General features: G+C 37.9%; 3 protein-coding genes and 2 long non-coding RNA genes across 6 annotated transcripts; 2 read left to right on the forward strand and 3 right to left on the reverse strand.

Moving 5' to 3' along the window:
- Window positions 1–815: 815 nt before the first annotated feature.
- LOC119082459 lies at window positions 816–2,101 on the reverse strand. Its single transcript, XR_005088643.1, has 3 exons — window positions 1,961–2,101; window positions 927–1,107; window positions 816–863 (listed from the first exon to the last, which is right to left on the reverse strand). It is a non-coding gene; the product is annotated as an uncharacterized LOC119082459 (long non-coding RNA).
- Window positions 2,102–9,503: 7,402 nt separating this feature from the next.
- On the reverse strand, window positions 9,504–10,717 carry LOC119082462. Its single transcript, XM_037191980.1, has 3 exons — window positions 10,650–10,717; window positions 10,001–10,588; window positions 9,504–9,938 (listed from the first exon to the last, which is right to left on the reverse strand). Exons 1-3 carry the CDS (start codon window positions 10,708–10,710, stop codon window positions 9,571–9,573), a joined length of 1,017 nt encoding a protein of 338 aa, XP_037047875.1. The 5' UTR covers window positions 10,711–10,717; the 3' UTR covers window positions 9,504–9,570.
- A 4,544-nt stretch (window positions 10,718–15,261) lies between these two features.
- LOC119082463 (snaclec subunit A-like) lies at window positions 15,262–16,341 on the forward strand. The gene is made up of 3 exons (XM_037191981.1): window positions 15,262–15,330; window positions 15,396–15,962; window positions 16,083–16,341. The coding sequence occupies exons 1-3, from the start codon at window positions 15,270–15,272 to the stop codon at window positions 16,259–16,261; spliced, it is 807 nt and encodes a 268-aa protein (XP_037047876.1). The 5' UTR covers window positions 15,262–15,269; the 3' UTR covers window positions 16,262–16,341.
- Window positions 16,342–30,107: 13,766 nt separating this feature from the next.
- LOC119082458 lies at window positions 30,108–51,458 on the forward strand. The gene is made up of 3 exons (XR_005088642.1): window positions 30,108–30,411; window positions 42,417–42,422; window positions 51,447–51,458. It is a non-coding gene; the product is annotated as an uncharacterized LOC119082458 (long non-coding RNA).
- Window positions 51,459–61,283: 9,825 nt separating this feature from the next.
- On the reverse strand, window positions 61,284–69,083 carry LOC119082474 (aromatase-like). Of its 2 annotated transcripts, none has more exons than XM_037191994.1 (2): window positions 68,953–69,083; window positions 61,284–63,229 (listed from the first exon to the last, which is right to left on the reverse strand). In XM_037191994.1, the coding sequence occupies exon 2, from the start codon at window positions 63,177–63,179 to the stop codon at window positions 61,320–61,322; it is 1,860 nt and encodes a 619-aa protein (XP_037047889.1). In that variant the 5' UTR covers window positions 63,180–63,229; window positions 68,953–69,083; the 3' UTR covers window positions 61,284–61,319. The 2 variants fall into 2 exon arrangements, with proteins under 2 accessions (XP_037047889.1, XP_037047887.1); XM_037191992.1 differs by lacking the exon at window positions 68,953–69,083 and adding an exon at window positions 68,721–68,835.
- Between the last annotated feature and the right edge of the window lie 3,006 nt (window positions 69,084–72,089).

The raw sequence follows: 72,089 nt of genomic DNA on the forward strand, positions 1-72,089 counted from the left end.
TTGAATTTATTCTATAATTTATCAGTTACGGGTGTGGGAAAAATATTACAGATTTTATTTAGGGAATGTTAAATTGGATTGATAAAGTGAAGATTTTGAAACTAAGAAATGTTTTTACTGTATTTGATACAATAGAATTAATTTTTTTTTGATTTTACTTTTCTATTGTATTAATCTATTTCACACTATTTTGCGACCGTGAATTCGATGTAACGACAAATTATATAGGAACATTTTGATACAATGGGTCGTGTAACTAAGTTTGATTAATAGAACCTTTTATCAGGCACTTTTGTCTGATGCGTGGGTGAAAATTTTCTCACGATATCCTGACAGCTAATTTGTTAAAATGCTAAAGTAACATAAAGCTCTTTAAGATTCTATTGTATACTACCAAACGAATCTTTTGTATGGCTGACCATTGTGTTTAGTGTGGGAGAAAACTTTCTCACGATATAGTGACATAAAAACTGATAAAATGTGCGAATATATTAGGTCATAATAGTTCTATTGTCTATTCGTCAACTCTTTTTGACAGATTTAGTGACCTATATTTTACCCTCGTCAACCCTTTTTTGACAGGTCTATTGTACCCTCGTCAAATTTTGACAGGTGTTTTTTTTTAGTTTGACAGTTAGTGTCAGAAACAGGCTATATATTCGTCTCACGCTAGGTTTCAGATTGAGATCCAACACTAAAACTCGGAAATTCACCTTATCACCGGGCTTGTACATGGCTTTATCAGTTTGGATGAAAACGTCTTCAACTTTCTCTTGAAAATAAATTCTCGATTCGTTTGTGAATTTAATTCCACTCACACCTTCAGCGACAAATGAATAATTACCCTGTTGCAGGTCACCAGTCTGTGCCATTGAAATGGTTTATTGAGTTAAGTTGCGAGTAAAATTGAATTAAACTGAACCTACGCTGAACTGCACCATTTTAGTGGTGTATGGTGGAACAGTAACTTCTTTCGAGTCTCTGAAGCCTCGATCATTTTTCACGGTCAATCGAATGGTTCTCGGCTCAATTGCGTCGTGTACCGAAGCTGAGACATGGTACTCAGAATTGGCTCGAATGTATCTTGGTGCAACGATGGTGTAATGACTACGAATGACAATAAAAATCTAAATATACGTCACTTACAAATTGTGATAGTATGCTCCCGTGCTTGTGCTGTACAAAGAAGGGACGAATCGATTTTTTTCTGGATTTTTAAAACACTATGCCCAGGTACTAGTACGACAGGCTAGTATCTGTACCACCAGGGATAACAAGATAACCAACATCACCTTTTTCTTTTGATAAATTTGTCATTCAAGTGACCTGACCCACATATAAGATAAAAGAGTCGTCAAAATATCCAGGTCAGGACAAAGTGGTACGAAGCGTAAGAGTGAGAGTATTTCACAATGGGAAAGTCTCAGAAATAGATCGGCCAATTCAACGTTTGTATATGTTGGAATCATCTATCGAAGATGCAGGAGAAATGATGAATCATTTGAAACAAAAATTACGAGAAGAGACATTAGACATCGATACAGAGCCATTGGGAAATGACATTACCGATGAAGTGGAATTACAACAGTCACCAGCCGAAGCAGTAAACGAAATCAATGAAATTACACCCGACAACGATGTTGAGGTCTTGAGCGTGGTAAGTGATGGAGAGATTTCAGACAAGGACGTTTCAAAGGAAGAAGAGGTGCGAGTTACCAGAAGTGGACGAAAAGTAATGAAACCGAGACGATTTCAATGATGTATTTGATAATTAAGAATTCAATTATCAAAGGCGGGAGTGTGTTATGAATATCGAAGACGGCGGGGAGAAAACGACTATTGTAAGAAATCGTCATTCGAATAAAGTAATTCGAGCAAACCAGATCATCAGAGATTTATTTACAACAATAGTGGTAAATGTACAAAAATAATCAGTCCCAAAATTAAACAAAGTACGAACCCTTCATCATAACTGCACTTAACAAAACATGCTGATAGCACTAATATACACAATTTGCGCAACATATTCTGTTGCTTCACACAAACACTTGTTGCTTATAATTTTAATTTGGATGGTGCTATAAGATGATCACTTAACTCAACAACGATCACCACTCGAATAAATTGTAAACGATGCAACCCAAAATATATGTAGACCCACGTGCTCATACACTTGACCCTTAGGCGATGAACGACAGTTGCCGGATTTGTGGTTCGTAATAGTATTAGTAAAGCCGAGACTGTTATAAACTCTACAACTTTAGATATCGTCCAGTTCTCCCTAGTGCGTGTGTTTAACATAGTTAAAGTAAAATTATTATGAAATGTGTACACCTTAGAAATTACGCATAGCGCAATTACTAAGCCTCGTACGACGTTCCTTTCCACTGTAACATAAATTTCAAATTGACCTAAAGTTTTAATTTATTGAGTATAAATACACATAGGGCCTACTAGCGGTCCAAGGACACAAATATAAACAACATTTCATTATTGTCAACAACATTCTATTCGGTGTTCGACTACCGTTTATGTAAGACAAAAATTAGCAAAATCAGAAGAAATTTACTCGAGTTATGCGCAAAAGACACTAAGGGCCGAGTAGCCTTTTACATGTAGGGCCCTAACTCACGGTCCATTCAACCGATTTTAATAAGATTTTTTTTCCTGGGTTAGTATCGACATACTACTCGGCCGTACAGTGAACGTGGAGTATTTTGTCAATATCTCGAGTATATTTAACTGAATTTCATGAATTTTTTGTTGCCGGCGGCCATATTGGATTTTAATAAAATTGAAATATCTAGGGGGAAATGGTACTTAGAGAGTGTTTGTTAACAGAGAAGTAATTGGTTATGTGTGTGGCGCTTCAGGCATCCCATATGTGGACATCTATAATATATAATTAATACTGCTATATTTAGCTATATACAGGCATATATAGCTCTTTTCAGCTATATAATAGCATATTTATCTGTGAAGTCATCATTTACAGTAAAATTAAGGTAAATATGGCGCAATATAGCGGTTCATAAAGGAATTTATTAAATTTGACTTCGTACGGGGCTGTCGACATTGCCTCCGGCAATTTCTTTATGTACGATAACAAGGCAAGGAATGGGTAATGCAAGTCTTTTTAGGGCTTATGGCTTTTCAGCAGAGAAGATAATGAAGTGAGAGAGATAATGAGTCTCTCGACAACCACAATAGGTTTCCCCTTACGTAGGGAGTCCAATTCGACGTGCTACAAACGTATGCGTAAACTTATAATACCACAGTACTTCGTACGGGAGTAAACAAATTTTTTTAATGAAGAACAAATTCTTTTGCGACGATGTTTTAGACTCGTATTAAGTACTGTGGTCTCATAGGTTGTCACAACGTTTGCAACACGTAGATTTTGACTCTCTAAGTAAGGTTGTTGTAAGGCCTATTGTGGTTATGGTAGGATGCCGAATTAGAGTAAAAGGATTTTGAACGATCTCATATGGGTCCTGACTGTGTCTACTGGACGTAGTTTGCAGTCTTTTTCATTTTACGCTTTCGGAATTATTGAGGTGTTTGTTGCCACCTTTCCTTTAGTGGGATTATTGGGAGGTGGAATGTGTTGGAATTATGGTTCTATTCCAGTCCGGAATATACAATGAAACGACCAGTTTGTCGTTTCGAAATAGACTAACTTTATTTAGATAAACACACCGTATTTATATGCTTTACAGACTTAACTAAGGTTACTATGTCGTTCTTGTTTAGTTGGACTACTAAGTCTAATCACTTCATAGAGTTATTCGATTGTAACTTCCCATATTTGAGTTTTGGACGCATTAGGGTCACAATAGACAATAGACATATCGGCTGTCGTCGCAGCATCTCTACAGACTCCTCTCCTTTTTTAACACTTTCCCGCAGCTGCTCTCGCTTGGTTCATAAATTCATATGTTGAACAAAAGGCTCTTCGATGTAATCTCTCGTTTCTAAGTCGTTCTATAAGCGTTTTCGTCACAATGTCATTTTGGACTGATAAACGAAGTGTGAGACAAAAAAATGTTGATTACAGATGACATAATGCAATAATAGGTCTTCCTTCGTCCGTATTTCTTAAAAACTGACCGTTAAAGCCGCATTATCTTTTCATAATTTTTTTTTGCAGAGTGTGGCTGCACAGTCTAATTCCACAGAAAAAAAAACCGTCAAGAGAACTTTCGACCTTTACAGTACCAGATAAGTATAAAATAAAAATTCAGATTTAAATTAAGAAATGATTATCACTGTTTCAAATTAGCGGTTTTAGACGATTAACTTAGCTGTTATATACAATGTGCTACAAGAGGACTGTAATAAATGAAACAGCAGCCAAAGGTTAAAATTAGTTAGGGGTCGTTAGGGGTAACATTAGAACACAATTTAATAAATTTGGATATCAAAGTAATAGTTATTTATCTACCACTGTAGGTATGCCACTGTAGGTCGACAAGACGTCATGTGCGAAAAAATACCGGCATACGTCTTGTCGACCTGGGCTCGACAATCGACATCTAGTGCTAGAAAATACCGGCATATCTACCGTTTCTGGCAATTTCTGGCCATAATCACCTTTCCAATGCAAAATATTGACAATATTTCTACCAAACATGTAATACAGGCGCTATGGAACAAGGTGCAGGAACGAGTAGGTCGACAACATGTTATTGCTGGAATCGATAGTAAATGGGTCACTGATAAAATATGGTTTGGGTGATAGGCTTGATTTTTGGTCATTCTCGGGTTATGGGCATCCTAACCTTAACAATTGTGGTTTTTCACATACTTGACATCACAGAGCGGAAAGTACTAAAAATTAAATTATAGTTTCTTCGGCAATTCGTCAGAGTATTGAATTCTGCACAAAAGTCTCCATACAAGTTAATTCGCAGAAAAGACAGGGTGGTCAGTACGATGCCCCGAAATTGTAAAAAATCGATTTTTTCTCATTTTTCCGCAGATTTTAGCATTTATGCCTCAGATATCAATGAAAAAAATATTGTTTCTTCGACTGTTCGTTAGATAATTAAATTTCGAACAGAAGTTCCCTCAAAAGTCACACTGTAGAAAATACAGGGTGGTCAATAAAAAAATTTAAAGATGAAGAAATCAAGTTTTTTGAAGAATTTTCATTATTACTTCATTTTTATTCATTTTCTGAATGCGGATTCAAGCACATAACGGTATCACCACTATGACACTTGCAGTAAATACAACACATATACCGGATGATGCACATTTTCATTTTTTGTGCAGAATTCAATGAGGGATTCTTTTGAATTTCGACTGACCGAAATCGGCACTATTTATTCCGGGACTTTTTTATATATGCCTAGTTAGGCCTTGGTACCTAGGCCCCAAAACCAGTCTCAGATATTTTTGATCATCCATACCTCGTTGGTTGTAAGTGGCCAAAAGTCGAAAAATGAGGTCTCGTAATCCGGATTTCAGTTCCGTATGGTGGTAAGGACAGGGTCGTGTATGGGTTCGTTGGAAAGCTGAGGTCAAGTACTCCTGGGGCAAATATTAACTTCAAAAAATTTGATGATTATCGGCCGAAAATATGACTTCCGAAAAATTTCACAGAATCTAGTGAATCTCTGTGAACTTTGTAGAGAGCTGTGACCTCACTTATGCAATTATTTGATTAAATTATGACTTATTATGAATGTTTAGGACCTCAGCTTTACAGCGATACGCATATTTAATAGAGCGAAACACACAGTTTTCATCTGTTACGTAGTCACGTGCCTAACTACTAAATATGGGTATCGATGTATAGCTGAGGTCCTCCACATTCATAATAAGTAATAATTTAATCAAATAATTGCATTAGTGATGTCACAGCACTCATCAAAGTTCACAGAGGTTATATCGATTTTCAGAAATTTTCTGGAAGTCATATTTTCGGTCGTTTATCATCAAATTTTATGAAGTTAGTGTTTGCCCCAGGAGTACTTGACCTCAGCTTTCCAACGAACCCATACATGCCCGTGTCCTCGCCACCTTACGAAAATGAAATCCGAACTACGAAACCCCATTTTTCAACTTTTGGCCACTTACAACCAGCCAGGTATGGAAGATCAAAAATATCTGAGACTGGTTTTGGGGCCTAGACACCAAGGTCTAACCAGGCATATATAAACAAGTCCCGGAATAAATAGAGCCGATTTCGGTCAGTCGAAATTCAAAAGAATCGCTCAATACTCTGACGAATTGCCGAAGAAACTATAATGTAATTTTTAGTACTTTCCGTTCTGTGATGTCAAGTATGTGAAAAACCACAATTTTTGAGGTTAGGATGCCCATAACCTGAGAATGACCTATCACCCAAACTATATTTTATCAGTGACCCATTTACCATCGATTCCAGCAATAACATGCTGTCGACCTACTCGTTTCTGCGCCTTGTTCCATAGCGCCTGTATTAATAAATGAGTTGGCCAAAAATAATTGCACTCAAGTGTTCAAATTGTAACTATATATCCGAATTCTGTATACTCAAACCAATGACAACACTTTCCTTTTGGTGTTGTAGATGTCATTATAAGAACAAGTTGACAGTGAATTCATCATCCCAGTGAAATTGTAACACACAAAATCGATTGTTATAAGTGTAAATTATCTCATTCAATCAAAGTGATAAAAAATCAAACATTAGTTTCATTTGAGTGTCATCGTTGCAAAGCAACTATAGTTCATTATACGTGGAAGACAAATTCAACCAATTCAACAAGCTAAATCTGAACTTGACTGGCAATATCATGGCGATATTCATTTTGTAAGTCCTTTTCCATTTCCTAAAATTTTATTGAATCACATGAAATTGAATTGATATTTTCCTAAATCTTGAAAGAAATTTCGATTTTATTGCATCCAATTACATACAACTGTTTAAAGCAGTTAAATCAATATATCTTATACAACTCGTTATTGAGTGAATTAGTGGAAACAAGTAAAACTTGTTTGTGTTTCTTTGTGTATCATTGAAAAAAAGGAAAGAATTTTATCAAGATGAGCGTCAACGAAGATGCTTTCAACGATGAAGTCAGTGAATTCCATGAAGCTCCAGACGAGCTTCCAATCACCTTCTTAATAAAATTCATTAGTAAGTTCGATTTCACGGTGCCAACCATCTCCAGTGCTTTGAGAATTCGAGATATTAAAACTCTTAATGACGCAATTACTATTGCAAAAGCAGAAGAACAGATTCAGAAAATGGTTACGAATACGAAAAATTCTAAACAAGACAAATCGGGTAAAGTTTGCAATTATTGCAAGAAACCGGGTCATATGTCGGCGAATGTTGAAAACGTCAATACAATAGCTCGAAATCTATTAAGTCTGTGCAGTATCTTGAAGGTAAACCCGTTGATCCGAAGTGAAAATTAAATTACAATAGAAATTACAGCATGATTGTCCAGCTCAGCAACGCAAAATAAACTGATCCTTTTTTCTCAGTCTAGGGCTGATCTTGAGGTGCAATTTACGATGAAAATGTGATGAAAATGTTCACAACGAGTTCAAATCAGATGTAATGCTGTAATGCAACTAGAAGAATAATTCAATTCAAGGTATTATTGCAAAGGAAAAATGTAAAAATCATTCAATGTTTGAAGGTCGGTTAACCGGTAAATGAAAAAAAAAAATCCCGGTTTTTAATTTCCCGGTTACATTCCCTAAACGTGACTTATATGAACGTGAATGAAGAAAACAGAAACTTTTTGAACAATGATATGAATCTAAACCAAAATTTAACAATCAATGATCTTAAAGAAGACGATGAAGATGAAGAAAAAGAACATTGGGTCCCCTTACCATACATAGGAAATATCTCGAATAAAGTAGGAGGGTTCCTAAGAAACAAATTGAAATGGGAAGTGACATTTACACCTGGTATCAAAATTCAAAATATGCTAAATGGTATAAAAGACAAAGAGGTCAACGAACGTGCTGGCATATACAACATACCATGTAATTCATGCAACCAAAATTACATTGGAGAATCAAAGAGAGTCACAAAAAGACTAGAAGACCACGAAGGCAATGTTAGAAGACGTGTTAGAAGACAATAAATCGGCCGTAGCAAGATACATCATACGGAACAAAGGACATATGATCAGTTGGAATAATTCGAAATTAATCATGAGAGAAAATAATCACCATCTACGGAAAATAAAAGAAGGTTTGACGATTCAACAACATCCTGGTCAATTGATGAATATAGATGAAGGTCTAGTTTTGAGCAACGCTTGGAAACCGATAATACCAAAAATATCAGAATTTAAACAAAAACCAATACAAATATTACAATGAACAAAGTAACACGCACACATACAAATAAAACAAGCACAAACATAGCAAACGATACAAATTAAATTCCCTGAAGAAGATTACTGTTTGTAATTGTAAGCTTGGAAATTAAAATTTCTAAAATAAAAACCACCCGGGTAAAAGTCGGACTCATGAGACCACGAAAAAAGTATTCTCAACGGTCTCATTTCGGTCTGAAAATGGTTGGTAGTCTCAATGCAGTCTCAAATTTTTTTTTTGTGTGATGAAACTTTTGGATGAACAAATTGTCATTTTCGAGATCTATTGAGTCCGAATGAGAAGTCTCTTTTCGAGTATTTTTTGATGGAATTGTCGAGACTAAGTGAACAGTCTCACAGTGGATAAGTTTAGAGACCGCATGAGATCGAATGAGAAGTCTCTTTTCTGGTATTCTTTGACGGAATTGTCGAGGCTAAGTGAGCAGTCTCAACGTGGAAAAATTTCAGATCGCATGAGATCGAACGAGTAGTCTCTTTTCGAGTATTTTATTCGATTGCTGAGACCGACTGAGTGGTCTCATTTGACGAAAATATTTTCTTAAACTTTTGAGGCTGGTAGAGTGGTCTCATTTGACGAAAATATTTTTTTCGACTTTTAAGGTTGGTTGAGTGGTCCAATTTGAAGAAAATATTTACTTCGACTTTTGAGGTTGGTTGAGTGGTCTCATTTGAAGAAAACGTTTTCTTCGATTTTTGAGGTTTGTTTGTTTGTTTGTTTATTTCGATCAATACACAGGCACTGCCCTAATTACATATTAATCGTTTATCATTTTGTACAAATCGTCATTAAGTTATTGAATTCAATAGAAAATTAAGAATAAAAAATGAAAATAAAATGAAAAAAGAAGAAAAAAAAATTACATAATCGAGCCAGTTACAAGCGCTAAACTTCATAAAGAGATTTTACTCGGCTTTTAAACACAAAGAAATTAAGTTCCAACACGTCAACCGAAGAAAAATATTCGTTGTGGTTATTCTGAAGTCTGTACATAGTACATAGTTGGCTCGAAGGGTATTTTTACGGGACTAAAAATTAACAACCAAAGGCTCAATGAAAGCAAACAAATCAATCAACGAAGTTCGACGTTCTTAATTATTAGTGGTTTTCATATTCATCAGGGTTTAACACGTTGAACCACTTTTTTAGGTATATTTATTGATGTAAATTCAATCAGTAAACCATTGTTTTAACAGGAATTACCGTTGATACAAAATTCTAATTCGTTCTCATCCAAATTCGTACAGCTGCGTTTCGAGGGCGAACTTCACCTCCGGACACCGTAAACATTAGTCCCCAATGCGATGCGGCACCTGTGGCGCCAGCTGAAAGAATTGGAGTGGAACCACCAGCCGCCGGAACTGCAACTGACGAAATAGCAGTGCCCGTTACAATCCGTCCTTGGACCATTGTGAGCCGTGGACATTGCTCTGCCTGTATTGTTCCATATGCTAATGAACCTGCTCCTTCGGCTCGGAAAAACAGTCCCGCGTATTGTTCAGTGATATCGGTCCATTCGACTGTCCACCAGAGTCTGCCCGGTTCGGGTTGATCGGGCAGCTGAGTGTAAATAAAACCAATCGGAACTGAAAAGATAGTCATTAGCATAGGTTGGAGGGACCATTTCGTAATAAATGTGGAAATTTACTCGGATTATCGTGCACATATTTCAATTCGGTGTTCGCATTATTCAGTTTTGTAGTCAGATCCGACAACTGATCGGTGAAACTGTATACGTGGTCCTCCTTATTCCTCCTTGCATTTAAAATAGCCTTTTGCAAGTACTCAACGGGCCAAGTTTGCATTTTCTGACAAAAGAAATGCCCACCGTCAGTGCAAGCAACATTCGACCATTCCAGATCGGAAATGCCGAATGGGCGAGACCATTCTGCTTGCATCATAACGCAAGATTTTTCAGGTTCAACCAGTGGAAAACCGGCTGCCCAATTGGTAAAGCGATAAACAGCTGTGCCGTCATTCCAATCGTATTCAGTTTCACTGTCTGATCGTCGCTGGGCGCCAATCCAAATGTTGGATGGTTCGGTTGTGTTGAATGCTAATTCTGTTAGAAATTTCTGTTCAGCCGCAGATTTTATTGTAACCAAAGTTCCGTTATGTTGGTTGCAGATTCGTTCGGCGTCATCACGATCAGCGAAACTCGTGAACATTTTGACACACTTCTCATCCTCGAATGGAAACCAATCGGCATCAAGACATACATCGTTAGCGTGGAGTCCTTTAATATTGGGGTTAGTTATGGAGAGAGAAATTTTTCCAAAATATCCTGGCACACTCACCACAAACGATTGAAGTTGCTGTGATGCAAATTAAGACCAAGTACAAAACGGATTTTGCCATCTTTTGAGCACTGCAGTAAAAATGGGACCTCGCAGACTTGGACATTCAAATTTATACGTTTGGCGCAATCTTGATTTTTCGCTGACACGTACATATGCTATTGCTACAAAAAAAAAAAAAAGATTGCGCAAATTAATAGTAAATTTGCGTGTTCAGATGAGACTGATAAATTTCGAAATGCGTAATTATGCACAAGCATTACACAGATTGACGATAAGGTAAAACGATTTGAATTTTCTTTCTTCCATCATCACTTGACACACATTCATTTGCACAGAACATTTCGATTAATTGACTTTTATAATTTCATGTTATGCAATCAAGATAAACCTTTTTTCGGTCAACAAAACTTTGTGGGGGGTATCTTAACAAATGGAAAAAATATCTTAGCATTGAATAGGTCACAGGTCAACATGAATGTCACCTTAAACCTAAGGTGAGGTAATGCTAATAACGATTAACGATCTATTAGTAGGGAGGGTATTCCGTTTCTATCATTTGAGTTCAACAAAAAAACGTTTATGGGATAATTTCAAGCAAACACTAATTACAATTTTTTAAGGCAGCGGATCAACAAGCTTTTTTTAACAAACAAAATTTTGAACGCCAATATAAAACAAGAGGAGATTGACGCGGCAGGCGCGTTAGCAATAGACTCGCACGTTCCTAAACTACAATTTTCGTAATATTTCTACACATTTCGTATAGTTGAGTGTAATTTCTATTACAATCACAGTAGTCCTTATTACATATATTCAATTTATGAAGAGTATGAAGAGTAACTACTTACTATTGATAGTCAACTGTCAAATGCCGAACAACGTAGGCGCTAACGGATCATACATTTTAATCAGTCAAGTCGTGACGCTCGTCTAGTTAACATCTCCGCTAAAACATTCTCTCTCAACTATCAACTATTGACCTGATAGTAAAAGCGAGAGCTTTTGCTACGGCAGACAGGTTGACACAGAATGAGCTATGGACCTCAAACTTCCATTCCGGGCACGGAATGATTGCGAGTCTGATATCAGACCCAATCTTCAGTATGCCGAGGGATCGGATGAAGGCTGAGCTCAACTTCGTCATTAACTTCAAGGTTGCCTTCCTGGAAAGGCGAGAATGGCTAGACAGCTAGCCAAATTGTCTCCCAGAAGGTAAACTTGTGAGGATGGATCAAAGACCAATGAAGGCTCAGGAGCTGGAGTATATGCTATCGAGAGTGAAGAAGGCACCTGGTATAGTCTGGGAAGGCTCGCCAGTGTGTTTGAGGCAGAAACTTTCGCTGCACTGTTGGGAGTCATCGAAGGACTACCGAAGGGCTCCAGCGGCCTAGAGCTGTACGTAAATAGTAATTCTATGATTAAGACACTGGTGTCGCCTATCATTACCTCCAAACTGGTAAAGGAGTGTAACGATTGCCTTCACGAAATGGGTCTGAGAAATCAGATAACACTAGTGTGGGTACCGGGACATTCTGGAGTGGAATTATGTGGTTAATCCGTCTGAAGTGTTAGCATTAGGACCTGCCATACTTGACCGGGTCCTGGTGAAAACAGGACGATTCGCGTGATTTATATGTTGATAGGGAAAAGGAAACAAAGGATCATAGTATCTGTGTTTCATGATTGGGTCTTCCCGATCTTCTCAAACTGATAAATCTAAATCAATAGTTGAGAAAGAGTGTTTTAGTGAAGATGCTAACTATCAATAGTTGATAGTTGATGGAGAATCGGGAGAAATTTTTAGCTGAGATGTTGACTGGACGAGCGTCATAAATTGACTGAATAAAATGTATGATCTAGCGGATCTAGCTACTAGATTGTTCGACATTTGATAGTCAACTATTGAATGTTAACTATCACACCATTATGTGATTTCGCAATATTTCCATACATTTTTGCGTAATTGCATTTATTACAGAAATTTACAGCAACACTAGTCTATACGCAGTCCTCGTCCGATGAGACTCAAGTGATAATTGTAGATGGGAAGAGTGAGTTAGATCGGGATTAAGAGTTTGGATAGTTTGAATGTGTCGTTTCAATCGTCCAATCATATTTTTTTCTAAAGTTACGCCACACGGACGGATGGTCGGACGGACGGACATGGCTCAATCGTCTTATCTTAGCATACTGATAATAATTGCCCACTACGATATACGCCGTTTTCGATTATTTCACTTACTTACACGATCCTAAAATCCAAAAGACTCTCACGATTTACTTCGTATCGTGCGAGTCTATCAGTGATACAATGTAAACATTTCATTTCTTCGGCAACTTAACATTATTTTCAACGGTGATTCTATATAAAATATAAAAGCCACTAAAAAACACATATATGTGTAATCACCACCGAAAATCTAACCTTCGCGAAAATTTTTAACGTTACTACAAGATGAGCCGAATACGATTTGTTCTTCTATTGCTAAACGTCGCTTCTTTTTTTAGGAGAATGGACTTTAGTAACTAAGGGTAAAATCTAATACAATTTAGTGTTTTTCTTCATAAAAAAAACTGCTGTCACTGAATTATTTTTTCATGAACAAACTTCACTGCTGTGACATTTCATGGGAATGAATCAATGTGAAGTTGTTACACAAAAAATAGTCCAGTGAGATTGAAGTACTATAAAACAAGGCATCAGAACAGTCGGAGCGTTTGCTGCGATTTAGCCCCGTACAACCCGTAATCCTATTTCGTCCGCAACCATAATACGTCCGTAGCCCTAATAAGCCCGGAACCCTAATACGTCTACAACCCTCTAATGCGCCTGTAACCAAAATGCAAGTCAAGTTGGGCATTGTCAAATTTACTGAAACTGTTCATTTTTAAAATTGCGCATAGCGCAATTACGAAAGCCCGTACGAAGTACCTTTCAAATAAAACCAACAATTTACGACATTACTTTAGAAACCCAAAATTTTTTGCCAACTTTCCATTGGGTATTCAATTACCTCTCAAATGAAACAAAAACTAGCAAAATCGGTTGAGATTTACTCGATTTATGTGTAATAAGCACTTAGGGCCGAGTAGCGGCCTTAGTGCAAGGGCCCTAATTTGAAACTTTTTTCATCACGTTCTTTTCGGTATTCAATTACCTTCCATAAAAAACTAAAACTAGCAAAATCGGATGAGATTTACTTTGAGCCCTCCCAACAAGCCTACGTTGCATCTTACCCAAAAACAATGTTCAGCAACTTTGTTCTACTCGTCAATACCTTTCATTTGATATATCACAAGCAGCTATTGCGTGCGTATTTCGGTATATATCGTCGAAAGACTGAAAAACACCTATAGGGCCCTAGCTCTGGAGGGGCCGACCCTACCATGCCCATGCCCATTTTCGAACTTGACCTTACTTTTGTCGATACCAATCGGGGAAAAAAAATTTTGAAAAAAGGTTGTGATTTACTCAAGCTAGAGGGGTCACGGACGGACGGACGTACGGACATTTTTTTTATTGCGAATTCGTCATCTATGAACATAACCAAATGCTTTGCCCTTACTGTCTGCTTCCAATTCGACGTGTTACAAACGGCATATTAATCTTATAAGCCCCCAGTACTTCGTACGGGGCTAAAAATGTGGCGCCTCTACAGGCCAACCGACTAGGCGAATTCGTATACATAAAGCTTGTACGAACGTAGTAACGTCGTTACTACATTCGTCCAACAACTAAACTTTTGGGTGGATAGAGCGTGAAACCTTGTACAACCAATCCGTTTCCGAACGTTAAAAATGTTTATAGCAGAGACGAGACAGATGGAGACTCTAAAGTTCAAATTTTTTGGTACATCACCTTAAGCCTAAGGGATGTGTCGCTTTTGTCGAACCATCTCTCACCGTAAAAATAGTGTACGTACCATGAATGACCCCTATAATTAAACGGGATTTGATAAATTATGATCGGATGTGAAATGACCTGAATCTTAAGAGATTCAAAGCCAAAGTGACATAGACCTCCACTTCTATTGATAAAAAAGATTTATGGATGTCCCCTTGATAATAACCAAGGGTAGGCTAAGTTCGAGCATGTCGAAAATCGATCGGGTTGGTTGAGAGACATATTCGAAAAAAGGTAGGACTGGTCGAGGTTTTCGGGAAAACTTTAGGCGCCTTCCCGAAAATTTTCTACCCGAAAGTAACCTTTTTTCGAACTGAGCACCGTAGGAATATCGCATCTCAGGTTCATTCCGATTAAGCATCATATTTAGCATAAAAGTTATTCATCACTGAAGTGACCATCTGCTTCGAAGACTTCGCATTCAGTTCAATGTGGGCCAATTGACAGTGAAGTGAAATTTTACCGCCTGTCTTTATCGTGCATCTAATCTTGCTTTCCAATTTTGGAGAACAAATTAAATTTTGCTTAAATTTATCAGTTTCATCTGTTACATGGACAAAGTTGTTTTTGATTCGGTTTTTAGTTGTAGGTACATCGGACAATCAGTAATGGTATAATCAGTAATGTGCTAGCAAAATATCAAGATTGCGCAAAACGTATAAATTTAAATGTTCAACTCTGCGGTATCACATTTTTACTGCAGCGGTCGGAAAATGGCGAATATCGTTTTGTGTTTGGCTATAATTTGCATCATAGCTACTTCAATCGTTCGTGGTGAGTGTGTCAGGATATTTTAGAAAACATTTCTCTCTCCATAACCAACCTTATCAATACCAAAGGGTTTGATGTTAGTGATCTCTGTGGTGACGATTGGGTTCCATTTGAAGATGAGAAGTGTGTGAGAGTGTTCCCGATCTTCGCGAATCGTATTGACGCTGAAAGACGATGTAATGACGAAGACGGAACATTGGTCATCATTAAGACGGCCACTGAGCAAATGTTTATAAGAGAATTAGTGCTGAACGCGACAACGAACGTTTGGATTGGGGCGGAAAGACGGCCGGGTAGTGAGACTGAGTATATTTGGAATGATGGTTCTGCTGTTCATCGCTTCACCTATTGGCAACCCGGATCTCCGATTATAGGCGATAGACGCGATTGTGTTATTATGCGACGAGACATTCCAACTCTCAGTTTTCAATGGACTAATATTGCGTGCTCTACTTCTTCCGGGTTCATTTGCGAGAAAAAGCAAATTTGGCCATTCGAGTATCTACAAGAAGCGATTCTAGATGCGAGGAGAACGAAAGAACACAGTGTACTGAGCTTCATCGATCAATTGGCTGATTTGACCACAAAACTGAATCGCACGAACACCGAACTGAAACATTTACAGGATAATCCGGGTAAGATAACTGACTATCTCAAATTTCTCTTTTTTATTATTGTCACCTCAATAACTTCATGATAACATGACTAGCGATGGACGTGTACTTCAAAGTTCTGCTAACTATATTTTTCCTCAGTTCCGCTCGGCTTTGTTTACACTCAATTGCCCGATCAACCAGCACCATGGATACTCTGGTACACAGTGGAATGGACTGAAATCACTACCACATTGGGAGCAGTACCAGAAACCGGAAGTATTCAAGCGGCAGGCAGTCCACTTAATGTGGGTACACGTTTTTGGACGCGGACCAAGTGAGAATTCCGGCATTCACAGGCTCCGAATCTGAGATTCGTTAGTCGAATGAAATAGAAATAAAGTTGCTTTTCAGTCAGAGAGCCATCAAGTTACATTTATTTATGACTACAAGTTTGGGCTATCAGTTTGCAGTGGGATGTGAATAAAATTTAGTCCCCTTTCTTTTGTACTTAAACGCATCCTTTTCTTATTGGGAGAGATCAAGCAACAACGATTTTTAAGTTGCCAGTGCAGACCAATTTTTGACCAGTTCTAGCATGAAACCGAAATTATTTTAAGAATAAATTTGTCCTGAAACTTACTCAGAAAAGTCCCATGAATCATTTAATGCTTAGCTTTAAAAAATCGCCGATGGCTTCTTTTGAAGTAGTTTGAACTACTTGAGTACAAATTCTTTGGTAAAGTACCTATTCTGTTCTCTATTTTCTTGTAAATTTGCGGCCAAATTTTGAATCAACAAGAAATCATAAATAGACAAGGACTCGTGTGAATTACGGCCCTCCATCCGCTCTGTTTGCAAACTTCCCACTCGTGTAAAAGATGCGAATGTGGATCGATTAGATGACTCACTTTGCTACAATATAAAATAGTAGACGTTCTTCAATTTCAATTTGGTTTATTAATACAGAACAAAAAGGATCACTCCTTATACAGTTAACTCACAGATAATTTGAAATCAGCAATTTATACAAAAAATACAAAGAAAACGAGCAGTCAGAACAGTCGGAGCGTTTGCTGCGACTGAGCCCCGTACAAACCCGTACATCCATTGCGCACGTGACCCTAGTTCGTCCATCGCCCTACTCTTACCGTAAGTCTACTGCGGCCGTAAACGTCGGTAAAGTAAAATTCTTATGAAATGTGTACGTCTTACAAATTGCGCATAGCGCAATTACGAAGCCCCGTACGACGTTCCTTTCAAATGTAACACAAACTACACTTCTCACTGATCAGTGACTTTGTAATTATCATTTTCATCGAATTATATTGTTTTTACAAAAATCTAAAATGGCGGCCGACGGCCATTTTGATAGGAGGTGGAATAGTACGGCTGCTTTACATTCGTTAGTATCTTTCAAACAAAAAAAATTCATGAAATTCGGTCAAATTTTACTCGAGATATTAACAAAAAAACCCCCACCTTCACTGTACGGCCGAGTAGCCACATATAAGCTCACTCCAAGAGACCTAGCTCACGCTCCGGTAAACCGAATTTCATAAACTTTTTTTCCCGGATTGGTACGGTCAATACCTATCTAATAAAGCAAAATCTATCTTAATCCGTTCAAATTTGGCCAGCCTACAAGCAAAAACGGCTTGCCGCCCTGTACCTAGTTCACACCATAAACTTTTTTTTCGTCGATCGGTATTGTAAATACCTTTCATTTGACGTATCACTTACAAGTGTAGCCTTTAAATGGCCAGAGATATCTTCGGAAAACGTTAAATCACTTATGGGGCCCCAGCTCGGGAGGGGTCGACCCAAAATCGCCCATCTTCGAACTTAGCCGATCCCTTCCGAAAGAACAGGTGAAGACAGCTAAAGGGTGATCACAAAGTTACGATTTTAAAAGAGAACATTCTGTGTATTAAAAATTTTGTACCACTGAACTTGTTAAATCTTTGTGACGGCTACCTTCATGAGTGTCTTAACATGTCCACTCTGGACCTTGAATTATGTAGCAATGAAGCTACCAACAAGACTTTCGAACTCTCCTTTTGGTCTTGCGATGGTTTTTTGGCAGGTTTGAAACTGCGAATTTGAACCTGCGATTTTTTTTCGCAGGTTCAAACCTACGAATTTTATTTTTCGTAGGTCTTACCTGCGAATTCTTTCAAATGTGTGAACACTTACGAATTTTTTCCGAAGGTTTCAACCTGCGATTTTTCAACCAAACCTCCCAATTTCCATTTTTAACCTGCGATTTTTTAACTTAACCTTCCAACTTCCCTTTTGGTCTTGCGATGGTTTTTTGGCAGATTTGAAGCTGCGAATTTAAACCTGCGAATTTTTTTCCGCAGGTTGAAACCTACGAATTTTATTTTTCGCAGGTTTGAACCTGCGAATTCTTAGAACTTTCATCAGTAGAAAGCATATAAAATGATCGTCACAACGACTGGACTATAATGTAGAATTCGCAGGTTCAAGTTCGCAGGTACTTCACAGACATCGGGAAAGTGGGGTCGTCGTACAAAGTGAATAACTAGCAGAATCGATTTTTCAGCTACTTATAATATAACGGAAACTGTGCCCGGATAAAAAAAAAAGTGAGTTTTGAGACCGTTTTTTTTTGGTGGTCTTACAAAATCCGGATAAAAAAAATCCGGACAAAAAAATCCGGACAGAAAAATCCGGACAATACAAAACCGGATGATAAAAATCCGGAATTTTGTCGGGATTAAATCCGGAATTCCGGATTTTTTTAAATGGAAAAAAATCATGGAAAGTAAGGTTAACATTGTATATGTGAGTACGGTTGAGTGATACTCAATGAGAAAAGTTGAATAGTGGTGAATGGTGAATCAAAAAAAGAGTAATCTTACAAAATGCGGAGACCAAAAATGCGTATTCTTTCCGGATAACTTTAATCCTCACGATGTTGTCGTACATGATATAAATAGAAATTTCTGATTGTTTTTGCCGCATACATTAATCAAGGTATTCTGTTGCGTGTTGACAGTAGGAAAATGGCGCCGCAGGCATAAAAAGGAAAAGGGGGGGTTTAGGGGGCGGCAGCCCCCTGATATAAAACGAAACTTCTGATTATTTTTGTCACATAGATTAACCAAGGTATTCTGTAACGTGTTGACAGTTGGAGAATGATGCCGCAGCCATAAAAAAGAAAAGTAAGAATAGAAAAAAAAAATCTGATGTGGTTGGTAGTTGCGCCGCAGGCCGTGAAATAATTTAAAAAAAAAGAAAAGCGGGGTCGAGGGGCGGCAGGGATTTCCCCCCTTGAAAGTTCGAAATCCGGAAATTACGAAAACTAGATTGATTACCCTAATTAAACTGGATGTTGCAACTTTGTATTTTGAAGCTTCTTGATCAGCGTCGCAGATCCAGAAGTTAATAAAAGATAGTGTCACAAAGCGGCAATAAATATTTAAGGAAAGCGTCACATATTCAGAAGTGAATAAAAGATAGTGTCACTTAGCGACAATAAATTAAGGAATTATCCGGATAAATTATCCGGATTCTGTAAGGGGCTAGAGATGAGTGGGCATAGCAAATTTTTGTGCCCACATGCCCACTATGCCCATCATTTGAGAAAAAAGTGCCCATGGGCACTGGCCCAGCCCACAAACTATGTGTGCACAAATCGTCGAATTGTAAAGTTTTGAACGGTTATTTTTTTTCGCACGTTGTTCTGCTGATATGAACAATGAGTTTCAAAGTGTGGTGATGTAGACGGCATACAATAATAATAACATGATAAATTCAATGTACCAAAAGAACGCTGTACATATCGCACACACTCTTCACTCACTGCTCCCTGTGAAATTTCAGGCGAACTATTAAAAACGATACATTCACGACAGCTAAAATTCGATGAATCGCTGTACTTAACATTTTCAATTCACACAACTTTCTCATATGGAGAATGTTGACAGCTTACCCGCCTCTCCTTCTTTCTTATTTTATACCTGAAATTCCTAACAAATTTAAAATAAAATCAAATAAGGCTTGCCGTAGATAATTAAGGCTTGCCATAGATAAAGCTCGCCAGAAAAGCAAATCTCTTAACAGAGTTAAAAACTCTTCCCTTACCAAGTCTATCATCACGTAGTGTGAACTTTGATAGCTTGGCTTTCGGACAGAGACCTTTATCTATGGTAAGCCTTATTTGATTTTATTTTAAATTTGTTAGGTATTTCAGGTATAAAATAAGAAAGAAGGAGACTCGGGTAAACCCTCAACATTCTTCATATGAGAATGTTGAGTGAATTGAAAATGTTTAGTATTCGTTGAAAATTCATCAATTTTATTGATGATTTTGTTGACAATTTTGAATTGAAGGAAGTACAATGAAAAGTCTTAGTTTGGTGGGCGCCCACGTTTTATGAAAGTGCTCATTCCCTGCCCACCACCCGCGAGTTTTGAAGCCCATAACGCTTATGCCCATGGGTATGAGGCATGAGCTGCGGGCAGCCCGCTTTTGCGATTTTTTAACTTAACCTTCCAACTTCCCTTTTGGTCTTGCGATGGTTTTTTGGCAGATTTGAAGCTGCGAATTTAAACCTGCGAATTTTTTTCCGCAGGTTGAAACCTACGAATTTTATTTTTCGCAGGTTTGAACCTGCGAATTCTTAGAACTTTCATCAGTAGAAAGCATATAAAATGATCGTCACAACGACTGGACTATAATGTAGAATTCGCAGGTTCAAGTTCGCAGGTACTTCACAGACATCGGGAAAGTGGGGTCGTCGTACAAAGTGAATAACTAGCAGAATCGATTTTTCAGCTACTTATAATATAACGGAAACTGTGCCCGGATAAAAAAAAAAGTGAGTTTTGAGACCGTTTTTTTTTGGTGGTCTTACAAAATCCGGATAAAAAAAATCCGGACAAAAAAATCCGGACAGAAAAATCCGGACAATACAAAACCGGATGATAAAAATCCGGAATTTTGTCGGGATTAAATCCGGAATTCCGGATTTTTTTAAATGGAAAAAAATCATGGAAAGTAAGGTTAACATTGTATATGTGAGTACGGTTGAGTGATACTCAATGAGAAAAGTTGAATAGTGGTGAATGGTGAATCAAAAAAAGAGTAATCTTACAAAATGCGGAGACCAAAAATGCGTATTCTTTCCGGATAACTTTAATCCTCACGATGTTGTCGTACATGATATAAATAGAAATTTCTGATTGTTTTTGCCGCATACATTAATCAAGGTATTCTGTTGCGTGTTGACAGTAGGAAAATGGCGCCGCAGGCATAAAAAGGAAAAGGGGGGGTTTAGGGGGCGGCAGCCCCCTGATATAAAACGAAACTTCTGATTATTTTTGTCACATAGATTAACCAAGGTATTCTGTAACGTGTTGACAGTTGGAGAATGATGCCGCAGCCATAAAAAAGAAAAGTAAGAATAGAAAAAAAAAATCTGATGTGGTTGGTAGTTGCGCCGCAGGCCGTGAAATAATTTAAAAAAAAAGAAAAGCGGGGTCGAGGGGCGGCAGGGATTTCCCCCCTTGAAAGTTCGAAATCCGGAAATTACGAAAACTAGATTGATTACCCTAATTAAACTGGATGTTGCAACTTTGTATTTTGAAGCTTCTTGATCAGCGTCGCAGATCCAGAAGTTAATAAAAGATAGTGTCACAAAGCGGCAATAAATATTTAAGGAAAGCGTCACATATTCAGAAGTGAATAAAAGATAGTGTCACTTAGCGACAATAAATTAAGGAATTATCCGGATAAATTATCCGGATTCTGTAAGGGGCTAGAGATGAGTGGGCATAGCAAATTTTTGTGCCCACATGCCCACTATGCCCATCATTTGAGAAAAAAGTGCCCATGGGCACTGGCCCAGCCCACAAACTATGTGTGCACAAATCGTCGAATTGTAAAGTTTTGAACGGTTATTTTTTTTCGCACGTTGTTCTGCTGATATGAACAATGAGTTTCAAAGTGTGGTGATGTAGACGGCATACAATAATAATAACATGATAAATTCAATGTACCAAAAGAACGCTGTACATATCGCACACACTCTTCACTCACTGCTCCCTGTGAAATTTCAGGCGAACTATTAAAAACGATACATTCACGACAGCTAAAATTCGATGAATCGCTGTACTTAACATTTTCAATTCACACAACTTTCTCATATGGAGAATGTTGACAGCTTACCCGCCTCTCCTTCTTTCTTATTTTATACCTGAAATTCCTAACAAATTTAAAATAAAATCAAATAAGGCTTGCCGTAGATAATTAAGGCTTGCCATAGATAAAGCTCGCCAGAAAAGCAAATCTCTTAACAGAGTTAAAAACTCTTCCCTTACCAAGTCTATCATCACGTAGTGTGAACTTTGATAGCTTGGCTTTCGGACAGAGACCTTTATCTATGGTAAGCCTTATTTGATTTTATTTTAAATTTGTTAGGTATTTCAGGTATAAAATAAGAAAGAAGGAGACTCGGGTAAACCCTCAACATTCTTCATATGAGAATGTTGAGTGAATTGAAAATGTTTAGTATTCGTTGAAAATTCATCAATTTTATTGATGATTTTGTTGACAATTTTGAATTGAAGGAAGTACAATGAAAAGTCTTAGTTTGGTGGGCGCCCACGTTTTATGAAAGTGCTCATTCCCTGCCCACCACCCGCGAGTTTTGAAGCCCATAACGCTTATGCCCATGGGTATGAGGCATGAGCTGCGGGCAGCCCGCTTTTGCGGGCGGCCCACTCATCTCTAAAGAGGCTCTGATAAATAATACAAAATCCGGATGATACAAAATCCAGTCAAAGCTAGTAGTAACAATCAATCCGGATTTTGTATCATCCGGATTTTTTTCGTCCGGATTTTTCTGTCCGGATTTTTTTTGTCCGGATTTTTTTTAGCCGGATTCTGTAAGGGAGCCTTTTTTTTGTATGGAGGTGAGACGTCTCTTTTCGAACCTTTCGAGACTGGTTTCTTCTCATATACTGATGAATTGATGATGATGATGATAGCGAAACCGATGAGAAGTCTCGTTTTAAGTGTTTTAATAGACTGTATGAGACTGACTGAGTGGTCTCTTCTCCTGTATTTTACGAGACCGACCGAGTGGTCTCTTCTTCTGTGTTTTACGAGACTGACCGAGTGGTCTCTTCTTCTGCATTTTACGAGACTGACCGAGTGGTCTCTTCTTCTGTATTTTACGAGACCGACCGAGTGGTCTCTTCTTCTGTATTTTACGAGACCGACCGAGTGGTCTCTTCTTCTGTATTTTACGAGACTGTCCGAGTAGTCTCTTCTTCTGTATTTTATGAGACCGACCGAGTGGTCTCTTTTTTAATAATTTGCGAGACCGACTGAGTGGTCTCTTTTCAAAATAGTTTACGACACCGACTGAGTGGTCTCTTTTTTTGATTTGACTATGTTTGAGACTCAAAATATTTTTGAGACTCTTTGAGAAGTTTCATTTCAGTTTTTTCTAGATCCTTTTAGAGGCCATCTGAGCACTATCACTTTCTTTTCGACGTCTTTTGAGACCGAGGGGTGGATAAACTAAAAAAACAAGGTTCGAAGCCATCGAAAACGAAAACAAAAACTTTTAAAAACAAAAAAAAAAACAAAAAAAAAAAAAAACAAAAAAAAAACAGAAAAAACTAAAATAAACAACAAAAAACGGTCAAAAAACTAGAAAACTAATAAAAAAAAAGAAGAAAAAATAGAAAAACAACACAAAAAACAACCAAGAGCCATCATTTTTTTGGTTTAAAACCAAAAAAAAAATTAAGAAAACAATAAATCTAAAAAATAAACAAAAAACCCGAAATAAAACCAAAGAAAGTGAATGTTTTTTTGTTTAATTTTTGTTTAAAAACAGAAAAAAACAAGAAAACATTTATTTAAAAAAAACATGGTTCGAACAAAATTTACGTTTATCCACCCCTCGTTTGAGACTATCTGAGAACTCTCACTTTCTTTTCGAAATTTTCTGAGATCATCTGAGAACTCTCATTTCCATTTTCCATCTCTGAGATATTTCATTGTCTTTAGGCTGTAGTTTCACAGATGGCACAGTTTTTTATTTTTTCTTATAATTCGCTGAAACGATAGAAATTTTAGTGATATTTGATTTATTTTTTTACCTTTTTTTTATTTCGTGATGTATTTTCCGGTCACCACTCCAAGTACTAATCGCGCCGAATGATGCTTAACTTTTGGATTGGACTGCCAGCCACCTTACGCGTGTTGCTAAATTGGATATATCTTCGTATAGGTCTTATTTCGAACCGTTGTTACAAAAACTTTGAGACCGACCGAGTGGTCTTTCTTGGATTATTTTTCGTAGGACTTTAGGAGACTGACCGAGAAGTCTCGTTTTGAATATTTTACGAGAATGTAAGAGACCGACCGAGTGGTCTTTCCTGGATTATTTTTCGTTGGACTTTGGGAGACTGACCGAGTGGTCTCGTTTTGAATATTTTACGAGAATGTAAGAGACCGACCGAATGGTCTTTCTTGGCCGGCGGCAATATCGACAGCCCCGTACGAAGTCAAATTTATTAGATTTCGTTATGAACAGCTATACAATGGCGATTTTCACCTTACAATTTGAAAATGATAGGTAATTTCTTCATTCAAACTGTATGCAAAGTCTACTTACTCTCTATTATCTCTTTTACTCATTCATTTTTATTACTTATTTATTATTTCATTGAATGAAGCCATTCATAGAAGATTACAGCAGAGCCTATGTAAATGAGTAATACATGTGTGCGATGTTTGTGGCGTGTGAGCCGAAGGCGAACCGCCTAACTTCGCACACATGTATTACTCATTCACATAGGCTCTTCTGTACTGTTCTTTAATGTGTAGGCATCCTGTGCGTTGTATTTACATGGTCTAAGATGAACACGACGAAACAATTTTGCATAAAAGCAGCATTTCGGAACCTTTCCACTTCTAAACATTTTGCACTAAAATTTCATTTTCATTTAGTAGGCATCGGTCTTGCCCGCCATTTTTCAGTTTCAGTGAATTCTTTTTTTGATTTTGTTATTTCAAATTATAAATTCAATGGTGATTTAAGTGTTTTCTTAATTGTATCGATGACACGTGTACCAAAAAATAGTTTTGCCTGTGAAAATTCCAATTTATATCGTGGTTTGTGAGAACGCTTATTGAGAAGTGTCGAGGATACAACATCGACATAGTCTTGCTATTCATAGACTTCGAAAAAGCTTTCCATTCAGTGGAAACATGGTCGATATCGGACGCATTAGACGAATGTAGGGTAGACTCAAGGTACTCCAACACAATTCGATATGTGTACAGAAATGCTACTTCATGTATAAAACTTCATAAGAGCACGGAGAAATTCAGAATCGGCCGAGCTGTAAGGCAGGGTGACACCATTTCACCGAAATTATTCACGTCGATTCTGCAGAGTGTTTTTAGGAAGTTAAACTGGAGTAAAATGGGAATAAAGATAAATGGAGAGTACCTGAGCAATCTCCGCTTCGCTGATGACATTGTACCGATAGCAGCGAATCTAGGTCAGGCTCAGCTTATGCTACAACAGTTAAGTGAAGAGGCGAGCAAAGTTGGCCTCAAGATGAACTTATCGAAAACAAAAGTCATGACCAACATCGGGGACGATAGAGAAATCAAAATTGGTGACACTGTCATTGAACGAGTCGACAGCTATGTATATCTAGGACATAAACTGAAGTTAGGTCTGGACAACCAAACTGCAGAAATAAGACGTAGGATTGGTCTTGCATGGGCAGCGTTCGGAAAGCTCAGACTAATTTTCAAAAGCAAAATGAATAATAGTCTGAAACGCAAAGTTTTCGACACTTGTGTCCTTCCAGTGCTCACTTATGGAGCGGAAACGTTACCTTTAACGAAAGCATCCGAAGATAAATTGAGAGTGACACAAAGAGCCATGGAACGGAGTATGATTGGAATAACACTCAGAGACAGAATGACGAATCAATGGATTCGACAACAAACCAGGGTCGTTGTCTGAAATGGAGCTGGACGGGACATATTGCAAACGCATGCGTAAACCTATAAACCTAAGTATTTCGTACGGGTCTAAGAACCGAAACAGCGGTTTTTCAAAACGGAATCGGTTTGCAATTTCTACATATAATACACAAAAAGATCTCTTCTAAATGTGTTACTGCCTTTGCGATCAAGTCAGATGTGAGCTATACTGTCCTTTCAGAATTTTCATTGACGCTACCTAGTGCTTCTTTACCTGCTAGGACTCGCAAAAAATATGGTGTCACCATAAGCAAATAATTAGAAATAACCATTTGTCTGTCAATGGTGCCAATCGACAAAATCAAAAATGAAACTGAATGCGTTGCTTCAATTGAATGTGGGAAGTATGTAGGATGTAAAAGTAATGCATCGTACAACCGTAGTTATAATATAATTGGGCACCTGTAGTTGTCCACCACAGAACCTCAAAATTGATCGTGTGTGATCAGCTTAAATAAATATTATATTTGTTCATTCTGCCTCCTACACGTGCTGTCGTCCTAACTGGTAGTACACGTTCACCTAATTATTCACTACATGTGGACTTCTTAATTTTTCAATTGAATTCAAACATGTAAATGAACGCGCCGACCTATAGCATAATGTTTAGTACAAACAGCTGGTCACAATGTCTGTAATCATTTTTCGAATCTAATTTCATTTGTTTTTGTACGCAAAACATTTTTAAATAAATACCGGAGACATAAATTTTCATTTCAGTTACAATTTGAACGTTGACAAAGATGACTCTTAAAGTGGTAGCAATTTTGCTGTTAGTACTCGCAGTTAAGGTAACGTTTTCGTAAACAAAATTTCCATTTAGTCTTTCAACTCAACTTTAATTACATTTAAATGTCCGAATAGACTATAAATGGACAGACCCCCGCAGCACCAGCACTCCTACAAGGTCTTTTGGGTGTAGTGGTAGATGTAGTGACAATTGTGCCAAAATTACTGATAGCCTTAATAAGTGGTCTTTCACCTCCACCACCGACCGAAACTGACTGCTTTGTCTTGAGAAATGGAACAGAATATTATATTGCAAGTGCAGACGGCAGATTTGCCGCTGTTGATACGAACAAACGTTTAGCCTTCCTACAAGTGTCCGTTAGTGACGCATCTAAATTCACTGCAGTGGCGAAAAGTTGCAATGTTTTCGGATTGTGTGTGAATGGTTTTTGCATGTCCAGATGTGAAGGCTGTACATCAGACTCTGAAGATTTTGAGACGGTTTCGTTTCACCCGGACAATTCCGACGGTGGTTATAGCCAGTGGACGTTGACTTCTGTAGCTGCAGGTGGACCGTATGCCTTGCAAATAGACAATAAAAGTTTTTTGACATACAAGCAAACGGCAGCGGGAGACCAGCTTACTCTAGCAACGGAAGTCGGTGATAAAGCAATATTCAGTATTGTTCAAGTGAACTGAATAAATACATTTTGTTTACAGAGATTTTCATCGTTCAACCATTGTCAATCCGTATCATATAAAACTCCCCCGTCGTCATTCAATGGGGCAAATTGTTTTCGCATTTTATCTAATCTATTTTGAGTCGCACGTAGGCAGCCCACTCACTGCTCATTGTCGTCCACTCCACATGTCATTCAAATCTCTTTTACTACGGCCGCTAAATTGTTAATAGCTTTGAGGAAAAAATCCACTCTATAACGTCTCAGACTTAGACATATGCTCTAGAGCATTGGTCGAGAAGGAAAAGCTGTTTTAGTTAGGGAAGAAAGTTTTTTCTCTAAAGAAAATCTCTTCATCCATCACGGTGAGGCTTAAAAATTTTAAATAAACGAGTAAGTTAACATCCAGGTTTTTTTCATAAGTGAGTTGGGGGAGGGAAGTGTGCCCAGTGTTTATATAAACTTCACTTTTCTCGGTTGAACTTATTTTTATTTTATAAAATTGGTAATCAGTTTTTGTTCAATTTTGTTTAACAAATATCTCTACACAAATCAATCTACGAAATCACTTTCACAATGATAAATCTAACTATTTTCGCGCAACTCAACAATAACTTTACTAACAAACTCTAACTACTGTCACTTTTACCGAAAACAAGAACTTATCTCTTTCGCGGTTCCTAAAAAACTGAACTTAATTTCGCGTGTATTGTTAAGACATCAACTTGGCGACGAACCCAAGTGTCCCACTTATCGAGCAACTGAATACGCTTGTAATGCAGAATTTCATTTTAAGCATTTTCAGTCGCTTGTTCGACACACTTAAGTTCCTGACCAAGCTATGTTTATAATTTCGATATTTTACTGAAATGTATCGTTGCTAATATCAATGCAATTTGTGACGAAATTGTTTTCCACGAGCAACTCAAACGCTAACAATTTATAGCGCTTGTTAAGTGTGATGCTGGGGCATCACAAAGTAAACAAGTTAAACAGGGCTTGTGGAACAGTGAGGACTTAAGATTTACATTGGAATTGGTAGAGGGACAAATTGTAAGATTTACAGTGTAAAAATTATAGCTCTCGATAATTTCTTCATTGAGCAATAGAAGCTGAAAGTCGAAAATTTCACCATTTTAAAAGTCTGATATATCCCTTACGACGCAACTGAGGAAGCCTCTAAATGGTTCTCTAACTCTAGATTTCCGCTTATGGACAAAAATGAGGTCTTACGGCTAGAACGTGAGACGTATAGGAAAGTGACCTTACTTAAAGTGAAGTCCCTCGAGAAAGAGGTCACGGTGTTAAACTGTCTAGGTGCAAAGCAAAGACGGGTTTTAAAGAGTATCACGACGGACTCGGTCTAACTACCTGGTGAACCAGGCTGCATCTTGTAACGTCGCATGTGGAAGGAAAAATGAAATATTTTGGAAAGCAGCCATGCAAGATCAGGAAGAACGGTCCGCCGCTTTGGAAAAATGGCACACCTTTACGAAAAACATGATGACTGAGGGAGACTGTTGCAAAGAGTTGGTCAACTTACATGCGTCAAAAATGAAAGAGTTGGATTTTTCCAAAGTAGAGACGGTCAACATAAACCCGATGATCGAAAGGGACCTGTTCGACGATGTGAGCGATGATGCTATAATGTCTGTAGTAACAGGTAACTTTACTCAGACATTATTTGGGAACACCGATATCGATGAACGTACGATGTTCAACGTAAACAGCCTCCATACACTTCGGCCAACACTCAACGGGGAACAGCTGCCTACTCGATTTTTTTTTTGATTTTTCGATTTTTTTTGTTAGGTTGCCTACGTAACATTTTTCAACTGGTGGTCCTTTGTGCGCAAAATTTTGAAAATAATGAACTTTGGTTTGTTTACAGAATGTTTTTTTTTTAAATCGTTTGAAATGATGAAATATTTCTATATTGCGAATTTTGTATTTATATATTGTATAGTGAGTTCTTATAAGGTCGTAAAACATGGTAAATAATAGAGATAATAATGAGAATAGTTAAATTTAGCAGGAAAAATCGAAAATTTTCGGAACCATTTTTTTAACGTTTAGTTTATGTCTATTGTATTTTAGATTAGTTTCAGTGTCTCAGGCAGACGCATTAACACTAAACACAAATAGTTATTTAGCGATTATCGATTACGATTTTAGGCAATGTCTACAACTAACGACAAACTAAGTAAGGGCTACATGCAAAACTGTCTAAAATCAACCGTCATCTTGCGGATATACGAATTTTTATATGCAAGGGTACGATATAACGAGAACAATTACAATATCCACCCGCTTTCGTTCTCGGATGGACGTAAAAACATTTTTTTCTACAAATCAGAGCCATAATAATTAGGGATGAGAGGCGTTCAAAATTATCGATAATATCAATCGAAAGAAATTATCGATAATCGATTAATCATATCGTTATCGATAATTTAATAATTATCGATAATTATCAAAATATCGAAATTCGATAATTATCAAAATATCGATATTTTGATATTTATCTGAAAATTCATGATAATATACCGATATATCGGAATATATCGATAAATATCGGATTTTCGGACCGAAATATCGATATATCGAATTATCGATATCTTGATAATTATCAAAATATCAATAATTATCGATTATCGATATTTTTTTGATAATTTTCGATAAAAAAAGTCGATAATTATCGATTATCGATAATTGATAATTGATCATAATATTAAAATTATTTCTATTTCTGTTAAAAAGAATTATTTTATGACAAAACAATTGTTAAACTGTTTTGAAACACAAAAACAATTACAATATAGAATTACATACCATTTCAGCTTGAATTGAACAACAAAAAGACTTTCGTGTTTACAGAAGAAATTTCTATGTTTTTAAATTTTCGCGCACAAAAGGACCACCAGTTGAAAAATATTAACATAACAAAAATAAAATTCTGATCAATGAAATTTCGAAAATCGAGTAGGCAGCTGTTCCCCGTTGAGTGTTGGCCGAAGTGTATGGAGGCTGTTTAGTTCAACGGAATACGCAACTGCAACAATCTGGATAAAGTCGTTGTGAAAAATTGCGAAGCTAAAGTTGCAGAAATGGGTCCTATCGCTGTCGGTGATCATGGTGGAAACCTAGCTGTAAGAAACCGGGAAGGAGGGAAATCTGCGGTTTCTGATGGAACGAAGTATGACGATCGTCGTCAGACTCGTGAAGGCCATTTTGCGAAGCGTATTGAGGGTAACTGTAAGGTCAGTGTAACAAGTTCTCCTCCGAAAGTTAGGAATCCTTTTTCTGTTGTCGATACCAACGTAGTAGCAGCGCAAAGGTACAATCCGATTATAGACCATAAAGAGAATTGTACCACGAGTGGATACGTGGGTAAGAACAATTGCGGAGGTCGATGGACTAATAACCGCACATCTAACGAGAAGCGAAAAGGGTCAAACAAAAATTTTGTCCGAGTCTCGTTTATACCTAACTGTACACGTTAAGTGATAATGATAGATGAGTTTATCGAAAAAGTCACTGTTTGGTCCTCCGCCCATTGCTTTGGGGAGACAATAGTAGCGTTGTTTTTTGAAATAAAAAATCAAAGAAACCGGTATTTTACGAAGTCAGGAGGGTCGAAATTTTAAAAAATATATTGGCTCAAAGAGTGGCTTTGTTAGTGCTGTGTCAGCTTGAATTCGTAACTTATTTAGACATCATGACAAACGCGAAGTTTAGATTATCCCCATTACATGTAGCCTGAGGAACATGCTGAACGGTGGCGAGAATATGAAGGAGGAAGATATACGAAATTCTTCCTTTCTGAACCGAACGGTAAATGATCCAAGGAACTGGTCAGCATGGACCGAAATCGCATTGCGAGGGTGGTAGGAGCGATTACCGGGCACTGTGGTCTGAACAGGCACCTTAGGAAGATGAGGCTCTCGGATACATCTGAGTGCACCTGCGGGTTGGAAGATGAGACGGGCATCCATGTCTTATGTGACTGTGCCAAATTCTTCCAACTAAGACGCAGGATTCTTGGTGATTACACCTTGACGCCTTCCGAGGTCTTAAGGCTAGGACGTCACATTGGACAGGTTCCTGGCTAAGACAGGAAGGTTTACGTGATTTATATGATGAAACGGGAAGGAAACAAAGGATCATTAGATCTGTGTTTCATGATCGAGCTCGCTCGATCGCCCAAACTGATAAATCTAAAAAAAACCTGAGGATTCGTAAAACTCTAGGTCCTACTAGCTATCGAATCTTATGCATAAGTATCATATTTCTGATTGGCCGATGCTGTAGGCCGTTGCACCGTAAGTTATGGGGATCAACTATGGCAATGGTCATTTAAACTCTCATAAAACTAGTGTAAATACCTATTCACACACCGTTTTGCTGAAAGCCAAGATCCAATCTTTTACGCGCCGTGAAATCATGTTTCACGAATTTGTATCGCGTCCAAATAGTCTACACCTGTAGGTTTGGCTATTCGCACGCACGTCCCAATAGTCCACACCTGTAACAATTGCTATTCGCACGCGCGTTCCAATAGTCAACAAACATAAAAGTGACTATTCGCACGCGGCGTGCGAATAGCCAACGGCTGAAGGAAAGACTATTCGCACGCGCGTGCGAATAGTCACTTCGATTTTTATTTATTGTAATATTTGTTGATTGAAAAGATCGTTTTTTTACTGACTGCGCCGTATGCGAGCAGTCTTTTTTTTCGCTTTGAATAAATAAAAACCTACGTCTCATTAAAAAGAAAAAAAGAAATGCGTAAACCCATAAGACCCCAGTTTTTCGTACGGGTCTAAAAATCATGAGCTTTCATTATTCCAGTTCATTTATTCACCGCTGAATTTATGAATTACGAATAAATCTAGAATTTTCTTGAAATTTTATGCAGTTTTTAGTCTTGATATTATGGAAGTTTCCATGACTTACATTCAATTTGAATTATTCAAACTGTCATTCGTTCAGCTACCACGACTTACATTCAAACTGTCATTCGTTCAGCTATTGTACATTTTACATCTCAATAGCACTTTGGATCTGTCTCAAATCATGTACTGCTCTGCTGTACAAATTCGCGACAAGTACATTTGGTAACTTGCAGAAGTACATCTTAGCTGTACATAGAACTGTCATTCCGTTCAACGTTCAACAATTACGTAGAATCATCGATATAATATACTGTCATTATCGATATAATATACTGTAGATGTGTGTCATTATGATAATAGTCGATATGATAATTTTTTCTGATGTCAAAATAATAAAATTTATTGCCATTGGTGGAAGGTCATCGGTGGCAGGTCATCGGTGGAAGGTCATCGATGGAAGGTCATCGGTGGACAGATAAAAAGATAGAAATAAAAGTTTGTTTTAAAATTTTCGTCAAATTGTGGAAATTCATCTGTCAAAAGGCATCGATGGAAAGCCATCGGTGGTAGAACATCTGTAAGAATCCATCGGTGGAAGACAATCGATGGAAAGCCATCGGTGGAAAGCCCAGACCCAAAATGCTTATTCAAATTGAATTCAACCTTAATTTTAACCAACCGTTTACCGGAGACTTCGATTGATTTTACGGGAAATTTTCATGTAGATTTCACGTCGCGTTTAGAATTGTTCTCCAGCATCTAGTTGAGGAAGAGGCTTAAGAAATTTATGACTGAGAAAGTTGTCGCGTCTGTTTACACTCGAATGTTTGCCGTAACGTTCGTTAACTTGTGGATGGTCTGCTGCCGTGAAAACTATCTATGTGAGAGGCTAAAACAATAATCAAATCATCTTTGTCTTACAAAACTTTAAAGCTTGCTTTCTTAGAGCATGAGTGCCATGACTATTTTCTGCTGACGATAAACCATTATATGAAAAGATTTCGGCTGCCCTGCGAGACGATGGAACAAAAAATTAAATTTCGGTAACTTCTCTACTATTTTTGTGCAATGTTTAGACACGAATCCTGATTCGGCTCCTAACTTTTTAATTCGTGATTTACTTTTTCCTAACACACCCGGTGTATCACCCGGTGTATCGAAAATGATCATCAAATAACTTTTTGTTCTTTATATTCGGCTCTCTCCTATTCCGTGTGTGTACCGGAGCGCTCGTTCCTCGGCACAGTCGAACTGTGAAGGAGTTTGGCGAACTAAACAGTCATCAAATCGGCAAGAAATTGATTTAGTTTCAAGGGTCAGACCTACAAGGGATTATTCTAAATTCTCACTCCATGTTGTATGAAGAAGAGACGTTTCAAGGCCGTATGGTAATAACGTCTTCGTGTAACACAACAGCCCTTGACGCTTGTTCTGTTGTTCTGTTGATCGGATTATCCATACAGACGTTTGTTCATCATCATCGTCACCCTCTCTGAACTGAAATAACTACCAAATTCATCACACAAATCGGGGCTCATTGTAATATCTGAAATCAAGGAATAATTCGGTAAACCAAAACATAACCACCTTCCAGTCGAGTTTCCAAGTAAAAAAATTTCACATTTTAATTCAAAATTGTAAGACCTGCGATGTAATTTGTTGGTGCTTAAAAATTCAATTTGTTTTCTTGTGTGCTGCCTTTTATTTAGTTAAACATAGAACATATATCGTTCAAACTACAAAAACAATATTATCTAAAAATGCCGCATTGCAAAGGTCAAAAGTCAAAGTTTCTAAAACAAATTTTCGATGTCCAATGTTTACGTAATTGTAGATTTTATACCACTTAAATAGTAAATTTGGTACTACGTGAATGGTTACTTTTTACTATTAAGTAGTTCACAGTAATAAAATCCAAATTAATGAGATAATTAGCATTAACATCCCGATGTAGAACAGATAGTGTCCGTCCATCGAAAAATTGAAGCACAGACAGGTGTTCACCTTTCCGGGCAATGTTTTGCCTTATCTGTCTCATTTGGACCAGATGGAAATTTTGGTGAAACGTTCGCTCTCTTCAAATTCTCTATCTGTTCACCCAAGAATTTAAAAAAATAACGCTGGTTAAGTGGTCTGAGCATCAAAGCCCACAAGTCCAAACCAAAAATAAGCTGAAGAGCGGAATGCGTCCAATTTTGGTAGACTATTTTCAAAGAATCTCTTTTGAGATTTTCTGCTTTGCGCTTTAGCAACGGACCTTCAGAGTACCATATGAGACGTGTGTTTGTGGGCGCCTTGAATTTGAAATGAAATATCGCTTGGGTTTTATCCGAAAAACTCAAAGTTTTTTTTTGATTTTTTTTTTTGAAATTTTCAAAAATAAAATTATTTATTTGCCAAGCGTTGCGTAGCTCGTTTAATAAAACTTTATTTCAAGTACGATTCCACCTCCTCCTTGGAAACTGGTTCGGCTTTTTTCGAGCTTTTATTGTGATCATTATGCGCAGTGACTGTACACTGCACCATAAAATCCATAACGTGCGGGTACTTATTGAATGGCAGTTTTTTCCTTTGGCCGTCGACGGAATAGCCCATCAGTAATTCATCGTCAATGATCGCATTGCACACGGTTCTCATAGTCGTGGCCATACGCCAATTGCCACACATCGGCACTTGATTATGCTATTTGTTTAAATGTTATTACGACTCAACAGCAAAGCTTGCATACACTTACAAAGTATTCATAGTTTTGGGTGAGCTCAAAATCCAATTGCGGGATTTGCTCATGTTTAGTAATTGGCAATTTCAATTGGGGACCAGAAACGGATATCATGGAGGGGTCTCTGCAAACTTAAATTTTAATCTCAAATAATTTTACAAATTGGAAATTTTACCCGGATCCGAAATATTTTCAGCAGCAGCTACATAAGAAGTAGCGCCAATTTCACCGGAAATTTCATCATTTTCTTGGGAAATTGGTTGAATGGGAAATTGCATCAGTTGAATCGGAAATTGCATCGGTTGAATGGGAAATTGCGTCGGTTGAATGGGAAATTGGATCGGTTGAATGGGAAATGATGGCAACGGGAATGGACGATTGATCGGGAGATATATTCATATCAGTTTCAATGGAAATGGCATCATCATCAAGAGAAATGGTGACAGTTTCATTGCAAAGGGCACCAATTGCATTAGAAAATGCATTATTTCCAAGCGAAATTTCCTCATTTTCACGATTGGACGATCGATCGGGAGATGCATTCATATTACGAGCAACGGTACGCATCTTTTGCTTTTCTAAATTTCTTGCAATGCTATCCTCTGCTGCCTTTGCTTGTTGGTACGAACCTGGAAAACGTAACAACTTAGCAAAACATTCAGTCTCTAGCATAAGTGGAATTTTCTATATGTGCCCAGAAAAGTATTCGACCCTAGAAGCCAAAACCACTTTCAAAAAAATTCTTCAAAATTTCTCCAGTTACACAAGTCCGTACAGGGTCGTGTGGGGCTTCATTGGAAAGGTAATTGAATGCACTTTTGGGGCAAATGCGGTCTTACGGAAGTTTGATAGCGTCTGCGATGAAATATGAGCACTTAAACATTTCAACTTCTCATATTTCATCGTAGATGCTTCCACACCCCCCTAAAACCCTATTTGCCCCAAAATTTAAAAGAATCCCCCTGATTGCACAATTTATAACATTAATGAGCTAATGACACCGAAAGATGCTATCATTAATTGCAATAATAAAAAAGTTTACGTCGTCGCTTCGGTTTTTGAAAAATACGGTAAACACGCAAGTTTTCATACTGCTCAAAATTACAAGTGGTGCTGGTAACACAGAAACGAATGTTGGAAACAACACAGTACTACCATGTCTATCATTTGCCGCAATGGTAAGTAATTTAAAGTTTCTATTGCCAGAAACAACATCATAGCACAGTAGCAATTCCAATCGCATTGTAAAGTGAAAACAAGGGGAAGTGATGCCATTCGTCACAATAATCACAAGAGACCATATCGTCCACACTGTCCCGTTCGTTACAGCTTCCGCAATTAAAATGGCTCATCGTCGTTAAACTCATTCTATTATCAATAACGGTGTTTCTTCAAAATCTAAAGGTTTATTGTTAATAGACAAATAAAATAGGATTGGTATTTAAAAAGGGACTTAGCAAAAGTTAACAAATTAATTGTGTCAATAATGGAATGAATACAAGGAAACCCTGTTACTTCGGTTTCAAAATTTAAAAAAGGAACAGTGCAACTGAAAACAAAATGCTTTGTCACGTTAAACAGATGCGAGCTTTTAAAGCATGCGTAACTCAAACGAAAGTCTTAGTGCAATTGATTTTTTCTTTCATAAGCTAAGAGCAAGTAACAATACTCATTTTTTCAACGAGAGGCAAAAACAGTAGAAAATTTCATTTCGAGGGTGTTGTGAGTCACCCGACACTCACTTATCAACGGCTGATAAAACGACTATCAACTTGATCTAGTTGATGCGTCCCTGAACGAACTAGTCAAAACTATTTCAATTTATTAGTTGCACAATGGTTATGACAGGAATCAGTTAAGGAAATTGCAGTTATTCAGAAACTTTAATTAGTTTTAACTAGAATTACTTCCTTCAACCTAGGATCTCTTTAGTGTTCAAAGTAAAATATAAAAACTATAGACTTGAATAAGGCTGTGTGCCACATTATATAGCTGTAGAATTTATATTGCCGTACCAACGCTTCGAAATAAAAACGTGTTGAAGAGCAAGCAAAGTTAGCACATCAGCAGCATAGGTGACGGTCGGATTCTCAGGTTAAGCATCAATCGGCGCGGTTAGTACTTGAATGGGTATGACCGCAAAATTCATGAAAGTTTATGAAAAAAAGTTTTTATTTCTCGTGATAGATTTGAAATGCGTCTCGCAGCTATAATATAAATTACACAGCTATTTTAACTACAGTCTTCGCAATATTCATTACACAGCTATATGCCAAAAAATGGGGGTGCTAAGTCCACTTATAGCTCTCACACGTATATTGGGATTTTCCGTGTGCGTTTTTTGGGTGACTCACTACAGTCTGGCAAACCAGAAGCTACAACCTCATAGTGCAATTTATAACTTTTCTTCCCGTCGCTGAACAAATATTCATAATATACCACTTTTAGGCACTAGACGTGTAGAAATACACATCGTGTGCCAAATCATTGATCACTGAGTTGCATGTAGCGTTTTTCTCGCCTTTACCTTTCGTCATTGCATTTAGAAAAAAGTATTTATTGATCTTTCAATATATTTCCGTTTTGCCAGGATCTACCCGCGATACATTCAGAGGAAGGTTCTTTTTTTGCATTGATGCAAGTGAGTGCCGATTGCGAACAGCCGAGAAAGTGACAACTTTTAACTATTTCTCTTATATTTTACTATATTAGGTAGTTTAAACGTTCATTTTGGTATAAATTGGGACATTCGCATTATTTTCAGTGTCGTCATTTAAATGTCGTCATTTAAACGTCGTCATTTAAACGTCGTCATTTAAATGTCGTCAAATAAATGTCGTCAGTTAAATATCATCATTTAGTTGTCGTCATTATTTAAATATATGTATAGATGTCGTCATTTAAATGTTGTCAAACAGTCAAAAAGAGGTAAAAATTTTTTTTTATTGCATCTATGAAATATTGAAATATGCAAACACAATGCCCCTACAGTCTGCCTCGATCCGTTAATTACACACTGCATCGTAATCCTATAAGCCCATTGTACTTTGTACGGTACTTAAAATCTACAGATTGACATCGTACACTGATAGTGCCAAGCTAACAACGGTTGTTCATCCAGTTGTATTGGTGCAACAGCAAACTATACAAAAATGTACATACTGCTACTCGCGCCGATTTATACAAAAAAAACATTACAAGTGAAATTGTTATTGTTTTTGTAAATAACTTGCCGAATGTGATAATTGAAATTAAGTGAAAAAATAATAGTGAACAATGGAAATGACATTGAGGAATTGGGTGAGCATTACAATGTCACCGTGTCAAAGTAATGAAACCCAAAAATTCGTTAAAATGGAACCTAAAATTTGTGTTACGAATGAGTGTAAAACAATCTTTTGTATACATAATAGAATGTATCGGAAAGGAGATTGAATTTGTGGTGGATGCTGAAATAAAAGTGTTGCATGTAAGTGAAGTAATTTTTTTTTTGCTGAGCAAATAATGTAATTTATGGCGTACGCCCTCCGTTTTCCTGCTTTAAAATATCTTACTGACATTTCCTTCCTTCATCGCATGTACATAATTCATTCTTACGGAATTGTTAAACGTATTTTCTATACCAGATTCTCTATGGAACCGAGGGGCAAACCACTCGATTTGCAACTCTTTTTCTGTGCAATTCACGTCGTAAGTGTTCCTAAAATTTGAATTTTAAGTGAACGATTCAATGAAAAAGTGAACCAAAAAAGTACGTTTCAACGCTTCTTTGTATGAAAATGACGCTACGTTAGAAACACCTCCGCACTTTCTATTTTGAATTTCGACCGCACTTACGGCGTGAATTCTTTCGCAACACTAGACCCTTTACCTCGCTCGTAAAGTCAAACACCATCCTCTGATACTTTTACTCATCTGAATATCAAACGAGATATCAAATTCCTTCACTGGCAAAAGTGTCGATTTTCAAAATTCAGTCCATGTTCCAACACAAATATCGTTTTTGGACATTACCAAAGAAAGTCATCACAAACTTTTCAGTAGACTTTCTCGTATGCAACGAGCGAAATAGTTATTTACATCATTAGGCTTGAAACACCGAATTCGCAGTATAAGTGTGAATTCGCTCACAGAGAGAATTATTGTTACATTTTTTTTTGGATACGTATAAGATATTTCGATTTGTTTTAATTTTCAAAACCAATTCAACAATTTAGAGATTATAAATAAAAAATTTCACCAAGATTCTTTGATGGAGGAAGCGTTCCAAGAATCGAGGCAACATGAGTACATGAGTATGTAAGCGTACTTACGAATGTAACAATAATTCTCGAGGTTAAACGAATTCGCACACATACTGCAATTGAGTTGTTCAAGCCGAATACGCGCCCCTCCATTAAATACAGAAACAACTAAAACAAATGTATGTGCTTCTGTGAACTTGTACACATCATTCAAGGCTAAACTTAAATGTATAGAAGAACAATAAGAATAAAACCGAAACCGAAAATACACGCTAAAAAGCCGAACGAGTTGATCGTTCGATCATATATGAATGAGAGGCCAAAAAAACCTCAGTTGGTCACACTGATTTTCAGCTACTGTTCTTTGTTAAATTGCATAGTCAAATGAAGGTACGCTAGATGACGCTAGGTTGTCCCCATGCAATTTTGAATCCAACTAGCTCAAAATCAGTCTTACCAACACAGTTTTTTTTGTCCCACGAATATTCAACTTTGTCGTACATATCACTCTTTCATACATAGTTCGATGTGCATCAAACTACTCGTTGATACGGAGAGTAAGCTCCGCCTTCGTATCTTTCACTCTTTGACGAATAACATAAACAAACTCCACCATTAAGCAAAACATCGTCTGCCGGTGACAAGACCGTGCAATTAATCGGTGTTAGTGTATGTGAGTTGATGACATTGCTGTAAACACCAAAATACCCAGTTGAAAAAGGGATACTTGAATCGGTGAAAATGTCGTACTACTATCAGTCAGATTTAGACTAGGCTACAAATACCCTACGGAGTAAGTTTTTGCTCCATATATGGAGAACAAAATTGATCCAATTACTCGACTTTGAAGCAAAAGTAGCGAGAGAGACTATACTCGATTATGATGTCGCTGTTTTGCTAATTTCTTTTGTTTTTGAAGTAGATTTTATTTGTTTTAATTCTTGTGTAGTTTAAGCACATAAATAAATATAATTCGAGTCATCTGATTATAATTCACATCTACTGTAGATCAAATGGTTCAAGGGAACATTCTAAAGCGATCTTCGCCGTTTATCCGAGAGGATATTGATTATTAAAATTTGCTGATTGAACTTCAAATTCCTGAAGCGTATCAATACTTAGTACAGTTACCCAATTATATTATGACTACGGTTGTGGGATTCATTCCTTTTACATCCTACACACTTCCCACATTCAATTGAACCAACGAATTCAATTTCATTTTTGATTTTGTCTATTGGCACCATTGACAGACAAGTGGTTAGTTCTCATTATCTGCTTGTGGTAGCACCAAATACTTTGCGTGTTCAAGCAGTTAAAGAAGTAGTAGGTAGCGTCAATCAAAATTCTGAAAGAACAGTTTAGATCACATCTGATTTGATCGCAAAGGCAGTAAGCAATTTAGAAGGTTTTTTTTTGTGCACTATATGTATTTTACATGCTACATGCGTCGAAAACGGTACTTTTCATGTTTCACGCACTAATTTCGACTTCCAAAGCATGCAAAAACCACTCTGGATAAAAAGATGAAATGTCTCGTTTTCGCGTGTTTACTGACCTCGGCTACGCCTCGTATCACACGAAAACTCTACTTTTCATCTTTTTATACCAAGTCATGTAAAATACTAATGCTTTTCTGATCTTTCAAACATGAGAAGGAAATTCGTGTGAAATGGGAGAAATGTAAAACGCTAATGAAATACATGTAGAATGAATGGAACGAATTACATGAAGAAAACCAACAAAACCGTTAAAAACGTGTGTTGATTGTTGAGTTTAAATTGGACAAAATAGCAAAATTCTAATCATAAGATGTTGTGCAACAAAATGACGATCGGCTGTACCTCCACCGTTTTTGATATCCGCCTTCTTGGTACATGACATATGCAAGATTCTTTTCATAACATTTTCATTGTTCATTTGTCAACAGATTGCGAAGTGACATTTCAGTTATTTTTAAGCTTTTCGTGATATTGTAAAAACTTCAAGTGATTTCATTAACTTTGGGAACACGGGTTCTCCAATTCAAATGAGTGATAGATCGTTGGATTCATCTTTGAATTCTAGAGAAGTCACATCTTTAATTTTTCGATTAATTTTGTTTGTTTTCGGTGCAAAACGTTCAAAAGTGAAGGCCTGTCAGAGGGTCCCGTGAACAGTTTTTCGCCAATAACTCACGAAATAATTATTGTAAATCATTGTTATGCTGTACTAATGTCGGTTATGGGAAGACGTACTACAGGTGGAGTGTATACACTGGTTGGTGCAAGTACATCCACAAGATTTATGACCAAAAATATAGTTTTCGCCTTCTCTGCAAAATTGATGTTTCACGGGACTGGCTGTGTAGTGTTCTAGCCTGCCTCACCCACTATCGTTTCACATATATAAGATCCCAGGTCTTCTGTGTGGCAAGCCTACAGAAACTACAAGTCTTCGGAAAAAGGAAAAAAGTAGATAAAAATGACTGCACTTACAGACGCTGTTTCAGTAGCAGAGCCCCTAGAAAGAAAGTTATAATTTTCAACTTGACAGTAACCTTTTTCCGAAGACTTGCCGATTTTTTTTAGGCTTGCAACACAGAAGTACTGGGATCTTATATATCTTGAACAATAGTGGGTGAGGCAAGCTACAACACTACACAGTCAGTCCCTTGGAACATCAATTTTGCAGAGAAGGTGGACTCTCTGAACACTATATATTTGGTGAGCAGTCTTTTTTTTCGCTTGTCACTTGGGGTCGTCAGCATTTTCGCCAATAACAGTAAATTCCACCGATAACAGTAACACTAACAGTAATGACCGTCACCGAAAAATTGATCATTGTAGATATCCCTAAATGTCCATTAATTCACAATTAAACGTTATTTCCACTTAAGTCACTAAGAAAAATAAAATCATTCTCGATCATTATCTTATAACGTGTGCAAGTGGTGAATTTTTGTGAAATGGATTTTAATGATTTAATACTTCTTTTGGATGAGCCGGACGAGGACACCGCTCTCATTGATTATATTTTGAACACGAAAAATCGTGTTTATCATTATTTGGACCGGGAACCCGGAGTATTTAATCTCGATGATTTGGGAGATTCATATTGTCACACGCACTTCAGATTTTATAAATCTGATATTCGAAAATTGGTCCAGTTGCTGAATATTCCCAACAAAATAACATTGAAGTGGAGAGTTAAAGTGGGTGGAGAAGAGGCGCTGTGTATATTGCTTCACCGGCTTTCATATCCAAATAGGTAATGTGTAATGTTCGATTAATTTACTTAGTCTTACATTTCATGTGGCCATTGCAGATTGGTCGACCTGATGAAATTTTTTCCAAGAGGCCGAAGTGCATTAAGTGAAATTTTTAACCACATGGTCGATCATGTTTTGAATGAAAAAGGGCATGTGCTGAAGAGTTTCAATCAGACTTTCCTTTCTCAAAACCAATTGGAAGTGTTCTGTGCCAGTATACATGCCAAAGGATCACCATACAAACGGGTGTTTGGGTTTGTGGACGGTACGGTTAGAGCAATTTGTCGACCCAGTACAAATCAAAGAGAAGTACATCACATCACTTTTTTAATTGCTACGACGGCGACTTTATTTGACTCTGTTTTCAGTTCTACAACGGCCACAAAAGATTTCATTCGATCAAATTTCAGTCGCTGATGCTTCCGAACGGAATTGTTTATAATATGTTCGGGTCGGTCGTTGGAAGGCGCCACGATGGACATTTACTGGCCCGTAGTGGACTCGTTAAAAAAATCCAAGACAAGTTCATTGGTTGGCCAAATCCCCCACACTTGTATGGGGATTCTGGCTACCCTTTATCATCGCAGATAATTGTTCCGTTCAAAGGAAATGTGACACGAAGACAAGCCAAGGCGAACAAGATCATGAGCAAACTCAGAGTCAGTGTAGAATGGGGATTCTCAAAAATAGTGCAGCTCTTTCCATTTATCGATTTCAAAAAGAACCTGAAGATTCGCAAACAAAAGGTGCCAGCATTCTACAAGGTCGCCACGATTCTCACGAATTGCCATACATGTTTGTATGGGAGTCAAGTGTGTCACTACTTCGAATGTGACCCTCCTACATTGGAGGAATATTTGATTTGAAGATTAAATCAAATAAATTAAATTTTTCACTCAACAGAAATTGTGTTTAAATTGTCTTTATGTGGAAACTCAGAACTCATGCATTTCAATTTTAAAATACCCTTCACAGCGTGCCTTGAGTTTTAAGACGTCGATTTGAAGCATAAGAAATCTTCGTTTCATTAACATTAAGACGTCTAGTTAGAGTGTTGAAAAATCATTTTCTTCTTCTTTAATAAATAAAGTACGTAAAATGCATAAACGTCGAAGTGTAGATCAGCTCGTTCGTTTTGTGTGGAGCCGAAATATTCAGTACGATTATTTACTGCTCGTTGAAGTCCAAAGCAGAAATCCATTCTCATTCCGGAAGCCAAAACCCGTGTGGGACGACATTGCTAAAGCCCTACGCGAAAATGACTTGAAGATGAAAGTAACTGACCGAAGCTGTCGTGAAAGAGTCGCTGAGTTACTCAAAAAGCACCGTCAAGATGAAATTGACGTCATACGATCGTAAGTAAAGAGGACACATCTTCATTGATTTCATTCATAAAGCGTCATTTCGTAGTACCGGTGCTACAGCTGACAAATTAACCGAATTGAAGGCTCTGCTCACAACCATTAGTGAAATGGCACTCACTAAGCCGAGCGACACCCAATCATCTCTTTACCAAAAGCAGAACAAAAAGGATGGTGAGGCCATACGAACTGCTGCGTTGAATGATATGTCGGGCTCGGACACAGACTCTGATGACTACATCAGTAACAGTTCACGTAAAAAATCACGTCAGAGCTCAAATGACTCGTCCGGAGAAATTCAGATGGTGAACAGCGTTGGTGACTTCTTCGGTCGCCAAATGTCATTGCAAGAGGAAGAGGAGGATATTTTGATGAATGAAAGATTACTTCATCTCGAACAATCATCCGAAGTCATTCCGGCAGTTCTGTTATTACAACAATCCGAGGCAGGCAGTGATATGCCATCAACTTCAATTTCAAATGGAATTTCCATTCCCGTAGCAGATACGGCGGTATTTACTCTAATAATAGGAAATTAATTTAAAATCTTAAAAATTGTCGTTCGTAGATTGCCACTACACGCGTGGTTGAAACAGTTTCACAAATTGTAGCCACTACGCCAGCATCATCAATCGTTACGACCACTGTTTCGCACACATCATCCAACGACCGTTTTTCTAACCCGAAGAAAGACCTTGTAAAATACTTGGAGAAAAAATCCAAGGTAAAATGCATTCACATAAATATTGTCTTCACAATTGGTAAACTTAACATTTCGCTCAGAATGAATGCCAGTTGAAGAGTGAAGAGATTCGTGTACGAGAAATGGAAGCTGTTACCAGAAAAGATGAGGTGGCTGTATTGCGTATGAAAACGGAAAATGAAGCGGAGGAAAATAAGAAATGTCGCGAGCTGGAAGCGGAAAACAAAAAGGAAGAATTGCGGATACTACGCCTAAGAACTGAAGCAGATATTGACGATCGGAAGAAAATGCAGGACCTTCTGATATCTCTGCTTACAAAAAACAATCCGATGTAAATTCGTGTTTTCAACCTGTCGTGTTAAATCAAATAAATGAGAATTTGTAAAATTTGCGTTTCACTTAACTGGTAAAATAGAAAGAATTCTACGAAACTATCAAAATTTACTACAAAATTGTATTTTGCTCAACAGCTCCAATTGATTTCGCGTAAATTCAAACTTGCCCTGCATAAATCAGTTGTGAACTTCTACGTGATTTAGAAGGTTCACAATAATCGATTTCCAGATGACGGTCATTACTGTTAGCGTTACTGGTACTGTTGGAATTTACTGTTATTGGCGAAAATGCTGACGACCCCAACTAAAAAGAAATAAAACGGTAAAACGTTATTAGGTCCAAAAAAATGTTTTTGTCATAACTTTTGTGGAGATATACTTGCACCAACCAGTGCATACACTCCACCTGTAGTACGTCTTTCCAAGACCGACATTAGTACAGCATACCAATGATTTTAAATAATTATTTCTTGAGTTATTGCTGAAAAACTGTTCACGAGACCTCTGACAAGCCTTCACTTTTGAACACTTTGCACCGAAAACAAACAAAATTAATCGAAAAAATTAAAGATGTGACTTCTCTAGAATTCAAAGACGAATCCAACGATCACTCATTTCAATTGGGGAACCCGTGTTCCCAAAGATAATGAAATAACCTGCAGTTTTTGCGATATCACGAAAAGCTTAAAAATAACTGAAATGTCACTTCGCAATCTGTTGACAAATGAACAATGAAAATGTTATGAAAAGAATCTTGCATATGTTATGTACCAAGAAGGCGGATATCAAAAACGGTGGAGGTACAGCCGATCGTCATTTTGTTGCACAACATCTTATGATTAGAATTTTGCTATTTTGTCCAATTTAAACTCAACAATCAACATACGTTTTTACCGCTTTTGTTGGTTTTTTTCATCCAATTCATTCCATTCATTCTATACATGTATTTCATTAGCGTTTTACATTTCTCCCATTTCACACGAACTTGCTTCTCACGTTTGAAAGATCAGAAAAGCATTAGTATTTTACATGACTTGGGATTAAAAGATGAAAAGTATGGTTTTCGTGTGAATTTTGTTGATCCGAGGCATAGCCGAAGTCAATAAACACGCGAAAACGAAACATTTCATCTTTTTATCCAGAGTGGTTTTTGCATGCTTTGGAAGTCGAAATTAGTGCGTGAAACATGAAAAGAACCGTTTTCGACGCATGTAGCATGTAAAATACATATAGTGCACAAAAAAAACCTTCTAAATTGCTTACTGCCTTCGCGATCAAATCAGATTTGATCTAAACTGTTCTTTCAGAATTTTGATTGACGCTACCTAGTACTTCTTTAACTGCTTGGGCACGCAAAGTATATGGTGCCACCACAAGCAGATAATGAGAACTAACCACTTGTATGTCAATGGTGCCAATCGACAAAATCAAAAATGAAATTGAATTCGTTGGTTCAATTGAATGTGGGAAGTGTGTAGGATGTAAAAGGAATGAATCCTACAATCCCATAGTCATAATATAATTGAGTACCTGTAAACAGCTTTTAATTGAACTAAAACGCTAGAAACTTATTTTATGACATCGAGTGCGAAGTACTTTATTAGGCTCACGATGTGTATTATGACACACGGCCTCACCGAGATTCATACAACGCTTTATGCAACAGAGGGATCTAAAGTTCGCAGTTTTCGAACATTATGATCTCGAGTTGCATAAATAACTATAATGATACAATTTAGCTTGAAATGTATAAACACACATTCGCCCGGAAAATTGACAGTTTCGCTGAAACTATAATTTATTTAACGTTAAAAGGCTCACCGGTCTTTCGAGATTTGAAGGATAAAATCAATATTGAAGGAAGTACCATATTGCAATGCATGAAAGGTTACTTAATTTCAATGATACCTTCAGGGGTCATACATAAAGTACGTACTCACTTAGGGGGAGGGGAGTGTCCAAAATTTCACCTTTTTATATGGAAAAACACGTACGAAACGGGGGGAGGGGGTCAAAAGCGGCCGTACACCGCGTATGTACTTAATGGATGGCTCCTTAAAGCAATTGAAATCAGGAAATTTACTTTTACATTGATAGATGCTATAATCTCGAAGTACACTACAGCAGACGAAGAAGCTTGAAAGATAATTTTCCAAAAGACAACCAATCGAGTAGAAAAGAAAATACGGACCGAAAAGAAAATTACCACAAAATTAATTAGTTACAGGATTTTTATTGCAATATTGGATTTTTCTCAAAATTTTCAATCGATTCAAAATTTTAGTTCGTATTGAGAAAAACATTCGGTCCTTTTTATTGCATTAAAAATCGAAATAACAAAAACGATAAAGCCAATATAATATAATGATGCCAACCAACAAATATTTCATTCGCCTGAAATTATTCGCTTGGCTTTCATTATAAAACCCATCTTCGTCACATCCCAACTCATCTTCGTCGCATCCTAGCATCATTGCCGACTCGCCAATGGACCACCCCCGGAATGCGAATGGATCAGGATCTTCCAAATCCATCACTTCGTTGATTATATGTTCTAGCTGAATTCTTCTTCTTCTTTTTTCAGCCTGTTTCTATCCACTGCTGGATGTAGGCCTCTCCAACTTCTTTCCATTTCGTACGATCCATTGCCATTTGCTGCCAGTTTGTACCTGCAATATTCTTAATTCCGTTTGTCCATCTCTCTGGTGGTCTACCTATAGCTCGTCTTTTATATGGTCGCCAGTTCATGATCTTTTTGGTCCAACGTTCGTCTGTCCTTCTTGCAATATGTCCCGCCCAGCTCCATTTCAGAGATGCTATTCTTTGCATGACATCAACGACCCTGGTTTGTTGTCGAATCCATTGATTCGTCATTCTGTCTCTGAGTGTTATTCCAAGCATACTCCGTTCCATGGCTCTTTGTGTCACTCTCAATTTATCTTCGGATGCTTTTGTTAAAGTTAACGTTTCCGCTCCATAAGTGAGCACTGGAAGGACACAAGTGTCGAAAACTTTGCGTTTCAGACTATTATTCATTTTGCTTTTGAAAATTAGTCTGAGTTTTCCGAACGCTGCCCATGCAAGACCAATCCTACGTCTTATTTCTGCAGTTTGGTTGTCCAGACCTAACTTCAGTTTATGTCCTAGATATACATAGCTGTCGACTCGTTCAATGACAGTGTCACCAATTTTGATTTCTCTATCGTCCCCGATGTTGGTCATGACTTTTGTTTTCGATAAGTTCATCTTGAGGCCAACTTTGCTCGCCTCTTCACTTAACTGTTGTAGCATAAGCTGAGCCTGACCTAGATTCGCTGCTATCGGTACAATGTCATCAGCGAAGCGGAGATTGCTCAGGTACTCTCCATTTATCTTTAATCCCATTTTACTCCAGTTTAACTTCCTAAAAATACTCTGCAGAATCGCCGTGAATAATTTCGGTGAAATGGTGTCACCCTGCCTTACACCTCGGCCAATTCTGAATTTCTCCGTGCTCTTATGAAGTTTTATACATGAAGTAGCATTTTTGTACACATATCGAATTGTGTTGGAGTACCTTGAGTCTACTCTACATTCGTCTAATGCGTCCAATATCGACCATGTTTCCACTGAATCGAAAGCTTTTTCGAAGTCTATGAATAGCAAGACTATGTCGATGTTGTATTCACGACACTTCTCAATAAGCGTTCTCATCACCTGCAAATGGTCGTTTGTGCTGAAACCAGATCTGAAGGCAGCTTGTTCAACAGGTTGGTAGAAGTCGAACTTGTTAGTGTTCCTCTTCGTAATGATTTTCATAAACAACTTGTAGAGTGTTGACAATAGGCTTATGGGTCGGTAATTTTCCAGCTTTGTTATGTCTCCTTTTTTATGCAGCAATGTAATTACCGCATTTTCCCAGGCTTCTGGTACTTCTTCCCATTGGAGACATTGATTAAACAAAGCCGTGATTGCCTTTAATAATGAGTCTCCACCTAGTTTAATGGCTTCCACTGGAACACCATCTTCTCCGGGAGACTTTTTGTTTTTCATCTCGGCTACTGCAGCTTTGACTTCATCAACAGTTATGTCGGGCATATCCTCCGATCCCACGTTTCTTATTATTGGTCTATCTTCGGTTTCTTCCGTTGGGCTCTGTCTTGCTGAAGAAAACAAATTCTCATAAAATTCTGTTGCAATGTTTAATATCGCATTTCGATCCGTTTGGATCGTTCCTGTTTTGTCTCGTAATTTGAAGATTTCTTTTTTGGCGTTTGTCATTTTTCTTCGTAGGACTTTCATATTGCAGTTAGCTTCAATTATGTTTTGAGCCAATTGGACATTATATTTTCTTTCATCTGATCTCCTTGCTTTGTTGATACTTTTAGACAGGTTCCGGTATTCCACCGAATCTCGTCCTCCGTTTTTTACCAACTCTGCTCTGCTTGCGATCAGGTCTAATGTTTCTCTGCTGAGTTTTGATTCTTTCCCTTGGACGGATTTGCATTTGGATTTCATGAAACCCATTATTGTATCGACGATTTTGGTATTCAATTCGTCCAATGTTTCACATTGATTGTTGACGTTATCTAATTCGGCAGTCATTTTCGTAGCAAATTCTTCATTTTGTGTGTAAAGCCGTTGTACGTCAATCCTTTCACTTTTCTGAACTAGTTGTGATCTTTGAAATCTGGTATTTAACATGACTCTTGCACGAACCATTCGGTGATCACTACCGGTTGAAAAATTGTTTAGGACCGTAACGTTCTTAACGGTTGACTTACAGCCAGTTATGATGTAATCGATCTCATTTTTCGTTACACCATCTGCACTAGCCCAAGTCCATTTCCGTTGAGGCTTTCCTGCAAAAAATGAATTCATTGCGTACAAATTGTGTTGCTGTAAGAAGTTGAGTAAAGTATTTCCACGCTCATTTCTTTGGTCGTTGCTAAAACTACCAACAGAAACTTCGGAGTCTTCTTCTCGTTTTCCCAGCTTCGCATTGAAATCACCGATTAGATATTGGTAATGTGAAGGGTTTTCGTCCAGAGCTTTCTCGACATCTTCATAGAATCTTTCTACTTCTTCGTCATCATGGGTGGACGTGGGTGCGTAAACCTGAATTAATTTGACACTGTATCTGTTATTTATCTTCAGGATTACGTATATCACTCGATCGGATATGCTTTTCGTGTGAATTATGCGATCCGACCACCGCTTGTTTATGAACAATCCGACACCGTGCATCAGCATCTGACTGTCACTTCCTCGGTAGAAGAATGTATGCCCTGATTGTAATTTCAGGCATTCCTCTCCAGGTTTTCTCACTTCGCTCACTCCCACAACATCCCATTTTATCTTTTCTAGCTCTTCTTCCATTTCTTGCATTTTTTGTCTTGACGACAATGTTCTGGCATTATATGTGGCAATGTATAATTCGTTATGGCTTCGTTTGAAGGTTTTTAGCATTAAAACACCACGCTTGCTACTGCGGGTTGGTGAGTATGAAAGCTTTACTTTGCTCGCCCCCGGTAATCCTCGAGCTCTGACCCGCACATTTCTGCACGTTCCGGGACCACCGTGCCTATCAAAGTGCACAGTGCCCGACGGGGTAGTGTTACTCTTTTTGAACATTCTTTTCCATAAAGCTTTGCCCATTCTTTTGAACCTATCTGAGCAAAAGGTTATTCGTCCTTTAAAAGCTTAACCTAGTAGCTGATAAGAATTCTGGGATCGTTCTATCCTTTGGCTTTCTGATCGTGTTGTTTCACCTCAACGTTGGTCCCTTAACCCCAATTCTTTCGGCTTCCAGCTCACGATTCATTCAACCTTAAGATTGATCTATCTAATCCTATCTTATCTACTGCTACGTCCTCGTTAAACTTCATTCCCTCCACTCTTTTTCAAACTGAATACCGATTTTCATTGAAAGGTGAGGTTGTTTCTATGAAATCGCTATTTCCTACTCTGGTTTGTACATTCATTGAAAATTACGGCAGTTGAACATTGAACAAATATTCATAATATACCATTAGAAATACACATCGTGTGCCAAATCATTGATGACCGAGTTGCAGGCAACGTTTTTCTCTACTTTACCTTTCGTTTCGGTTACTGAACTTTTAATATATTTCCGTTTTGCCAGGATCTATCCGTGATACATTCAGAGGAAGGTTCTTTTTAATTTTTTTTTTGCATTGATGCAAGTGTGTCCCGATTGCGAACAGCCGAGAAAGTGACAACTTTTAACTACTTCTCTTATATTTTACTGTAATAGTTTAAACGTTCATTTTGGTATAAATTGGGACATTCGCATTATTTTCAAACACGTTGCAAGAAAGTTAAAATTGGGATGTGAAAGAGGCATCATTTTAATAATTTCCGAACATTATATCATCCGACATTTCATTAATTTAATTAATTAATTTAATTTGTACAAAATCAGTCAAAAAAAACTCGTGTTTTGCGCAATATTTGACGAGATTTGTCGTCATTTAAGTTTCGTCAATTAAGTTTCCTCATTTAAATGTCGTCAATTAAGTGTCGTCAATTAAGTTTCGCCATTTAAATGTCGTCAATTAAGTGTCGTCATTTAAGTGTCGTCATTTAAGTGTCGTCCGTTAAGTGTCGTCTATTGATTGTCGTCATTTAAGTGTCTTCATTTAAGTGTCGTCAATTAAGTGTAGTCATTTAAGTGGCGTCAGTTAAATATCATCATCAAGTGTTGATACGGATATTAAGCTCCGCCTTCGTATCAAATTTCTCTCTTTGACGAATAACATAAACAAACTCCACCATTAAGCAAAACATCGTCTGAATCCCTAGACCTGTTTGCAGGGTCTGCTGTGAGAGAGCTGAAGACGTGTGGTTTCCAATAACTTTTGACGCTCGATATTCTATGTTTTCATGGAGGGGCGCGTGTCAAATGGTTCAACAAAGTTCAGCTGAAACTTTGGAAGCATTTCTTTTGGAAAACGATCTGGCAAACCTCACCCTCGAAATGCAATTTCTAACTTTTCTTACCTGCCGTAATTTGCATAAACGACTTAATTTTTTTTAACAAAAGAATTTCTATTGTTCTGAAAAAAGATAAGTCCGTATTCAGATGAAAGTAAACTCTATATAGACATTTAAATGACGACATTTAAATGAGGAAACTTAATTGACGACACTTAAATGACGACAAATCTCGTCAAATATTGCGCAAAACACGAGTTTTTTTTGACTGATTTTGTACAAATTAAATTAATTAATTAAATTAATGAAATGTCGGATGATATAATGTTCGGAAATTATTAAAATGATGCCTCTTTCACATCCCAATTTTAACTTTCTTGCAACGTGTTTGAAAATAATGCGAATGTCCCAATTTATACCAAAATGAACGTTTAAACTATTACAGTAAAATATAAGAGAAGTAGTTAAAAGTTGTCACTTTCTCGGCTGTTCGCAATCGGGACACACTTGCATCAATGCAAAAAAAAAAATTAAAAAGAACCTTCCTCTGAATGTATCACGGATAGATCCTGGCAAAACGGAAATATATTAAAAGTTCAGTAAATACTTTTTCCTAAACGCAATGACGAAAGGTAAAGTAGAGAAAAACGTTGCCTGTAACTCGGTGATCAATGATTTGGCACACGATGTGTATTTCTACACGTCTAGTGCCTAAAAGTGGTATATTATGAATATTTGTTCAATGTTCAATGTTCAACTGCCGTAATTTTCAATGAATGTACAAACCAGAGTAGGAAATAGCGATTTCATAGAAACAACCTCACCTTTCAATGAAAATCGGTATTTCCTCCGCTCCATACAAATTTTGACAATAGACGGTTACGTATATATATAACTCCGTTGATTTTTGTTAAGTAAGCTAATGCTTCGTGGATTTTCATAAAACAAAAGAATTTTGATGAAAAGTGATTTTACTGAGAATTTAGTTTTATGTAACTACTGGATTAATGTATTATAATTCAAACAACTTCATTCTTTTTGTACCATTGGATTTGGGGGTTGTAGTTTTTCTTTTTGAGTTCGATTCTCCTTTTAAAATATTGTCGGCCTTTGTGGCTTTACTTTTCAAAATAGCATCATTCCTTTTAAAAAAGTCGGCGTGTCGATGCTTTTTACTGTCTCGTTTGAAATTACAACTTTCATCGAAGTCATTTATTATAATTTCTTCTTCGAAACCTTCATCTTCTTCATCCTTCTCATCCTCATCTTCTTCATCGTCATCGGTATCTACGAAAATCAAAGAATGAAACATAGATAGTATATTTCTCAAATCAGTGACAAAAGATAAAACTTTCATAGCCTTTATAAAAAAAAACCTGTCCTGTCTGATTTTTGGGAACACTATGTTTATTGTCACACTCAGCCTTCGGTCTCGAGTGACAATCTACATATACACATCTCGTACGTAAAAAATCGTTTATAGTTATTTATACAACCGAGGGATAAATGCTTTTTTAGGCTCTAGATGTGTAGATTGTCACTCGAGCCCACAGGTCGAGTGTGGCAATATACATCGTATGCCTAAAAAATACAACGTTTTTCGCAATAAAGGCAACGGAAGGTCCCACTTTTCGTCACTTTTTGGCAAAATAACTATTATGTCAGTAGAATCAAAAATTCACCTTTTCGGTTTGAGTTACATGTACTATTTTAGTCGGACCAAAAACTTATATTCCGAATAAAACATAATAAAATTGAACTGATAGAGGAGCCCAGGCACTTTTGCATCAAATAAATTTTTTGGTTAACTGAGAGCTTATTTTTTTCACTTTTGTACCTTCGGAATATTGAATGTCTATTTGGCACCAATACGTTGATTTAAATTCGTTTGCCCCAATGCTGAATCAAAGGCATGGGCGATGAACATCGGGAAAATATTAACCAACCTTTGGCCAGACCCTCACATCAAATCTGTCGACCACGGCACTGTTCCTAAAATGATCCGAGCGTCAGTCACCTTCAACAACCCGGCCCCAGATACACTGGAATTTCTTGAGGATATCGATCTGAAGAATGAGAGTATCGATACGAACGAATGGAGGGTGTACGGCAAAAGGAAGATCCAAGGAAATAAGACGGTCTTTTTCATCGACGTCGATGAGGCTTCGGTAGATGCTTTAAAAGCGATTGGCGGTCGGCCGTATTTTGCAAATGGGCGCACAAAAATAAATTTCGATAATTTCTAATGGATATCGGCAACTCATTCAACTACCACTCAAGCATTATCGCCAAAAGTCTCAACCTAACTAATTACGGAATCAGTCACAAGTGTCTCCACTGTAAGATACCAGAATTGTCCAATTATTTGAATAAAAATCTTTCTTCAGCTTCAGCATCACACAACTCCTCGTTTACACTGTATCATCCCTTAGCTTCAGCACCTGGCACAGGTAATCCAACCAATGAATTCTCAGGGAACTTAGTTAATACAACTGACTCACTTACGAAACACTGCACTCACCTCGTACGCCAACCAGCCACATACGAAAAAGATCCTAAATTCAAGAATGAGTAACGAACTGGAATTCTATCAAATAAATCTGCAGTACACGAAGCTAATAGTGTTCAGATCTACATTAGGCGAAATCAATTTCGTGCATGACACATCATCAGCCGACGTAATCGCGTTTTTCGTTAATAAATAATCGACCATTTCCTCTTCAGTAGTATCCCTATGTACTCTGGACACATAAGCTACTTTGCGTGTCTCAGACTGCGGCGAAAAAATACGTCGTGACTGAGTTGAATCATTTTGCGGTTTAATCATTTCGTCCATGACTTCATCGGGCGCCGGTTTAGCAATTGACGATTTAGTTAATACATTGGCGAAGGAACTGGGTTGAGCGATATCGGGTTGATTGATTACAAACGCTGTTGGCGGGTGCGATTCATTGCACCGGTAGACTTGACCATCTGATTTTCGGATTCCGCTTCCAAATCTTCGGTACGTTTTGGCTTGGACAAAATGGCATCGTTGTGATTAGTTACAGATGAGATATGATCGGCGGGTGTGATTCATTTACACCAGAATATTTGACTGTACATTTTTCGGATTCGACTTGAGAATCTTCGATATGTTTCGGCTTGCGATAAGCGACATCTGATGGATTGATTACAGATGTGGTCGGCGGATGCGATTTCGATGAAGGACTGCAGAAGTCATTGGCATTATTACTGTAACGGTTGACGGTCGGGTATTTGTTCACCAAAGACTCGTAACTAGTGGCCGGTTTAGCACTTCTAATCGGTTTACGCTTACGATTGGCAGCTGGAATCGAGCTTCGGACATACAATGGCGATGATGTTTGAGCGAAACCGGTGACATTTAACTTATTGAATCGAAGAGATGATGACGAAACAAATGAAACGTTGAACGAGCGCATTTGGATGATAAAGGCGTGAAAAGTTTGGCGACAAAATCCATCACAAATGACTTTATTTCGATTGTCATTACGAAAGCAGTCGTTGCACACCGTACAGTTGTTCATTTTTTTTTTCTTCGATTCAATGTCAATAATCCGCTCGAACGGAACAAAAACAAGAAGCTCGTTGATGCACGTTGAATGGTGACAATGACGATCGATTACAACAATAGGCAGGTCTCATACAACAGCACAATTAGTTGTCACAGAAGAATTCAATTTATGTATTTTGACTACTCTGACCAAGCAAACACCCAATTTACTCGTAAACGTCGATATTTCATCAAAAAAACACTTCGGACCGTAAAATAAAGCGACACAATATCAATAAAAGCTCGTAAAACGGTCGAAATAAACAAAAAACTCGAGCACGATCAAAACTACTACTGCCGACGGTCGCCATGACACGTCCAATTCGACGTGTTACAAACGTGTGCGTAAACCTATAAGACCCCAGTACTTCGTACGGGTCTAAAAATTGATCTCATAGAGGAGCGCAGGCACTTTTGCATCAAATAAATTTTTTGGTTAACTGAGAGCTTATTTTTTTCACTTTTGTACCTTCGGAATATTGAAAGTCTATTTGACACCAATACGTTGATTTAAATTCGTAATCCAACCAATGAATTCTCAGGGAACTTAGTTAATACAACTGTATCACTTACGAAACACTACACTCACCTCGTACGCCAACCAACTACATACGAAAAAGATCCTAAATCCAAGAATGAGTAACGAACTGGAATTCTATCAAATAAATCTGCACTAAGCGTACGCCCCGACAGCAGAGATAAACAATTTGCTTAGTTCAAAAGCATCCTTCATACACCGAATTCAAGAACCAGTGGTGAGGCAAAATGCTGTCAAAGGTCTGAATAAGAAAAACGGTAGCATAGTTCAAGCAGGCGCTAACCAAAAAGTCAGAGCAATTATCTATCATTCCAACAACTTGAATATATACCCGCTCTATCACCTAAGCTCGGCTGATCAGGCAGTGGCAATGCTAACTTATAAGATAAACAGCAACAGCGTCTCAGTTATTATCACCTCGACGTACTTCCCTTCTGATTCTGTCGATGAACCACCCACCTCGGAGTTCACTAAAGTGGTGGATTACTGCTATAAGAACAATGTACAATTGATATCAAGCATTGACGCAAATGCATACCACATTGCATGGGGAAGCACCGACATCAACAAAAGAGGAGAAAGTCTCTTGGAATTCTTACTAAAGACAAACCTGGAAATTCTAAATATGGGAAATAAACCAACCTTCGTAAACAAGCTCAGAAGGGAAGTTTTAGACATAACTGTTTGTTCCCGGAACTTACAATATAGCATTACCGAGTGGATAGTAACGGACATAATACTAACTTCTGATCACCGTTGTATAATGTTCAAAGTAAGTATGGATCCTGTGCCTCCTATACTCTTTAGAAATCTAGCTTCAACTAACTGGAATCATTACATCATCCTAATTGAAGAAGGCATCAGTACTCTTGATCTCTCACATGATTTATGTAATACTCAAGATCTAGAAAAATTAGCAGACACAACGCAAAAAATACTGACAGACGCACATTTGAAAGCATGTCCTGTGAGGGCACACAAAGCGGGCAACTCTGTGCCTTATTACACTTATGAGGACAAAATTCCAAGGAAAATAGTCAGGCAAATGTTTAACAAATGTAAAATAACAAAAAACTTCGATGACTACTACAGAGAGCTTCGAACTTATTCAAGGAACCTCAGACAGCGAGAGGACTGGATGGAGACCCCAGTGAAGTACAATTAACAATATTCACGATTCGTCAAAAATGTTCAAAGTCCTTTCAAAGGACCCAATACAGAATGTAGGAGCGCTCCTTCTCCCGTCAGGGGAGTACACTAAAAACCAAACCGATACTTACAAACACCTCCTCGACGTTCATTTTCCTAACAATATTGCATTAAGCACGAAGTAAATAATCTCAACACGCTTCCACTCAACGGTATAGTGAACCTGAACCTGATAAACAGTATAGTAACGACAGACCGAGTCGAATGGGCAATCAGATCATTCTACCCACTGAAATCACCAGGGATCGATAAAATATTTCCCGGTATGTTACAGAAACCACTACATCTAATTAGCAGTATTCTAGTCAAATTAATCAGAGCGAGCCTACGGCTCAAACATATACCAAAATGTTGGCGTGAAACTAAAGTAGTGTTTATACACAAACCAGGCAAATCCAACTACTCTCTAGCGGAGAATTATAGACCAATAAGCTATATACTAAAGTGTCTGGAGAAAATAATAGGAGGGATTCTTTTGAAAAACAGCCTACCGAAATCGGACGCATTTTCCAGTGGACCTTTTTATATGTGCCTAGAAAGGACTTCGACCCTAGAACCCAAAACCACTTTCAAAAAAATTCTTCGAAGCTTTTGTGACTGGTGAAAGGTGATCAAAAACCGAAATCTTGCACTTTTCTTACCAATATTTCTCCAGTGACAAGAGCCGTACATGGTGGTGTGGGGTATCATTTGAAAGGTAATTTTATGTGCTTTTGGGCCAAATAGGGTCTTATGGGGTTTGGATGCATATGCGATGAAATATGGGCACTTAAACATTTCAACTTCTCATATTTCATCGTAGATGCTTTCAAACCCCCATAAGACCCTATTTGGCCCAAAAGCACATAAAATTACCTTTCAAATGATATCCCACACCACCATGTACGGCTCGTGTAACTGGAGAAATATTGCTAAGAAAATTGCAAGTTTTCGGTTTCCGCTCACCTATCACCAGTCACAAAAGCTTCGAAGAATTTTTTTGAGAGTAGTTTTGGCTTCTAGGGTCGAATACCTTTCTAGGCACATATAAAAAAGTCCACTAGAAAATGCGTCCGATTTCGGTAGGCTGTTTTTCAAAAGAATCCCTCTAGATAGATATATTAGGGACGATCCACTACTGATACATAAAATACACCACGAACAACATGCGTATCAACCTAACAAATCAACAGAAAACGCATTGCACAGCATAGCTCAATCAATTCATCTCTCACCAGCAGTAAAGGAATTCGCAGTAGGATGCTTCATCGATGTTACTGGTGCTTTTAGCAATATAACATACAGAGCAATACAAAGAGCCTGTCTAATACACGGCATAGATGAGGGCATCATTGACTGGATCGTAGTAATGCTAATTAGCAGGATAGTTTCTGTCTTCTTGGGAGACTCCACCATATTTATAATCACCACAAAAGGCTGTCCTCAGGGAGGTGTTTTTCCTCCTCTTCTATGGCGGCTAGTTGTTAATGAAATACTAAAACTACTAAATGACAATAACTTTCAAGCTGAAGGCTTCTCAGATGACCTAGCCACTATATTAAGAGGGATTAGTGTTAACGCACTATGTAGCTACAAACAGTCTTAGACACTGTATCGGAATGGTGCGACGAAAATGAGTTAAGTATTAATCCCTTGAAAACAACATTGATTGTGTTCACACGAAACACTAGGATCGAGGGGCTATTCATTCCCAAAATTAAGGGCGTACCCATTAATATGGCCCATCAGGTTAAATTTCTAGTTGTTACCTTCGATGCTGAAATGAGAGGTATCCCACATTTCGACGCACGTATAGAAAAGGAAACGGTATCTTTATGGCAATGTCGGAAAGTATATGGGAAAAACTGGGGTCTATCACCCAAAGTAATGTTCTGGATTTACACCACCATCATCAGACCTATTATTTTATACGGGTCTTTCGTATGGAACAATATCTGTAACCTAAAATATGTTCATCAAAAACTTAGGAAATTTCAAAGATTAGCATGTTCAGCAATCACAGGGGCCTGTAAATCAACACCTACAGACGCACTTGAAACCACGCTAAACCTACCGCCTCTACATATTCTCATTCAATCCGAAGCCATTAACGTTCTGGATAGACTAGCTAAAACCCAGGGCTACCAACATAGATTATGCGCCTATACCAGGATATGGTTTAAAGCGATAGAGAATGAGGTATCACTAGCGTGGCCTTCAGACAAAGTAACGAAAACCTTCAAATTTGACAGGAAATTTGAGGTAATCATACCGAACAGAGAAGACAGGCTTAACGGCGATTTACCCCCAATAAACGGCATCAAACTCTACACGGACGGATCAGTAATGGACAATTCAGCTGGTGCGGGTATACACTGCATTGAAACAAATACTGACATATCTCTACCATTAGGTAAATACAGTATAACATATTTAGCTGAAATAAGAGCTATAATAGAGGCATGCCACATCATTACTGATAAAGAAATCTCTGAAAATATAATCTACATAATCTCCGACAGCGACTCAGCGCTTAAAACTCTTTCTGCCGTGGAGTTTCAATCTGCTTTGTCTATAGAATGTTGGGACAAAATTAACAATATTACGAATACGAAAAAAGTAAAACTAATTTGGGTGCCAGCACACTCTGGGATCTAAGGTAATGAAAAAGCTGATGAACTAGCAAAAATAGCGACATCAATCACTCCCATAAGTCCTGAACCGATACTGCGTATCGCACCTTCTCACATTAAAACAAAAACTAAAGAACGTACAACCAAAGAGTTCCTCAAACACTGGGACTCTGTTCCAGGTTGCAGGCAAGCCAAGCACTGTTTGAGGATAAACAATAGGAACTCAAAATATTTAATTAACGTAAGTAGAACAAGGCTAAAAACATATACGGGAACTGTGACAGGACACTTCGGCTTTAATAAACACCTAACAACAATTGGTAAACGATCAGACCCTAGCTGTGAGCTGTGTGGGCATGAAGCAGAGACCGCAGAGCACTTCCTCTGCTGGTGTCCGGCATTCATAAATAACAGAAGGAAATATCTGGGTAACTATACCATCCTGTACAACCAGATAAAGAACTTTCACCCACAAGGTATCCTGAGCTACATTTTTAGTACAGGGAGATTCACCACAGATAGTAACTCGTAAACTCAAAAATTATAGCGAGCACAATGGGCCCAACGGAGGCCTCCGTCCGCGACCCTTACTAACGTTAGGGCAGCTATTTTAATAATAAAAAATACGTTCATTTTGGCACCAATTTGGATTTTCTGCTATGTGAGATGGCCGAGATACACACTAGGTCTACCCTCATTAGGGCCCTTCTAGGGCCAAAATCTAAAAGTCGTAGAACAAATGTTTTTCGTATTGTGTAATGTAGCAAAACGGCATAGGTTTCAAGCCGTGGCCTTATGAGGGACTCAAAGTGTCGTGGGTTCCAGGTCTATAACTTTGCCTTTGGAACCGATTCTCTATCTTTCATATTTCATGAAATTTCTGAAATTTTTCTCAAAGAATACATTTTGCTCCCGCTCAAATTGTGTATCAGGCTAACGTTTTTGGTCATAACTCATCTTCGATAAGAGTAGAAGGAGTAGTAAGAGAAGTAAGAAAAGTGCATGTTTTCGGTTTTTGATCACCTTCGACCAGCCGTACAAGCTTCGAAGAATTTTTTTGAAAGTGGTTTTGGCTTCTAGGGTCGAATACCTTACTTATAAAAATTCTACTGGAAAACGCGTTCGATGCCGGTGGCCTATTTTTCAAAAGGATCGCTCTTACCTTTCAGGAGATTTTTTAAATGATAGGAATCGATTCCTTTTTACTCAAGTTATCGTGCTGACGGACGGACATTTTTTTTGCTGATTTGGCATCTCTAGGCATAGACGAACAACTTTGCTCATGAAGCTATACATTACTATGAGGTGAGTAAAAGTGTCCGAGGGCTTCAGCCCGAGGTGCAGTTACTCATCGTGATACAAAATATCAACAAATTTTGGACATAAACCACTGGAGTTGGAAATCTTGAAAATGTTTGACTTTTGGGAGTCATTTATTTATCTTATAGTATTATGAAACACTGACGGTGAACAAGAAAACGGAAATATAATTTATTTTGTGCTGAAAATGTTTTATTTTAAGCGGCACACAATAAAGTTCTTATAATAAAAGCCAATCTCCGTGCACTAAGACGAGCACTTTCTGATAAAATTCATTACTTCTTCGTAACGGCCCGATACCGATCTCGCTTTCAAAGTATGACTTTTACAGCCTGCCCGTTCCATTATATCGAAATAGCCCTTGTTTGTTCCCTGCTTTCCATGCTGATTTTCCTCAAACATTGGAAAATACACAGCCAAACATTTCTTCATTGGACGAAGCAATTCGATTTTATTGTAATGGCATGTCTTACCCTTACCCTTTGCCTTAATGAGGCAGTCCAGAATTGAACTTTCAATAAGGACCAGTTCTGACTTGAAAGTGTTCAAAATTTGAGTGTGAGCATCCAACACTGCTGATTGCAAATCACCATTTTCAGGATGGTCTTGTTGGATTGAACATTTCTCCTGCCGCTGCCTTGTCAGTACTTGCTCCTTACGTATGATTTTAATTCTCGGATACGCAGCTTCGAACGCATCCATTACGCTTGATTTGCCAGTTCCATGGTCACCAATAAAGTAAATGAGTTTCCTTGGGAAAATTGTTAGCTTTATGTCTTGCACTGGAGCATTGGCCACATCCCACCTGGTTTCGAGTAAGCTAATCATTTCAGCTTGATGACCCAATACGATGTACCTCTTGAGGAACCAAGTGAAGAACAATTTCATCTCCCTCTCTGCAAATGTTTTGCCAACGCAAGATTTTTTCCCGACTCCAAATGAAAGTGGAAAGCATTCCGTTTCGTACCGGTTGGGATTGAATTTTTCCGGTTGATCGTAATTCGCTCGATTCATACCGGAAATATTAAAAATTATTCCGTCTCCTCGTCTCAGACTCACACCATTTCCATCTTCAATGTCATGTTCACATTGACGCAATATTACTGGACCGACCGGTATGAGACGCATGGATTCATAGTAAAGATGATTGATTTCCTTATCTATTGCTTCTTGCGATTCCGAGTGAATGATTCGGGATGCTTTATTGGACCATTCCGGGAAATCTGCAAGGAACAGCAAAGTGTAAAACATTGTGATGGACGATGTGTCAGTGCCGGCCAATAGCATTTCAGCTATACATTGAAATATTCCATTGTTGTCATTGCAATGCGACAGATGGGAAATGAAATTAGAGCTTCCGATTTCTTCCGATTCAGCAAATATTTCCTTTGCAAATAGAAGCATTTTGCGGCATGCGCTTTGGTGTAAATTATTTTCTGCTAGACTCTGCGAATTGGGATTGAGTAAAAAGAACTCCCAAGCCTTAAAATAGTTGGCCACTGTTGTCTTAGCCTCCTCACGCCAATCGTATTTGTCTTGTGCATCGATAGGCATCGGGATTTCAAAGAGTCCCTCCATTGTCATGGAAAGCGTAAAATTTCTTAATAACTCAAGCATTGTAACTGGCTCTGCGATCTTGAGCGTTGTTTTCTCAAGAGTTTCCAAATGGCACAGAGCCAGGGCTTCAAGATGTTTCGTTCCACATTTTAGGGTCGACTCAAAAACATTCCGATTCTGTTTCCACTGTTGGACATTATTGTTCCATATCAGGCCGGTCAAGTGCATATTCAGATTTTGTAGACCAAATTGATTCCCAAATCGTTGTCTCAAACAATGTCCATGATTTGTCATCAGCGAGGAGGCAATCTTAAAATCGGTTACGATTAAGACCCGTTGTCCTAATAAATGGAGATGCACCAATTTCCCATATTTTTCGTAAAGATATTTACATAGTTCGGGGATTCTCCAGGTTCGGTTTTTAATATTATTATTGCATCGGAACGTGTCAGCCAGACTCACTTCTCTGGAACTGATGAAGCCCAGAATATGTGGACGTACATAGTATACGAACCAGTGTACCAACATGTTTACCCAATGCCGTAGCATGTTTAATAGTGTTGTACAAATCAACGAAAATGTTGGTGTCTTCCAAAAATCTAAAACAAAAAATCAAAGAGGAAAATTAATAGCTTCAGACCTACAAAATTCTAGAAATTCATTTCTAGATAATTAGCCATCCCAATCACTTTGATGATATTTCTTATGCTCTGGACATTTTCAGTGCTTCCTATTTATCAGTCGGATATCGCAAACTTTGTTAAAGAACGCTTGGTATGCAAAACTTTAGCTTCAAGTAATATTGAATGTGAAATTTCCGTTATTTTTCGAGTCATCACAGAATACAAAGCGGCTAAAACTAGGTGAGTTTTTTTTCAAATTTGACATGTATGGCTCGTTGGTCTAGGGATGTGATTCTCGCTTTGGGTGGGAGAGGTCCCGGGTTCAAATCCCGGTTGAGCCCCCATGTGGGAAATAATGAGATCTTAAATTCAAATAAGAGACAACTATTTCGACATTTATTGAGTCCAAACAATGATCATCAAAATATAAAAGTTATTCGTTCAGCGTATCAAATTGGACTGAATTTACTTTTCTCTAGTTACAATATGCGCTACAATTAAACAAAGGGATTCAATTATCTATAGTAGCTCGATAACTTTTTGCCAATTATATTGTACCACACGCCGAAAACTAAATTCTTTGAGCCCCGCGCCCAACATGATCCCCACAACTTCCTCTCAAACATATTAAAAAAATGTGGTGTTTTGACCCCCACCCTCTACCTCTAACCACTCCCAAAATTGAAAGACAAAATTACTCGCTGGAAAAAATTATCACAAACATAAAACACACTGTTATATGTTTGGAAACTTCTGGGAGCCCCAACTCCCAAAAACGCTCATGTACCCCCACATTTTTTAAAATCTTATTTTCATCTAGGGACCGAGAATCTCGGTCCGAGATTGACCTGTAACCAAAATTTCAGGAAAATCGAAAGAAACGTTTAGAAGTTATCCCAAAATATGAAAATACGAAATTTTGCAATACAAAGCCCAAAATTCCGAAGTACAATGCCTCTGCCAAATTTTAAGCGTTTTTGACATGCGATAGTTGAACTCGTACGGATGCCTAGATTTCAAATATCTAAGTTTGGTGGTCATTTGAGCCAAGGAGGGGAAGGCAAAAAGTTGCTGTAAATATTTTGTAATGCAACTATTGATGGATATGCAGTGTAGCCTAGCAACCTTCTCTAAGAAGGCAGCACACTTTGTTTGTATTTTTAGCCCCGTACGAAGTACAAAGGGGCTAATAGGATTACGATGCCGTGTGTAATTGATGGAATTCGAAGCAGACGGTAAAGGGCAAAGTGTTTGCCTATGTTCATAGATGACGAATCCGCAATAAAAATTTTGTCTGTCCGTCTGTCACGTCGATATCTTGAGTAAATCAAATCCGATTTCAAAAATTTTCCCTGAAAGATAGTCGAAATTCTGAGGCTAAGTTCGAAGATGGGCATGTTCGGGTCGGCCCTTCGTGAGTTAGGGCCACCTAAGTGATTTAAGGTCTTTTGGTGATATTTGTGGCAAAATAAACGATGGAAATGGCACGGCAAATGATAGGTATTGTTAATACTAATCCAGGAAAAAAAAGTTTTTTAAAATCGGTTGAGTGGACCGTGAGTTAGGGCCTTAGAAGTGAAAGGCTACTCGGACCTATGTGTATTTTGCATATAACTCGAGTAAATTTCATCCGTTTTTCGTAATTTTTGTTTGATTTGGAAGGTAATCAAAGGCCGAATAGAATGTTGTTGAAAAAAATGGGTCCTCGGACTGAGGCCGATACTAGGGCCTATGTGTATTTGTACTCATTAAATTAAAATTTTAGGGCTATTTGAAATTTTTGTTTCATTTGAAAGGAACGTCGTACGGGGCTTCGTAATTGCGCTATGCGCAATTTCTAAGATGTACACGTTTCATAATAATTTTGCTTTAACTACATTAACGGGTGGTGTTTAAATGTCAACAACCCCCAAACCAAACCGAAACCAAACCATGACCAGTACAACCAATCAAATACGGCCCTCAGTTCCCGATAGCATGTTACCGCGCTCTGGATCCGGCAACGTCCAGAGCCGGCTTGCAGAGGGTGCTAAGAATCCCCGGGTTACCTCAGGTTGCCATACTAGATTACAAATTGCCGCATATAATGCCAGAACATTGTCATCACGAGAAAAAATGCTCGAGATGGAGACGGAACTAGAGAAGATTAAATGGGATGTGTTCGGTGTGAGTGAAGTGAGGAAACCTGGAGAAGAATGTGTTAAATTACAATCAGGACACACATTCTTCTACCGAGGAAGTGACAGTCAAATGCTGATGCACGGTGTCGGACTGTTCATTCATAAACGATGGTCAAATCGCATAATTCACACAAAAAGTATATCTGATAGAGTGATATACGTATGCCTGAAAATTAACAGCAAATACAGCATAAAAGTGATTCAGGCATACGCGCCCACATCCACACATGACGACCAAGAAGTGGAGATGTTTTACGAAGACATTGAAAAAGCCATGGACGAAAATCGGCCATACTTCCAATACCTAGTCGGTGATTTCAATGCGAAGCTGGGGAAACGAGAAGAAGAGTCTGAAATTTCTATTGGAAAGTTTAGTTACGACCAAAGAAACGAACGTGGAGACACATTACTCAATTTCCTACTACAGCACGAATTATTCGCAATGAATTCATTTTTCACCGGAAAAAGTCAACGGAAGTGGACTTGGGCCAGTCCAGATGGTGTAACGAAAAATGAAATTGACTACATCATCACAAATCGCAAATCAACCGTTAAGAACGTCACGGTCCTGAACAAATTTACAACTGGTAGTGATCACCGGATGGTTCGTGCAAGAGTCACGTTAAATACCCGATTCCAAAGATCAAAACTAGTGAAAAAAACGCGAAAGGATTGACGTTCAACGACTGTACGAACAAAGTGAAGAGTTTGCAACACAGATGAGTGCTGAATTGGTCGACATAGACAACCAATACGAGACATTAGACGAATTGAACAACAAAATCGTCGAATCAATCAAGGGTTATATGGAGATCAAATGCAAATCTATTCATTTAAATGAATCGAAACTGAGTAAAGAAACGCTGGATTTAATAGCTAGCCGAGTAGAGTTGATAAAAAACGGAAAGAGAGATTCAGTAGAATACCGAAACTTAACAAAAACTATCAACAAGGCAATGAGATCAGATCTAAGGAAATATAACGTCCAACTGGCTCAAAATACGATTCAAGCGAATTGCAACATGAAAGTCTTATGATCCAAACTGATGAATGTGAAGAAAGAAATCTTCAAATTACGAGACAAAACAGGAACGATTCAATCGGACCGAAATACGATATTAGATATCGCCAAAGAATATTACGAAGATTTGTTTTCATCGAAACGTCCCAACCCGAATTCTACGACAGAAGAAGACAGACCAGTCGTTAGGAAATTAGGATCAGAAGATCTGCCTGACATACTTGTTGAAGAAGTAAAGGCTGCAGTCAACGAAATGAAAAACAAAAAGTCACCTGGTGAAGATGGTGTTCCCATCGAAGCCATTAAACTAGGTGGAGACTCCCTATTAAGTGCAATAACGGCTTTGTTCAATCAGTGCCTCCAATGGGAAAAAATCCCGGAAGCATGGGAAAATGCAGAGATCACATTACTGCACAAAAAAGGGGACATAACAAAGCTAGAAAATTACCGGCCCATAAGTCTTTTATCAACACTGTACAAGCTATTCATGAAAATCATCACAAAAAGGAACACGAAAAAGTTCGACTTCTACCAACCAGTCGAACAAGGTGGATTTAGATCAGGTTTCAGCACGAACGATCATTTACAAGTGATGAGAACGTTGATTGAAAAATGCAACGAATACAAGATTAGCATAGTCTTGATACCCATTGACTTCGAAAAAGCTTTTGATTCAGTTGAAACATGGTCGATATGGGACTCATTGGACGAATGTAGAGTGGACTCAAGGTACTCCAAGGTGCTCCAATATGTGTACGAAAATGCTTCGTCATGTATTAAACTTCATGAGAACACGACGAAATTCAGGCTAGATCGAGGTATAAGACAGGGTGACACCATCTCACCGAAACTGTTCACATCAGTCCTGGAGAGTGTTTTCAAGAAATTAGACTGGAGCAAAAAGGGAATTCACATAAAAGGAGAATTCCTTAGTCATCTCCGTTTCGCAGATGACATTGTCCTAGTCGCACTAAATCTATACCAAGCACAAGTCATGTTAGAAGAGTTAAATGAAGAGGCTAACAAAGTTGGTCTCAAGATGAACTTATCTAAAACGAAAATCATGACAAACATTGACGACGACAGACAAATAAAAATTGGAGATACAGTTATTGAAAGAGTCGACAGCTATGTATACCTTGGTCACAAACTGAAATTAGGTCTAGACAACCAAACTGCAGAAATCAAGCGTAGAATTGGTCTTGGATGGGCAGCTTTCGGGAAACTCAGCCTGATTTTCAAAAGCAAAATGAATAATAGTCTAAAACGGAAAGTTTTCGATAGGTGTGTCCTTCCAGTGTTGACATATGGAGCAGAAACGTTAACATTAACCAAAGCATCTGAAAATAAGTTGAGAGTGGCACAAAGGGCCATGGAACGAAGTATGCTTGGAATTACACTCAGAGACAAAATGACAAACCAATGGATTCGTCAACAAACAAAAGTCGTTGATGTCATGGAAAGAATTGCGTCTCTAAAGTGGAGTTGGGCAGGACATATTGCAAGAAGGACAGATGACCGTTGGACCAAAGCCATCATGGACTGGAGACCCCCCACAACAAGACAAATGGACAAACGGAATAAAGAAATACATCAAAGGTACATATGGACACACGAACTGGCAACCAGTGGCAATGGATCGTACAACATGGAAAAATTTAGGGGAGGCCTACATCCAGCAGTGGATACAAACAGGCTAAAAGAAGAAGAAGAAGACATTAACGGGCGCAATAGGCTTACGCTCAAAGTTGGGTGACGCACTAGGGTCACGTACGCAATAGATATACGGGTTTGTACTGGGCTCAGTCGCAGCAAACGCTCCGACTGTTCTGATGGCTCGTTTATATAGTCAAATAAAGATTTTTCTTCCACCGTCCCAAAAATAAACCTTTTGGTAGTGGACTTGCGTCTCGCCCGCTTACTAACGTGCGGACATGATAACTGAGGGATTATTAACGTTTTGAATTTAATTGTTTTGAATTTAATTGTTTTGAATTTAATTGTTTTGAATTTAATTGACGATGCACACAAGTGCTTATTTTTGTGCTTTAAAAGAATTGAGCCACTGAAGATGGTATCTATTTGGTACCGAAATTGATTTGGCAAAAATAAAAGTATTTTTACTGAGCAAATCCGATTTTAAACAAAAAAATTATTAGCGTTGTAAACTCCAGAATCTTACTTGACTGTATGAACAATCCCTAGCCATATAAATGTTCAGGTTGACAGTTGTATTTCAAATTTGCGAATGGAACACTGCATTTACCTCAAATTACTTATTTACAGTTACTAGAGCAACTTTTTGTTCGCTCTCCAGTGAAGTTTTGACTAAATTTTCAACACAATCAGTTGAAATATTTTATTTTCAAATTTTAGTGAATAGTTGAGGACGTTAGGGACACTTATTCGTTTCCATCAAGCTCTCATGGTGTTTGCATAAGTCTTTCATTATCTATGTGCGAATCAATCAGCACGGTTGGAAATGTTCACATTTCTGCCCTCTTATGTCTTTATTAAGTTAAAGTTAGAAGTTGGTTTTCGTCTTGTGATTGAAGCACTATGCAATCCCCTGGCAAGTTATTGGGTGGCAAATACTGTTAATGGTGTTACCGTGAATTTTCACCTTTCACCATTTTGGATTTTTTTAAAATTTATATCTAATTTAGGTCTAATCAACTGTAGACTTTTCGTCGGTTTTTTTTTACGTAATATCCTCAACTAAAAAGGTAATTCCCCTCGAAAAGTTTGTTGTATTTGTGATTATACCAAAGAGTTTACATTCTAATAATATTGGGAAGGGACCGTTCTTAAATGACGTCCGAGGTTAGTGGGGAAAGAGGTTCAAGAAAACGTGACAGCCTTAGTCAATTTTGACCGCTTTTGTGTGATGATAGGGGAGGGGGTCTAAAACCTACCAACAGTAATTGACGTCATTTATGAACGGTCCCTAAGTTTGTAGCAATATATGTGTCATTATTTCTTCGCTTATCATTATTCCTTTTGATTAATATATCATAAGATTGTCAATAACAATATCTTACTTCAAAAACATGATAAGAGTTCATGCAATATTACAAAATTATAGCAATTCACACAACCACAGCCAATCACGTATTTCAAAGATATTTGCCACAGTTACTAGAACGTTGAATAGATCGGTTGCAACAAAAATACGGGATTGGCTGTGTTTGTATTTATTGATAACATTTTGTCACTGACACAGACACTGTTTCACAAAGTTAGTAGTTATTCCGCTGAGTGGACGTTTTTTTGGTGTTACTTTTGATCAGTCAAAAAACCCTAAAGCGTGAAGGTGACGCAAGTCATAGTGTCTACTTACAAAATAACTTCTTCTTCTTCTTCTTTTTCAGACTGTTTCTATCCATTGCTAGATGTAGGCCTCTCCAACTTCTTTCCATTTCGTACGATCCATTGCCATTTGCTGCCAGTTTGTACCTGCAATATTCTTAATTCCGTTTGTCCATCTCTCTGGTGGTCTACCTATAGCTCGTCTTTTATATGGTCGCCAGTTCATGATCTTTTTGGTCCAACGTTCGTCTGTCCTTCTTGCAATATGTCCCGCCCAGCTCCATTTCAGAGATGATATTCTTTCCATGACATCAACGACCCTGGTTTGTTGTCGAATCCATTTATTCGTCATTCTGTCTCTGAGTGTTATTCCAAGCATACTCCGTTCCATGGCTCTTTGTGTCACTGTCAATTTATCTTCGGATGCTTTCGTTAAAGTTAACGTTTCCGCTCCATAAGTGAGCACTGGAAGGACACCATTGTCGAAAACTTTGCGTTTCAGACTATTATTCATTTTGCTTTTGAAAATTAGTCTGAGTTTTCCGAACGCTGCCCATGCAAACGTGTTAACCTAACTTCAGTTTATGTCCTAGAATGCATAGCTGTCGACTCGTTCAATGACAGTGTCACCAATTTTGATTTCTCTATCGTCCCCGATGTTGGTCATGACTTTTGTTTTCGAGAAGTTCATCTTGACTGTTGTAGCATAAGCTGAGCCTGACCTAGATTCACTGCTGTCATCAGCAAATGTCATCAGCAAAGCGGAGATTGCTCAGGTACTCTCCATTTATCTTTATTCCCATTTTACTCCAGTTTAACTTCCTAAAAACACTCTGCAGAATCGCCGTGAATAATTTCGGTGAAATAGTGTCACCCTGCCTTACACCTCGGCCAATTCTGAATTTCTCCGTGCTCTTATGAAGTTTTATACATGAAGTAGCATTTTTGTACACATATCGAATTGTGTTGGAGTACCTTGAGTCTACTCTACATTCGTCTAATGCGTCCAATATCGACCATGTTTCCACTGAATCGAAAGCTTTTTCGAAGTCTATGAATAGCAAGACTATGTCGATGTTGTATTCACGACACTTCTCAATAAGCGTTCTCATCACTTGCAAATGGTCGTTTGTGCTGAAACCAGATCTGAAAGCAGCTTGTTCAACAGGTTGGTAGAAGTCGAACTTGTTAGTGTTCCTCTTCGTAATGATTTTCATAAACAGCTTGTAGAGTGTTGACAATAGGCTTATGGGTCGGTAATTTTCCAGCTTTGTTATGTCTCCTTTTTTATGCAGCAATGTAATTACCGCATTTTCCCAGGCTTCTGGTACTCCTTCCCATTGGAGACATTGATTAAACAAAGCCGTGATTGCCTTTAATAAGGAGTCTCCACCTAGTTTAATGGCTTCCACTGGAACACCATCTTTTCCGGGAGACTTTTTGTTTTTCATCTCGGCTACTGCGGCCTTGACTGCATCAACAGTTATGTCGAGCATATCCTCCGATCCCACGTTTCTTATTATTGGTCTATCTTCGGTTTCTTACGTTGGACTCTGTCTTGCTGAAAAAAACAAATTCTCATAAAATTCTGTTGCAATGTTTAATATCGCATTTCGATCCGTTTGGATCGTTCCTGTTTACAAAATAACTGATATCGCTGAATTATACAAAAAAAAAATTGTGTCAAAAAGTACAGATGATTCATCTTTCTTCCGTTTAAGAGTCAATTTGCCAAAACTTCGAACAAGTTGTATGAAACAGGAAAACAAGCCATCGGCGATTTTTGGAGGGTATACAGTAATTGAATCAGTCGACCCTTCTGAGTCATTTGCAACAAAAAATCTAAAAAAAATATCGATTATCATTTGCTGACTGAAATTTAAAGGTTTTAGCGTTAATTCTTTAATATTTTCCTTTTTCTTTGTTTACATTTACTCTACAAATATGGGTTAACTTTCAGCCGCATCTTCTGTTTGTCACCAAAACCTGGTGCTCGGCTTCATTGTCCTCTTCTTCATTCTCTTCCTCTTCAATCTCTTCTTCTTCATCCTCTTGCTCCTGGTCATTTTGGGTTTCTCTTGAAAAGTCCTCGAAAGCCGAATCGTCGGAATCATTCTGAAATACGTACGTTTCAATGTAACGAAATGAAATGAAATTATCCATAACTTACTAGCATTCCCATGCACTATACAAAGGAGCCATCATTGTTCTATTAACAGTAAAGCATTATTCAATTTAAAAAAGATCCTGCTGGTTGAAAAAATGGTCAAATATTGGGACTTCAGTTATCTTAAAAACGTTAACCAGACCTCGCACTCAAAAATAG

The sequence above is a fragment of the Bradysia coprophila genome, unplaced genomic scaffold (genome assembly GCF_014529535.1).
Source record: "Bradysia coprophila strain Holo2 unplaced genomic scaffold, BU_Bcop_v1 contig_439, whole genome shotgun sequence".
In the NCBI taxonomy this organism is placed as follows: domain Eukaryota; kingdom Metazoa; phylum Arthropoda; class Insecta; order Diptera; family Sciaridae; genus Bradysia; species Bradysia coprophila.

What these genes read in the sequence shown, in the direction of transcription:
- LOC119082462 (XM_037191980.1), bottom strand. Translation starts at nt 10,710, where the DNA reads ATGGCAAAATCCGTTTTGTACTTGGTCTTAATTTGCATCACAGCAACT. An exon ending in AGCAACTTCAATCGTTTGTG is followed by an intron (nt 10,589 to 10,649) that starts GTGAGTGTGCCA and finishes CCAATATTAAAG; the next exon opens with GACTCCACGCTAACGATGTA. An exon ending in ATATGTGCACGATAATCCGA is followed by an intron (nt 9,939 to 10,000) that starts GTAAATTTCCAC and finishes CTATCTTTTCAG; the next exon opens with TTCCGATTGGTTTTATTTAC.
- LOC119082463 (XM_037191981.1), top strand. Translation starts at nt 15,270, where the DNA reads ATGGCGAATATCGTTTTGTGTTTGGCTATAATTTGCATCATAGCTACT. An exon ending in AGCTACTTCAATCGTTCGTG is followed by an intron (nt 15,331 to 15,395) that starts GTGAGTGTGTCA and finishes TCAATACCAAAG; the next exon opens with GGTTTGATGTTAGTGATCTC. An exon ending in ACATTTACAGGATAATCCGG is followed by an intron (nt 15,963 to 16,082) that starts GTAAGATAACTG and finishes ATTTTTCCTCAG; the next exon opens with TTCCGCTCGGCTTTGTTTAC.
- LOC119082474 (XM_037191994.1), bottom strand. Translation starts at nt 63,179, where the DNA reads ATGCTACGGCATTGGGTAAACATGTTGGTACACTGGTTCGTATACTAT.